This window comes from Miniopterus schreibersii, assembly GCF_964146895.1.
Source record: "Miniopterus schreibersii genome assembly, chromosome: 13".
Taxonomy (NCBI): domain Eukaryota; kingdom Metazoa; phylum Chordata; class Mammalia; order Chiroptera; family Miniopteridae; genus Miniopterus; species Miniopterus schreibersii.
In genome coordinates this window covers 58,736,845-58,807,336 of record NC_138113.1, presented here as the reverse complement: position 1 = coordinate 58,807,336, position 70,492 = coordinate 58,736,845, and the positions used below count along the sequence as shown (strand labels likewise).

Below are 70,492 nucleotides of genomic sequence, written 5' to 3'. Positions count from 1 at the left end.
AACTCTCTGATTGCTCCATAGATCTCTCTGTAGATGGGAAGCCAGGCCACAGTGCCTTGAGACTCCCCTTTTGGGGTACATACTTGCCATCCGGGTGAAATATGACCCTGAGCCCCTCAAGAAGAAGGCTACTCTTTTTTTGTAACGTGACCTGGTCTTAATACAAAGCAGGCAATAGGTTTGGTCAGTTAATGCCACCACTCATTTTAATACTGTCTTGCAGCTAGGTCCTGTTTTACCATGGGTTTGTGAATGGGTTTGTCATTCCCTTGCCAACATTTGGATGGCAACCCAGTGCCTGAGCTATTGAAAATGACTCTCCTTCTCTTATAACTGAAGTCTTCACAGGGCCAGAGATGTGGCTCTAGAAACAATTCAAAGCCCACCAACTCCTTCTACCTAGCCCAACTCTCTTCCCACCACCAGCCCAGGGCATCTCAAGTGGCTTATAGATAATTGACATTGTGATACCAAAGTCCCAGGATCTTTGAAATGCAAGTACCCGACTTCACCAAGAATGTAGTCTGGGCTTTTTTATTTTTAATTTTTTTGGTAATCCTCACCCCAGGATATTTTTTCCATTGCCTTTTGGAAAGAGTGGAAGAGAGGGGGGAAGGAGGGAGAGAAGACAGAGAGAGAAAAACATCAATGTGAGAGAGACAAGTGGCCTGGTAGCCTACCTGTTGCCTCTGCTGCTCACCCTGACTGGGCAGGGAGAGAACCTGCAACCCAGGTAGGGGCCCTTGACCAGAAATTGAACCCAGGACCCTTCAGTACACCAGCTGATGCTCTAACCACAAAGCCACACCAGCCAGTGCTAGGCCAATTTTTAAAATACAAAGCTCTGCAAGGTAAATCTTATCAAAATAGAAAAAAAAATCACAACACACCCTCATCCACCTAGGCAAATCACCTTAACTCATGTCAACTATTCCAAATTAGTGAATTTTATTTAAAATTATTGAATATCTAGATACTTTGAAATAACATGAAATACAGAAACACTGATTTATAGGCAAGTCTTAAGTGCTTGCTTTGGGTTTTTTATTACAGAAAGCCTGTAAAATGGATTTGGAGCTGTTGATGTAATATCTTGTGCTTTGTTGAAGGTGTGTTTTGTGACACTGAGAGTGTTTAAAATATGTTCATAAATATTAGTCTAAGCAATGCTGGTTGTTTACTTTTTTGGTTAACATTTGAAATTAAGGCTTGTAAGAGATAAAATTCAAGTAGGTGTTATAATAGAAAGCATTAGGTGTGAAGGGTCTTTTATCTGGGAAATGGAAGGCAGTGAGTTGTTCCAAGGACAGTTATTTCTGAATGGGTGAGAAGGTTTGTGAAAGTTGTAGAAAAGTGTGTAAAAGGTTGTTAACGGCTATAAAATTTTGTGAAAGTCTTGAATTTATAAAACTATATATTCTGCCCTAGCCTCTTTGACTCAGTGGGTAGAGCATGAGTCTGGGGACTGAAGGGTTCTGGGTTCAATTCCGGCCATGGGCATGTACCATGGCTGCAGGCCCTGCCTGGGTTGGGGTGTGTGCTGGAGGCAACCAATTGGTTTATCTCTCTCACATTGATGTTTCTCTCTCTCTCTCTCTCCTATTTCTCCCACTCTCACTGAAAAGCAATGGAAAAATATCCTCAGGCAAGGATTAAAAAGAAAAATTCTTGCCTTTTCTCTGTAAGAAGTAGTAATTCCAATTCTGTGCATGGTCTTTAGGTGATATGTGTTCATCTGTTCATGATGTGTGGTGAATTGCCAGCCTCTGGATAGCATTACTAGGATATAATCTTTTATTAACCCAAAAAGAGAAAATAGTTACATAAATAAGCAGAATTCTATAGTCTGGACAAAATATTTAATATTAAAACTGTTTTGAAGTTTGATTAATGTATTTTAGAGTTATTACCATAAAATGTGTTTGTTTTACCAAAATGGACAAAAAATTATGATATAAACTTTTATTTAAGTATATTTGACAACCTTCCCCAACTTTAAATTTTAAGAGACTTTTTCACTAAGAGATGACTAAGTTATTCCAAAGGGCCCTGGATACCTCAAGGATTTATTCTCCCTCCTTATAAAAGGAACATTTTTTAACTAAATTAAGCATATTCAACATGCTTGAAATTACATGGGAACTTTTGCCAAACAAAAATAAGAACTGTTCTGTTTGTGTACTTATATTTTTATTAAAATACATTTTCTAAAGAGTTCCACCTGCTCTAGGAAGGAACGTACAAAGATTCAAAGCCAAGTTCAAACAGGAAACTCTTAGGGTAACAGGTGACCTGTCAGAGACACCAGGCAAGCCAAGAGTGATGGTTCCCTGTGGGGACATCCCGCAGTTGTACTCCCGATATTTGTGGTCCACACATTGGGAGTTTATGAATTATTTCCAGTGCTCAAAACACACTTCCAATAAGCCATAAACAATGTTTGGAATATTACATATTATTTGTGCTTTATATATTAAAATTGTGTATTGAATCTCAATACATACACACAGACACATATGGACTTCGTATTATTCTCTATGTTATGTCACAGTAATTATTATTTACCAAAATGTATTCTCTTGAAATGTTATCTCTTACAAAAGACAAAAGATTTTATCTATTGCATTATAGTCAAATCTCTAACCATGCCGCTTTGTCATTCATAGACAGTCACTGTGTTACCCTCATGCACTGAGAAATATGTTACATCTCTAGAGAAATCCATGAAAAGGGCCCTGGCTTACTCTAAATTACAGGATTATAAGCAGGTCAGATCTCTGAACTGAGTGAAGATTTATAGAACTCTAAGGAATAACTGAATTCCTGACAATACTGGCAAATAATCAGGATAAACAGAAAAAACTGGTGATGGGACTAAATCAACTGATGATTATTATTGTTCTTATGACTCTGTTTTAAATATTGCTGATTTTAAAACCTTTTTGTTTTCCAAATATAAGGAAAACTAAAAGCAGACATTCTACATTGTCATCAATGACTCACTAACTAGGTTGTAGGGACAGATAAATTAGTAGCAGTCATTTCCCAGTCCTCCCAGGAGATTTTTGTCCTTTGAGAGACAGTAATTGAAGACTCTCTCCAACAGTGTTCAAAGGGACTGCACCTTATCAGGGGCCTAACGGCCAATGGACACGGGCCCCCATCTCTGACACTCACCCCCATCTACATGATCAAAGACTTTTCAAGGTCGAGAAGCCCCAGACCAGGGAGGCAGACAGCTCTCCCGACGAGGGCTGTGTGCTCACAAATTACTGCTGCCCAAACCTTGTTCTTGTAGCACCGAATTGTATTGGTTAAATGTACATAAAATGATTTTTATATTATTATTATCTCCTTCTAGTTTCCTGATGGAAGCAATATCTGTCTCCCTTATTAGATTTTAACTTGGGAACCTGCTGATTTCTCCCACCTACTAGACAATGATATTCTGATGATCGGTTATGAAAATGAAATAGTAGTGTCTTAATTCATCTGGCCAAACATATCATAAGTACACGTGACAGTGGGTGAACAAGGAAAACATAATTAGCTTAATAAAAATTATGATACTACATGTGAAGGGTTTTCAGTTGTCTGGGTTGATTATTGCCCTCAGACCCTCCTTGCCCTTTTCTAGTGTTAGACATTTTCTCTTCCTAAACGGTGTTACTGGTTCCATACAGTGGCTTTTGTTCCTGGTATGTAAATGTGATTTTTGTTTTGTTCTGTTTTTAAACATATTGTTATTGATTTCAGAGAGTGGAAGGGGAGAGAGAGACACACATCCACTGATTGCCATCCGCACATGCCCCTACTGGAGCCTGGGATGGATCCAGAAATGGAGGCACATGCCCTTGGCTGGAATGGAACCCGGGACCCTTCAGTCCACCAATGTTCGAGCCACAGAGAGAAACCAGCTATAGCTGAAATTATAACTTTTTAACTAAAAGCAGTTTATGCTGGGTAGTCATCGCCTATACTGGCTTCTTCCCCAACAAAGGCCAATCTTTACTTTAACTGAGCCTGTCTATTGTCATTTTGCATCTACGATAACGCATCTTAGAAATTTCACAGTAGTTTTCCTTTTTCCCAAGCCCTCGAAGCATAGGCACTGCTCTGCAGAGACCACAAATCCCCTCATTGCTATTAAGTTAAATATTACAAAAGTCTCCCTTTTAATATTTCTAAAAATTTGGGGAGAGCAACTTTATATTTGGTCTGAAGGAGGCTGGACCATGGGAATGAGTGTGTGTGTGGGGGGGGCAGGGACAGGGTCCTAGTTTCCTCTGGAAATTGGACTCTAGGCGAGATCTCAGGGGAGTGGCAGGGTGGCTTCTGGAACCGGGGGCCCCTTTGCCTGCATGGGGTCCTGGAGTTTGGGTGAACTCGGCACCTACACTCACCCTGACCCTGTGCTGCACTCCTGTGGGTGTGTGAGGCACCTGTGCCTCCTGCAGGGGGATGGAGTTGAGGTCGCCATCTGTCAGCTCTTGTCGGTTGTCCTGTGGGGAGCTCTGTAAAGACAGTTCCCAGTCACCAGGCAGAAAGCCTCAGAGCCCTGCTTTTGCTGGTTCCAGACCCCTGTGACCCTCCACTCCAGACACATACACTGTGATCTGCTCAGACCTCCACTGGAAAGGCAAAGGTCTAACAGCCTGAGGGCCCAAGGATCCCACTGGCACAGACCTGAGGCCCCTTGGGAAGCCCCTCCCCACCCGCCTGCCCTGCCCTGGGGTGTGATTGTGACAGGACCTCTAGGTAATCCAGTGCCCAGAACCCTGTTCCTGCGCCAGCGGGTGTGTGGGTCGCACAGGGATGGCTCACAGAGGCGGCCTGGCCTGGATTGGTCTCGCCCTGGCTGCCCTGTGTTACCTCAGGCGATCTTCTTGAAAATGGCCAGCGACGTCGGGGGTGAGGGTTGAACCAATGTCGGCAGACACTAGAAGAACTCTCTCTGGGGGTCCCCTGAAGCAGGAGCCCGATCACTGGAAGACAGCAAGAGAACGTCTCGCACTCTCAAATGTCTCTCGCCAAGCGAGGTGGTTGTTGGGCTGTTGCTAGAAATTGGGTGCCTGGTAACCGGGGTTCCAAGTTCTATTGGGAAGTGTCCTCACTTCCTGGGATCAACTCCCCTGGGTCCCCTCATCTGATAACAGCTCTACAGACAGTCCCGGGGCCGCCAGCCACGCCCGGCCGGGCTGCCTTGTTTCCAACCCCCCCAAGGTCATGACACCTGGAGTGTGGGTGTGTGCGCGTGGGCACAGGCCGCTGCTCTCATTCTGGATCCGGAACAGAGCGGCCCCCACGTGTGGAGGAAAGGCACCAGCTCCCAATGTGTCAGGGTTTCCAATGACCCAACCACTGGTTGGGCTTCTCAATAGAATGGATCCTACTGGACTAGTAACTGAAGTAAACACACTCCCCAAACAGTGTGAAGGGAGGGCGCCGCCAGCTGGCAAACAGGATGCCACAGGGTCCGCGTGAGTGGGGATGAAGGATCGAGGTTCTGCAGAAGCAATGGGGAAAGTGTGACCTCGGTCAAGGACAGGTATAACGTCTATATGCCCTGACTTGGGACAAAGCCCAGATGCAATGCAAATAGAGCATCTGGTTGGAAATCCTTGTCACCTGCTCAATAAAGCAGGAGCCCAGTCAGCGTCACCCTCGCAGCCCCGCGTTAGGGAGGCCCCATATGCACTTGAAACTGTAGCACCTCCAAGGGTCTGCTCCTCAGACTCTGTTTTACCTGGAGGACGCCAGGCCTTAACCCTGCAGGGCCCGTCAGCAGAAACCACCTGCAGACTCAGATGGGAGGTGACAGCGAGGGGGTCTGCTCGGAGGACAGCACACTGGCTCATCCCAGGGAAGGCGGCTCTGGCTGAGGGGGCCTATGGCAGGTGGTGTCTCAACTGCACCCGGCTGGGGCCCAAGTTGCAGGAATGGCAAGTGCCTGTGGACCCACGGCGGGAAAGTGGAAGAGGAGGACTGGGGGATCGAGCCCCAACAGAGCTGAAGGGCACAGCCTCCAGGCAGCCATGAGCTCCCCACAGACGCCAGGAACATGACATGCAGGAGGAGGCCGCTCCTCCCCCTCACCTGAGCTCCACACCCACACCTCGGGCTGCACCTGACGGGTCCACCCCACTTCACCTCTCTGGCTCTCCCCTAAGAGGTGGGTTGAAGTAACTCCCCGGGAACCTCCACCACCAGCAGAGACCTGGATCCCGGCCTGGCCCTTGGTCTCAGGGTCTCCTCAGCCAAGGCCCAGGCGCTCACGGGCTCGCTCTCTCCCGATCCTTCTCTCTCCTGGCTGCCCACCCCTTCCTGGGAAAAACACCTGCTCCAAGGGGGAGACTGACCTGGGGCTTCTCCCGCAGCAACCAGTAGCCTGTGGTAAATGAGGCCATGAGAAAGAGAGTGGCACCGGCTCCCAGACACACCCAGCTCTGTCGCAGCTTCTGCTGGCCACACACAGGCAGCCGGGATGGAGGCGGCCCTGGGCCTGCTGTCAGCAGATGGGGAAGAAGTTTCTAGCACAGAAGCAAACATATGTTGGGAGTTCCAGAGATATGGGGGCCACAGAGCCGATTTCTACCAGGACATCTTCAAGGAGCTACAGAGTCGGCCGCTGGAAAAGTGCTCCCTCCACCAGCACGAAATGCCCGGCGGGTCCAGGACCCAGCGCGGCCCCACCCCAGGTGCAGTCCCCTGTGGGCTCCCCACCACAGCACACTCTCTGCCTCTCAGGCCTCTGAGGACCCAATACCCAGATGCCCCCTTGCCCAAAGCTTGCCTCTGCAGACAAAACGAAGGTAACAAATGACCCAGACATAGCACATCGGGGGTGAGGGTCAGGGGGCTGGAGGAATGAGGCCTTTTCCAGAGATGGGAGGTGCTCACAGGGTGTCCTGGCGAAGGAGCAGGCAGGGCTGTGGCCAGGTTGGGACACTGGGAGAGATAGCTGGTCTGGTGGGCAGGTGGCCAGTGGAGCAACAGGCCTGCAATGATCAGAGCAGTGAACGGCACCCCCAAACTGCTAGGACAGGAGCCTTCTCCAAGACAGAATCAAGGCTTTCCCTGGAGAAGACAAAAAGGGAGGATAATCAAATGCTGGGGGAAGGAAGGAAGGGAGAACGCAGGTGCCCATGGCCATCGCCCTGCATATCTCAGGACAGGAGGGTGCCCCACACAGGATGCCCGACATCAGACTGCCTGAGGAGTTGGGCATGCACACGAGTCTGGTGAACAGAGGCATCTGGAGTACAGGATGGGAGCTGGAGGCGAGTGTCAGCATCCCCATCTTCTCCTGGTTTCCATAGATCCAGTTTATATAAAATGGGCTCAGCTCTGCCCCTCTCCTTGGTTCCAACTGCCACTCTCACCCCTGGAGTCCCTTTGCAGGGTGGGAATTCAGAAGGGTCTCTACTAACTTCACCAGCACAAGCTCAGGCCTTGAGGGGAGCTGGGCCCAGGCCCTCATCAGTTGCAAACGACATGTTCCTCCCCTGTGGCTGGGAGCAGAGGTCCTCCCTCAGGTTGCTCTCACAATGTTTAGGGCGCTGAGGCATCTCTGCGAGGGCACAGCTCATCCCAGAGCCCTGGCCAAAGACATAAGGAGGGAAAGGTGGCCGAGAGCAGAAAGGCAAGGGCTCAAACTGAGGACACTCCCTCCAGGGGAGGAAAGCAAGCTCTACATTACGGCCCCTCAACCCAGCTGCTCTGGGGCAGAGAAACCAACTCAGTGAGTCTGGGCCAAATTACCAAACAACCTTCCCATCCACACCTGAGGCCATCTGCTTCCTTCCCCATCCTGGGCCCCAACACAGAGGCTTCAGAAGAGGCCACTGACCCTCCCCTGCTGTCAGGATGTCAGGTTAGCAGGCCATGAGGCCACAGGAGAACAAACATTTGACTCACCTTTGACAGGCGAATGACTCTTCTTCCATATTAGTGAACCTATTTCAAGAAAAATCCATACAAGGGTTTTATAAAACTAGACAAAACAAACCCTACTCATTGTAACTTCTGTGCACTCAGCTCTCAACTCTCTGGTGAGCTCAGGAAGGGACCAGAGGCCCAGTAGCAAACTGTTCACAACTCACATCTGTGTGTCCAAGGATGTGGCTCTAACATAGGATGTGGGACAGAGGTGGCTGGCGACCCCCAGGCTGATGCCTTCGCCATGCGGGACCAACAGTATTACCCCAGATCTAAGCAGAGCTTTCCTTCCCCAGCTGCGATGTGTCCCCAGAAGGAGGGCTGGCTTTCTGAGGAGGTTGGGATGTGGGATGCGGGAGGCTCCACCTGCCACCCCCAGACCTCTAGGTCCTTACCGCACTGGAGCTTGCATGGCTAAGCTTATCAAAGAGGAACTTCAGGTTTGACCTCGGGGAATTTCTGCTCTTGGCATCTAGGAGAAAGAAGAAAGTCTGTGAAAGAGGGGGTGGGGCTGTAGAGGTCAGGAGCTGCTGAGGGGAACTGGGCAGGGAGGCCAGGAAAAGGGGTCCTCCCCTCCACCAGACACTCTAGCTGACTTGCACCAATTCACAAGACCCAACTCTTAAATTTTTAGAAATGTTGTGAGCTGATTGTTAGACACAGTCATTTAAAATTAAATTATATAAGCTTATAATTAAATGATACTCATCAAAGTTAATAAATACCCAGAAGTCATCACTTCCTCATTATTTCACTAACTTTTACTATTACCTATTCTTTTAAGGTTATTTACGTCCATTGTTTCTGTTAGTTCTTCCCAACCCCATGTCACATTGGCCACCTGAGATCAGCAAGTGCTACAAATCAGCTCGATCTACTGTTTTCCTGTCTAGACTTCAGAAACTACTGGAGAAAACAGTAGTGATACACGTTAAATGTGAAAATGTATTGTGTCTAGGGCATTGTGAACAGCACAACAGACTGAGTAAATATTCTTCCAGTATTTGAAAATGATTCAGATTCTGCAGAGAAGTGGCTCATGGCACTGACAAAATAATGTCAATCCCCATTCATGTCGGGATTTGCATCCTTAAGGTGGCTATGGATACAAAGTTAGGCAAATAATTAGTAAAAGTGTTTTTGTGAGCACCAATTGGCTATATGGGATTTAGAGTAAAGAGCATTGTATATTTTACCATTATTTGTAAATTATGTGCTTTGAATCCTTTATATCAGTAAAATTTACAATAAACCTATACAGTCGTGTGGCGGGGGGGGGGGGGGGCGGCAGTCTGGGGACAACAGGAGAGCCAGTTGTTAATCATTTCCCAGGACACCACTGGCAGGGTCAGGGGGGACACACCTAGCTTTCTGATTTTCCTCTGGCCCAGGGAGAGAACCTACAGCTCAGCACACTGCACCTGGAGGCCATTGATTTACTCCTGGTTCCTCAATCAAGTGGTTCCTCCCAGTGCCATGAGCACGTACCGGTGTGACCTGCCAACCCCTTCTCAAGGTCCCTGGGAGCCGGTGTGAAAAGATCAATGGTCAGGGCATGTGAGATTATGGAAGGTGCATGTCAGGCCCTTCCAGGTCACCTCCCTCCCCTCAACCCTGTCTCTCTCCAGTCAGCCGAACAGCCTAAAACATGTTTCCAGGCCTCTGCAGGCCAGGGTGGGCCTCCCGGTACCCAGAACAGCTTCCTTGGGGCTAGGGGTGGAAGGCGGCCCCTCAGCATTAAATACTATCAGGGAGAGGGGCCGGTGGTGCAGGAAGCACCAGGCAGGAGTTACCAGGCCCGTTCCAAGTGCCCTTCTGTCCTGGGTGACCTTCAGCAAGTCGCAGACACTCTCTAAACTTCCTTTTACTCAAAGCTTTACTTATTTTTATATTTAATACCAAATAGGTGCTAAGCTTGGTTCCCAATACTTTCACTCATTCCTTCTGTCATTAATGAAGTCTTGCTTTTTAAATCCATGAATTTGTATGACTACCCCACTTCACAGATGAGGAAACTGAGACTCAGAGAGGCCAGCCTGTCAATCGTGTAGCCAGGATCTCAGCCCAGCTCTGCAGCCGCCCAGCCAGGGGGAGCTGAGGGAGAGGAAGCACCTGAACTGGCCCTTCCTGTGTCTCCACTGAGACCACTTTCCTGCCTCAGCCCATGGACGTTCTGGGCCAGATAGTTCTTCATTGTGGGGTCTGCTGTACATTGTAGGATCTTAGCAGCATCCCTGACCTCTGCCCACTGGATGCCAGCAGCAACCCCTCCCGCAATCATGACAATCAAAAAGACATTTTGTCCAGACGTTGCCCCACGTGCCCTGGGGAGCAAGCTCACTCCCAGGTGAGGTCCACTGATTATACTATCTTTCTGTCCCTGTCACTTGACAAACACCTAGGTTAACATTTGTAAGTTTCTTACAAGCAAACCTCACACAACCACCTCCGCTCTGCTCCCCTGGGTCTCCCTCCCTTCCTGTCCCGGGCGCCCCTCCCCGAGCTCAGCACTTGGGGGTCGCACTGGGGCGCCGCCTGCTGGGCGAGGGACTGTGCGGCTCCCCGTCCGCTCCGCCCCGTGGGAGGAATTTCCAGACCCACAGTCCCCAGGGTGCGGCCCGCTGCTGCCGCCCAGGGGCTCCTGGTCCCCGCTCTAGAGAGGGGTGAGTGGCCCGGCGGGGTCTGGACGCACAGGCGGGGTTTGGGGAAGGGGGCAGGAGACCGGGGTCCTGCAGGTCCTGCCCGGATTCCCCGCTATCAGGCGGGGGCTTGTGAGTCGGGGCTGGAAGCGGGAGGGGGGCTGGGGGAGGGGACGCTGAGCGGGGTGGGGAGGCGGGGGAGGCGCCGGGAACCACTGGGCAGTTTTGCAAACGTCTGACCCCTCCGGGATGTACAGGGAGGGGGAATTCCCGCCTTCCCTATCCTGCGGGCTCAGTGGGCAGCTCTGCCCATCGCCTCCTTCCCACTAGCCTGGGTCCCCAAGGTCACTGGGAGGCAGGGGTCAGGAGCCCAACCTGCACCCAGGCATTTGTGCTCCATTGTCCTGTGTAAAAACGCAGACAGGGCATTGCTGGACATTAAGGAGTGTCCGGCAGAAAGACACCCCAGGGGGGATTTACAGAGGCTCAAGTCCACACCCTGAGCTTGGGGGGCGCCCCAGGGCCCGGGCAATTGGAAACCCCATGGGAGGCAGAGGTGGGAGCAGGCTGTGCACCTCCCGACCCCGGTCCCTGTATTGTACCCCATCTTGGGGTGCCCTCGAGGCCCTGCGGGGAACAGGCGGGGTGCGGGGACCCAGGGGGATGGGGAGATGACATGGGCTGACAGGGACAGGAGGGCGCCAGGGGACCCAGGGAGGGCGCGGGGGACGGGGAGACTCTCTGTCCCCCGTGCAGAAGCCGGGATGGTGCATGGGGACCAGTGCTCCTCGGGGCTGCGCAACAGGAGGGCCGGGAAGCGCGCAGGGCGGGCGCAGCGCACAGGCGGCCTATGTACCCCCTGGAGTCCGCTCCCAACAGTCCAGGCGGGGCACGAGGGGCGGGGCCTGTGCGCAGGCGCGGGCGTGCGCGGTCTCTCAGGGCCGCGGGCGGGGCTGCCTGGCCTGGCGCCTGCTGAGAGGGGTTGCGTGACCTCACCCGTCAGGCGCTCCGCGGGCCGTGATTGGGCCTCAGGTAGGGAGCGCGTGCCCGCCCAGCCAATCCGCTGCGACGGCGGCTGCTTGTTCTGAGCGTGGGGGAGCGCGGGGCGGGCCGGCCTCAGCTTCCTCGCCGCCAGTAGACCAATCCGCCGCACTCTGGGCCTTGCCAGCCTCGCATCCTCCGGCTGTTCGCGCCACCGCCTTCCGCGTTCCTGGCCTGCCCGCTGCCCGCTGCCCGCCGCCCGCCTGCCGCCTGCCGCCTCCACCACGGCCTCCACCGCCGCCGCGTGTCCGTGGCCCGGCCGCAGCCCCAGGCCGCCCAGGAGCGGGAGTCCGACCTGCGCTGCCTGGTCCTGGCCCGCGCGCCCGCCGCGCTCAACACGCCGGTGCCCGTGAACCTGTTCGCTACCTGGGACGTGGACGGCTCCAGCCCCAGCTGCGTGCCCAGGTATGTCGCGCCCACTGGCTGCTTTCTTCTCGCCCACCTGCCGGCCGCCGGCCCCACCCGGGCCCTCGCGCCGGGACCCCCACCCTGGGCCGCCCACCCGGTGTCGCCATCTGGGAACTGCACCCTCACCAGCCGCCCAGGGCTCCGCGGGGACCTCAGGCGCGGCCCCGGTGTCTGTGCCCCTCCTTGGGCAGGCACACGCGGCCCCTGCGAGTAACTCCTGGACGCAGAGGGTGCCTCAAGCCCACGTCTCCCGGGCTGTCCAGGGCGCTCACCCGGGTGTCTGCCAGCGGGCGTCCTTGCTCCTGCCTAGTGATGTGCACGCGAAGTTGACCTGGGTGTCTCCTCCCGCCACTGGGTACCCGGATTTCCTTTTGCACCCCACCACACTGTGAGGTCTGAGCGGCCTCAGGTCCGGAGGACACAGGGACCTGGGACCACGTTTGTATTCCTTCACGCCCGGGCCTTCTTCATCCCTGTCCTGGGGTCTTGGCCTTCCCGCCTGCCCTGGTTGGTGCCAGGGCCCTTTCCCCGTGTGCACTGTGCTTGGTAACTTAGAGACATCTACTTGCATAGAACCACTACTCTGAGTCCTGCTGTTAATTTTGTCATAGCAGAAGACACTGCCCCCCAACTTGGGGAAGCCCCTTCACCCGGTGGTAACAGCTGGACCAAGCTTATCGGCAGGCCAGCACTGTGGCCAGCCCCTCCACTCAGACTCCCAACTTCCCCATTTCTCCCATTGGCTCCTGGCTCTTCTGGTTTCTTCCCCATTCTGTTGTTCTGCTGATGAAGCTTCAGGCTGAGGGGGAGGGACATGCTCTTGCCCCAGGGCCTGGTTCTAGAATAGACAGCAGGCTGCAGGGGCTGCGGGGTGGGCTGCGGGAAGGAGCTCTCCCTGGGGAGACCTACTGGCCGGGACCTCAGGAGTGACACCCTGGCACAGAAAGTGGCCGGTGTGCAGCGTGGCGGCCACGCACTCTACCACTCTCCTTAAGAAGGTGTCTTGGAGTGAAGTGTTGGGGATGCAGAGGGTTTGCATTCCTGGAGTGCAGGGCCCAGAGCTCAGGGTCGTGGTGGTGCTGAGGAGTTGACCCCCAGTCTGACCTCTCCTTTTCCTGTTTTGGCAGCTGCCCCTTGCCCAGTCCCACAGCCAGGGGTCATCCTGGACCCTCTGCCCTCCCCCCACCTGGGCAGGCTTCTCCTGTCTGTCTCTCTGCATTGTCATCAGAACACCATGGACCTTTGCAAGGCTGTGTTCAATCAGCGCTCCTGTCATCTGTGCTTGCCCCCTCCTGGGCATGTGCACATAGGCATGTTGTAGTCTACCTGTGCTGTGCCTCTCCACCGCCTTCCTGGGCTCCACAAAAGACCATGAAGGTTTAACTGGGAGAGGGGAAATGCAGGAGAGGCCAGGGCTGTATGGGGTCTGCACCCCGTAGAGCCGCAATAGGAAGCCCACTTGGTGTGCATGTGGGGATGTGGGGCTGCTCAGCACCGGGTGTCGGGGAGCTGCTGTTGGAGTGGTCAGGAACAGAGTTGATGGTCAACTGCACTGAACGCGGGCTCTGCTGAGTCCCCCTCGCTGCTGCCAGAGGTGGTCCCTCCAGGGTGGTCTTAGTTGTGCCCTGTGGGTTCTTGTGTGCAAGGGTCATGTTTTCTCTGTTCTCTGTTGTGCCTGATCTCTAAGTGTCTGAGTGGTGTCGGTGCTGATGTCTGTCGCTGCTGCCTGGTGCCCCATCAGAAGGCAGCCTGCTTCTGTTGGGACCTGTGGCTTGTTTCCAGATTTGGGCCAGTGACTATCTTGTTGCCCTCGGCATTCGGTCCCTGTCCCTCACATCCACCTCCTGTGGGTGGGTGGGCAGGCCTGTTGTGAACACCTGTCGGCAGTGGGGTTTTGGGGGGTGTGCCCAGCGTTACTACTGGGCAGCTCCCCAGGGTGCTGTGCCAGCTCCAGTCCCCTCGGGCATTTTTGCTGGCACGGCCTGACTTTTAAATTTTGCTCGTCTGGTAGGTGTGATGTGTTGTGGTTTTCATTTGAATCTCTCTGATTCCTAATGTAGGCCACTTAGTCCACTTGTCTGTCCTCATCAGTTAAATGTTTTCGTTTCTTTTACCAGGTTTGCCTCCTTTCGCTGAGTTGGTCTCAGCAGCTTGTTTGAGGGGTGGAAACCCTGTTTTGCCTAGATGTGTTGGGGCCCCTCTTCGGATGAGGTGGCATTGGCTGCACAGCCTGTGATGCTCCCGAGGTCTGAGCCTCTTCAGTCTCATTGTCAACATCGACTCCTTCCTGCTCTTCCCTCTTGGGTGGCAGGGTGGTTCGGTTTTGCGTATTTTCTTGTGGTTACACAGGGTTCCTCCCTGCTGGCCCCGAGCCTCCTGCACCAGGGCCCACCCTCTCCCCCCTCGTGTCCCTTGTCCCTGTGCTCCAGCAGGGGCTGGGTCACTTATATAGTCCCTTGCACTTACCGCCGCTGAGGGTCACAAGTTAATTGTTAGTTTCTGAGGTCGGACATATGTTTGCATCTTACTGTCCCTGTACACATTTTAAAAATATATTTTGATGTTTTGAGAGAGAGAGTGAGGGAGAAAGGGAAACATCGATTTGACAGAGAAACACCCATCAGTTGCCTCCTACACGCACTCCAACTGGGATCGAGACCCACAACCTGGGCATATGCCATGGCCAGGAGTCGAACCTTCGACCTTTCAGTGCACAGGCCGACACTCAATCCACTGAGCCCCCTGGCCTGGGTGTTCCCACACAGTTTTCCCCAACCTCCTTTATGTCCCATCGCCCATTGAGGGAGGTCATGGGGGTTCCATTTACACACACAGAAGGGTCTTCAGCTGGAGGTATGGATGTTGACAGCTGCATGCCCATCGGCCACCCCAGCAGGCCAGAAGGTCTGCATCTCGGCTCAGCACCCCAGCATGTCCCGCCTGTCTCACCTGTCCAGGGACTTCAGGTGCATGGCTGGAGGGGCCTCTGGGGCCTGGCCTTGCCCTGTCTGCACTGTAGCCCAGGGACTCTTCCTTTTCCCTGCTGCAGGCCATCCCGTTGCAGGAACAAGACACACTCTGTTTAAACCTGCCGCTGGTGGTAGGCGTCTGGGTTGTTTCCAGGTCGGGGCTATTGTGTTCAGAGCTGCTATGACCATTCGGCACAGGCTGTGGGAATGTGTCTTCTCTTCAGCAATAACTGGCCACAGGGCTGGTGGGTGGCTGTCAGTGTCATAAGAAACTGCCCCGTTTTTCGAAGTGGTGGCATCACCATCCGCTGCCTCCAGCTATATTACCTTCCTTGTCAGCATCTTTTTTATTTTTATTTATTTTTAGTCCTCACACGAGGATTTTCTTTCCATTGCTTTTCAGGGAGCATGGAAGGGAGAGAGAGAAACATTGATGAGTGAGAGAGACATCGATTGGTTGCCTCCTGTAGGTGCCCTGACTGGGGCCACAAGTGAACCCAGGACCCTTCAATCTGCAGACCAATGCTGTAACCACTGAGCCAAACAGGTCAGGGCTCATCATCTTTGTAACTCTAGCTCTTCTGATGGCTGTGTGATGGTTGCTCCTTAGGGTTTTGTTCTGTGCTTACTGTGAATGGACACTGAATGCAATCAGACACTTACCAAATTGACCTCATGTGATACTCCTTTAGTTGCTGATCTGGTAATTACATACATGGGTTTTCTGGTTTTAAACTGGCCTTCTGTTCTTGGAAGCATAACTGCATCTCGTGCATTCATTGGTGGGCCTTAGGGTATAGATGTCTGTGTCTGCGTCTGGGGTTTGTGATCCCTGTCATCTGCTGCCAATGTCGGATTCTGGTGCCGGGACAACTTGTGGAATAAGTTGATGACTGTGTCGTCTCTCACTGAGCCACAGTGTCATTTGTGTAAAATCGTAATTGTGTGTCCCAGGAGTGTTTGGGAGAAGTCACCTATAACATAGCCTGAGCCGGGAGTTGCTTTGTGGGAGGTTTGCCCCTGGATTCGGTTGCTTTGGTTGTAGAGCATGTTCTCGGTCCCTGCGGGTTACTTTCAGAAATTTGTCTAGGAATTTGACCACTTTGTCTAGATTTTCAGGTTTATTGGCATAAAGCTGTTTTTGAATCCTCAGCTGAGGGTATGTTTATTGAATCGAGAGAAAGGGTAAGGGAAGAAGAGAGAGAAATATGGGTGTGGGAGGGAAACATCGGTCAGCTGCCTCCCATATGTGCCCAGGTCGGGGATCGAGTCCGCAGCCTTTTTGACATATGGCCGATGCTCCAACCAACTCAACCACCCGTTCTGTTGTTTTATTTCTGAGGTATCTGCGGGGCTGGGATGTCCTCTTTAATCCCTACATTGACTCTTTCTGCAGGTAGACACCCCAATCGATCGGTCTCACCACGGGCTCATCAGCTTTTGAAATGAAATTAGTCCTTTATTGCCTTCCGTTTTTTTTTTCTCCTTAGGTTGACTTTGCTGTTCCTGCTCTAATTTCTTAGGATACACACACAGCTTATTGTCTTTCCCCCTTTCCTTGTGCAAATGCTTGTGTAGCTGCAAAGTAACGCTTTAGCTGCACCTCACATGCTTTTATGCTCCATTTAAAGTATTGTAACATTTTCCCCATGATTCTTTCTTTAATGTGATGAGATATTTCAAAGTTTCTTAACACCTTGCTGACCGGCTACTTAGTGTGGCTGGCTACTTTTCCGTCAGCAAGGGGCTTAAAGTTACTTAAAATAAGTGCAGACACAAGTTTTCCCATGACTGGTCATCAACGTTTGGACACGGAAAACACATGCATACTCGTGACCAACCAGCAAGGTGTATCCAAACATACGGATTTTTTCCTGGATATTTTTCCAGTGTCAAATTTGTGGCTTGTCCATTTTCCATTATTGATTTCTGACTTAGTTATGTTGGGGTCAGAGATGATGGTCATTGTGACTCCAAGTCCTTCAGACATGTTGGACCTTCTCCGTGGCTGAGCTGGAGGTTGGTTCCCGTGTGCGCTCTGCTCTGTTCTGTTCGTATTGACGAGGACGGGTCTTTGGTGTCTGTACTCGGTCAAGACCCCCGAGGTTTACTGTGCCCCTCTGTCTGCATCCTTTGTGTTCACGTCTTCTCACTGACGGCAGGTTTGTCCACTTTTCTGGCGGCTCTGTGACTTTGAGACCAAGTTACCAGGTACACGGACGTTTAGAACTACACTGCCTTCCCAATGTGAGCCTGAGCGGCTGTGACTCCCGATCCGTGACGCCTTCTGTCTGGACGTGGACTGGACGGCGGCAGCTCTGTGCGCTGCCCCTGGACAGCGCTGGCCTCACTCCCTTCCACCTGTCAGCTTCCCTGTGTCCTTACACATCTAGATGTGTCTGGTTACTTATGTGAATCGAGATTCTGTTTTTACTCAGTCTGAGGATCTTTATTTTTTTACCCAGAACCTTCAGTCCTCTGTCATTTACCTAATTGGTGACAGAAGGCTCCACATCTACATTGCCATCCTGTGTGTTTTTCTTTGTCTCTCCTGATTTTGCATTGATTTTCTTACTCCATTTCCCTCCATTAGCTACAGGTGTCACTATCTCTGTCTTCAGTGGCTACTCTGTAAATGGTAATTTGCGTCCTGGTTGTTAAGTTGTAAAGTGAATTGTGTCTTTACTTTCTTCCTGGATGACACAGGGACCATGGTGCTTGCCATTCTGACCAGCCCCTTCATGTTTATAGGCTTTTGTTTAATGTGTTTGTTGTCATCTCCAAACTGGGGGCATATCCCTCTTCCTTATGCATGAAAGTGCATCTTCAGAGTTTCCTTCAGTGAGAACCTGCTCTTTCAGCAGAAAACGATCAACCTCACTCCTGGGAGTGTGTCCTGGTGTGGAGTTCCAGGTGCAGGTCCCCTCTGCATGAGCAAGTGCTCTGCTGGCTATGGAGTTCCAGGTGCAGGTTCACTGTCTGCACCTGGAGGATGCTCCTCCTTGACTTTGCTCTCGGTTTTTGCTGTTGAGAATAAGCATCAGACAGGTGTGACTCATTCGAAAGCCTATCCTTTGACCTTTGCGGCTCTGGGAAGCCCTTTCTGTCTGGTCTGTGTGTGGCTTCTCTTGTTACTGCCTGTGTCCATGTCATAGGCTCTGGATTGTGGATGGGTCATTTTCATTAGTTCTGAGAAGTTCTCGGCCACTTCCTTCAGTTGTGTGTCTACTCTGTTCTCTGTCTCCCCACCTCAAGAACAACGACCAGACATGTGGAGCCTTCTCACTGGGCAGGCTCTGCATGTTCCTGGAGCAGTGGGCAGTTCTCAGCCCTTTCTCCCCAACTATCTGCATCCCATTGCCCCGCCAGTATGCAAGGCGCTGTGGCAGGCAGGGGCTTGGTTGAGGGGCGGAGTACAGTACCCCTCCTTCTGCCCAGAGTTCCTGCAGAGTAACCTGTAGTTGAACAAAGATGTTGGGTTCAGGATGTGAGTTTAAGTTTGGGGAAATTGCTGATCTATTTTGAGGGTGTGTGTTTGGGAAAAGGGTGCTGGAGCTGAGGTTGGGCTGGCTGCATGCAGGGGCAAGTGAATCGGTGCGGAGTGCGGGGTTCAAGCTGGGTATGGTGTTGGTAGCCTTTGGGGGATGGGCGCTGCCCCAAGGGAGAGACTGAAGACATTGATTTGGGGTGCACCGCCTGTGGGCTGAGTGTGACTGGAGGCCTGGCTGTACTGCTACCCTCTTGTCCATTGCTGTGCACACTCCTGGGCCAGTCTGCACCTCCCTGGTGCTAGAACTGGGCATTGGTCTCTGTGGGACTCGTGCTGCTACAGCATCTCATCTTTGGGGACCAGTTCACTGTCCTCATTTCCTGAACGCCCGGTGCAGGAGTGGAGTGTGTATGCCTGGTGGGCTCCGGCACATCGCTGGACAGTGACTCCGCAGAGCAGCCCTGAAAGTAGCACTTGCTCGAATTCAGAGTCAGGTTCCTCCTGCCCCAGAGGTGGCACCATGGGTATGGCCTTGGTCCAGGCGACTTGGAAACGACATAGCGCACAGTGAGAACACCTCTGTCTTGACAATTGAGTGTCTGGAAGTCTACTTTGTGTTTCTGAGCATCTCCAGTGAACATCAGCCCTTGTTCACTTGAGGGAGCATTGCCCAGGGTGTAAAAGCAGTGCCTCCTTGCCTGGTGGTCATCACCTGGAGTCCAAATCTGCCATTGAGGGTCATCTGCAGGGTGAGTCCCCTGGGCGGGGCCTGGTAAATGAGGGCAGAGTGGGTGGTGGGAGATGCCAGGAGCCGGCCCTCTTTCTGAACCTGGCGCTCCCAGGTGATGGGCACTTGATAGTCACCTGGGCCCTGTGGGGTGGCAGCCGCGATCCAGTGGAGGGAGGTGCCTTGCTGCAGGTCCCCGCAAGGGACAGGAGGCTGCCCATCAGCTGGGGTATCTGAGTTGAGGCCTGGGCTTGGGGCCATCTTTTGTGTCTGCCCCCTCCTACTTCCCTGCTCTTGATAGGGAGACTGAATGGGACATGCTGGGGTGGCTCCGGGTGACTGTAAAGGTCGTCCTCAGACACCTGGCACAGACAAGGAGTGACTCTGGGGGGCTGAGTACCTGTCCTGGGCCCAAGGGAGAGACATTCACTCCTGGTTTCCCTCTTTCCTGGAGAAGGCTCCCTGGAAAAGGCAGAGGCTGGCTGCTCACAGACATCCCTCCCCTTCCAGAGCCTCAGGGCACACTCAGCACTTTGGCCCTGGACTGACTGACATTCCATCCCTCTGCCACCACCTCAGGGGCCCACGGGGGCTGGACAGCTGCCACGACCCTACAATGCATCTAGGACACTGCACTGGGCTCATGGTCACCCAAAAGCTGAGTCGTCTGCCTGTCCTGTGCCAGGGCTGCCTCTCAGTGGAGACGTGGGCCCTGTGGTGGCGGCAGGCACAGTGCAGAATCCTGAGTGTGGGCAGGTGCAGCAGCGTAGGTGGGAGGTCCCATAGCCACTTTCCTTAGGAATGAGAAAGTGTGGTTGCCCAGGCCCTTGGAAGGGTCCATCTGGACTTCCTCCCGCACTCTCAGTTCCGCTGAGCTTCCTGAGGGGTTCCCTGTTCTGCATGTTGATGACCAGAGGGCCTCGGGTGTCACAGGGACCCAGTATTGAGCATCGCAGATGCTTTAGCTGTGGAAGTGACTTCACTCAGGACCTGCCATCACCTTCACACTGGATGAGGCACCAAGTGTTGTTTTCTTCTTGCCTCAGTCTCTAGGTCCCACCCCTGGGCAGTCTCTCCTCCAGCCTCTCAGAGTGGGGGCAGCAGGAGGCTGGGGTTTGCAGGGGTCCTGGGGTGATCCCCTGCCCAAACTGCCCATCCAGACCTTCTCCTGGCCTCTTGCATGTCCTGTGCCAGGCGTGGTACTTACTTTGTTATTCAAGATTTGCTTCCTAGCGACTGTCGCTTTCCCTGCCTGGACAGAAGCCCCCAGAACCAGGCCCAGCTTGCTCTCCTCTGCCTGCTGCTCCCTCCAGCCAGCACCATCCACAGGACTCGACTGGTACGTGGTCGAGGGGGTAACACAGGCCCTCAGGAGCTCTAGGCAAGTCTGGGGTGCTCCGCCTGGCCCTGCCTCTGCAGTTCCACACACCAGGGGCCTGAATATCCTTGGGGGGCCTCTGGTGGTAGGCATGTGGCAAGGCCTCTGCTCCCTCAGGCCAGCACCCATTCCCAGGGCTCGTGTAGTGGCTATTTGAGATCCAGATAGCCCCTCTGTTTGGGGCACAGCGGAACACACTCCTGAATGGGCCTTCCCAGACCTGTAGCTCTGGTGACAGATGGGGCCTGGTGTACCCCTCTTTGGAGGTGAGCCTGCATTCCAGGGTGGGTTCATAGCCCAAATGGGCAAGAACCTCTGTAGTCAAACTATTACCCCTGGGACCTGGGTGGGTTCAGAGGGAAGTGAGTGCCCCCCCCACTTGTCTGCACTGCCACTCAGCATGGGGAGAGGAGGCTCCAGCCACACAGACGTCCCCTCAAGAGAGGATGGGCTGAGGCAGGATCCCAGATCAGTTGCTCAGCCACTCAACACCCATGGACAGCACCAGGCAGGATTCTGATTTCAGGGTGGGAAAGCCAGGGGTCCCGAAAGGGGACCGCTGTGCCCATGCAGGTGGTGGAAGTGAGCTCTAACACCAACTTGGTGGGACCCTGTCCCTCACCAGTGAAGCCCAGGCACACAGGACCACCTTGTTGGGGTGGCCTGAGGGCCCTGGAGTGGCTTACAAGAGAGGCCCCCTCATCCCTGAGCTCCACAGCACATGTGGTTGAAGGGTGAGACGGCTGACAGCCAGGAGCCCCATCCAGGCTTCTAGAGGAAAGACCAGCTGCTGGTGAAGTGTGTGGTGACTGGATCCCAATTTTGAGAACACCGAGGGGTGTTATCAGTGATGCATGTGGAGCTTGGTGGTCTGTGGCCACAGGAAAATCGGAGAGGAGGGGCCCAGAGGGGGGTGGCTGTCTGGGAGAGGTTGGGAGCTGGGTGGCTGGATGTGGCTGGTATCAGGGTTTGTGTGCTGTGTGGGGCTTCTGCTGTTTGGGTGCAGGCCAGGACGAATGCCATGTGTTTACAGGTGGGAGCAAGTACCTACTGTCCCCCATCACTTGTTTTTCAGCATAGCAAATGTGGAGCCGGGGAGGCAGGGGTGTGAGGGTGGCCCCTCAAGTGGAGGAGAGGGGCCTAATGTCCCTGGACCTGGGCTGGCTGTGTCCAGCATCTCAGGTGCAGAGTGGCCAGGGGGTGGTAGTGGCAGAGCTTAGGGCTAGTATAAGTGAGAATGGTGGGCCAGCTGCTTGGAGGTGGCACAGCACTTGCGGGCAGCATTGTGGTTTCTCACCTGTGTAGAGCCTGTGACCCCCAGAGCCCAGCGTACAGTGGGCCTGCAGCCTTGTGAGCTGGGCTGAGGCCCCTGTAGACCACATGTAGATGTCATAGAGATGCGTGGCAGCCCCCTTTCCCTGCCAGCCTTGTCTGCTCCCCCTCCGACTGCCTGCTGTCCCTGGTTCTGTCGAACCTTCCTTCTCACCTCCGTGTCTGACACAAGGTCACCTAGTGTCTCCCCGATGGCCATGCCCCCACAGCCAGAGGGGCCAGTTCTGCTCTGCCCTGACTCAGACCAGGAGAGGGTGCCTGAGAGGCTGCCCCTTCCCAGGTGCACCAGGGTGGCTCTGCTTGGCACATGTGCACTGGCTCTGGAGGATGCCGTGGGCCCTGCCTCCTGGTCCTCATAGAGTCCCACTACTGTGTTGACCGGGCTGGGTACTGGGTGTCCTTAGAAGGAAGTCTGGTTATTGCCAGTACGGCCTGGGAATGTGCCTGGGACAGGCTGTACTGGGGGTGAGGTGGGCCGGCTCTCTGAACCCTCAGGATAGCTGAATGTTTGTGGAGCCGGAAAATGGGGTTCCTGCTTCCAGGCCCATCCCCGAGCATCCCGCACTCCTCCTAACCCTCCCCTGTGCCCAATCAGATGTTGGGGGAGGGACTGGAGATGTTAGACTGGCAAGAAGCCCAAGGAAGGCATCGCCTACACCCTGTCCAGGCTGACCCTAGGGCAGCTCCGTCCAGGCTCCCGATCTTCTGGCTGTGTCACCTGGAGCCAGGCCATCAGGGCCATCACTCGGTCTCCAAAGTCTGCAGTGGCAGGTATAGTCCACAGGCTGTTCAGCAGGGTCACATGGCCCTACTCAGGTGCTTTCAGGGCTCCCCAGCCTGTGTCTGGGCTTCCTGCAGTGGCTGCTGTCCTGCACCCAGCTTCCCAGCTGGGATTGTGTGTCTCTGCTAAATTAAGGCCCTTTTCAGGGGGTGGGGGATTCTCGCTCACGGGAAGGCCCTGGGCAGGGACCCTGTCCTGTCAGGGAGGTCATGGGGTTCCCTGCAGCGTTGGAGAGGTGCGCCTGCAGCCTGGGGCTGTGAGCTGGAGGCAGGTGACCTCTGGGGCTCTGAGTCACCCAAGTAGAGGGTGCAGGCCTGCAGTGGGGGTGTCCTGATGGCTGGGACCAGAGTGGGCGATGGCCCCTGTATAGCAGCCTCGTCACTCGCTGGCCGGAGCTGAGGTGATGGCGTTTTCCAGCATTGTCCACACAGCCCCTGGGAACCCGTCCCCCACAGACACACGTGGGTGCTGGGCTGACCTGGCTTCTGGTGGGGAACTGGCCCTTCCATGAGTCACTTGGTAACTGACAGCCTTTCTCTTGCTGCTTTTAAGATTCTTTGTGTCTTTCGCCTTTGCCATTTTCATTTTGATGTGCCTTGGTGCGGGCCTCTTTGGGTTCATCTTGTTTGGGACTCTGCACTTTTTGGACTTGTGTGTCTTTTTTCTTCACCATACTTGGGAAGTTTTCAGTCATTATTACTTTTAAGGTTTTGTATCCCTTGCTCAACTCTCTGAGGGGAGGCCTGCAAATACCATCAGAGGCAGGGCTTAATTTAGCACAAATGCTTCTTTTCAGGCATCATTTGACTGCCCACCATAAGGTGAGTTGGGTTCGGAAACCTGGTGACCAGGTGCTGCCCTCAGACTGGAGATGCACCTTCGGGGCTCGGGCACCAACAGCTGCCCTGGGGAAACACGCCTCAGGCCCATGCCCTGCGCCAGCCCCACCCCTCCAGCTACATTCTTAGAAAAAGGAAGCGAGAGCCCCTCAGTGCGCCTGCGGGGGTGGAAGCGCAGGGTGGACATTTGAAGAGTGAATGAGGCGTGTCGGGGGCGGAGCCGCGCCCGCGCAGTGGTTCCCTCTGCAGGAAACCCCGGGCTCGGAGGCGGGGCCTCTCAGCAGCCGCAGTGGGGGCGCCTTGTGCAGGAGGGTGAGCGAGGCGCTGCTGAGCCTGGAGTGCGCCCTGCACCGCAGGAGGAGGAAGCTGCTGCTGGGCATCGCGCTGCTCGCCTCTGTAGCCTGTGAGTGAGCCCCTGCAGCAGGGGAGAGGGGGCTCTTTCATTGCTGGGCCCCGGGATGCGGTGCGGGGGTGGGAGCGCTGTGTGCGGCCCCAAGGGTGGCCCTGCTGCCCCGGAGGCCTCCCCGCCGGGAGGTGCTCTTTATGCTCCCACCCTTTTCCGGGGGCTTCGGGTTCTCGTCCTTTCCACTTTCCCAGCAAAGCAGCTGTCCAACTTGGGTCAAGACCTTCGACGGGTTAGGCCCAGTGCGGACTCCTGGCTGCCGGCTGCGGGCCCCTGTCCTGAGCTCAGTGACTGCGGTCCCACTTGGCCGAGGCGCGGCTGTCCTTGGGCAACCTCGTGAACCGAAGCCCCAGTCCACTGCCCCAAATACCCGCTCCCCCATGCGTGGGACTGCTGTCCCCATCGCCCGGGAGTCTGCCAGCCCTAGGGGAGCCTGCTGCGCGGGGACACCCTGGGGAATGCGCCGCCCTGCTCTGCTGGTTAAGTAGGATAAAAATACTGTTGCCTCTGGCATAGACCCTGCTAGACTTTGTTCCGCAGGAAAATTACTCAGCATTTAACTGTTGGGGAGCCAAGTATTGCGACCCTCACCAGCCAGCAGCAGCTCCCAGGTGTGTGGGCGCCGGTTCAGGGGCTCCGCTGTGGGCTCTCCTTGCCCAGCGCGCAGGCGCTTCCCCATGTGCGGTTCTCATCGCTGTCGTCACTCAGGGTGGCACCCGAGCTAGGGCAGCTGTTGGACCCTGTGTCTTAGAGGCAGAAACCGTTGTGTTTTTTTAAAATTTAGGAGCTGTTTGATGGGAGTTTATTTTAAACATGTATTTGATTGGAGGATATTTTAATTGTTGTTATTAATACCTTACCAAGTACAAAAATGGAACCAGAGGTAGCTCCCAATGTGAGCTCTTTGAATCCTGGTCACGGGACACACACTGAAATAAAACCACCTGCTAACGGGTTGAGTTACCAAGATCTGATTCCAGAGGTGAGAGGGGACCTGGGAAAGCACTAGGAAGACTTGTGTGATTAGACCCTGTCTGTCTAATGGAGCCCAGCTGCTTGGGAGATGGAGCTGAGGACTCTAGCAGGGCTTCTGGTTGCTAGGCAAGGTTTCAGGCTGGGGTGGGTGTTAGCTGTGGGTAGTTTGCAAGGGAGGAAGTGTGTGTTCAATTTTAAGAGAGCTGGCACCTGAGGGGAAAGACCACTTAAAGCTGCCTAATTATTGTTATGACAATAATAATAATACCAAAATTTGCTTAGTGCTTCCCGTGTATGTGCAGGCATGAGTCTCTTTCATTGTGTCATTTAATTCTCTCAACACTACTAGGAAGTAGGTACTGTGATTATTCCCTATTTAGAAGTGAGAAAATTAAAGTGGAGACAAATTGGGAAAATTTATGGATGGTTACACAGATGATAAGCTCTGGAGAGTCAAGTGTGGCTGTGACTGGTTACTACATCCCTCAGAGTGGAAGGGTCTCATCTTCCCCAGGTGTCAGAGTCACCTGGGACACTTAAAGAATACTGACAGCCCTGGCCCCTGTCCTGGGATTCTGAATGAGGAGGCCTGCCTGGGTTTTATCAGTTGGGACTGGAGAATGCAGACACCTCCCCACTGCTCCACCTTCACCCCATTCTTGGCATTGTTACGTCCTGAGAGCCTTTTCAAGCTAAAGGGCACCGTGGGTTAGGAGCCTTTGCTGTAACACCACAGGCTATGTGGCCCCTGGCAGTGACTCAATAATAAGTGTTCCCATTTTGAAAAAGAGACCTGTGTTTGTGGGGGTGACTGTCTCTGTCACCACTGTGCAGCCTGCCGTTGCTCCCCATCCGGAAGGACTGTATCTTTGTGATCTGGTCAAGTTCCCTAGTGTCTCATTGGTGTCCAGTGCCCCACCTTTTCCTGCTGGGGGGTGGTGGGGGGGGTTAAGCTGTTTCTTCCCTGTAGTCCCAGGTGGACCCCTACTGTTTCTAGTCACCCACGCCTTACCTCCTTTGGGATCAGTCTTTTCTGGCAACTGCTCTTGGGGTCCTCCCTGTACCTTACATGCACGTTGCTTACCACAAGCATGATGTTTTTTGCTCAGGGTCTTACCCTGCGTGCATCCGTAGGCACCAACTTTATTAGGTGGATGGCTGGTAGATGAGTGAGGACGGATTTTAGGAAACACAGAAAAAAGAAGGCGAGTCCCCCATGGGTTCCCCCATTCAGTAAACACTAACATCACTATGGCAAGTTGGTGAGCCCTGGTGCATGGATCAGCTCAACAAGGCCACGCCTTTCATACTGGGTTGGTTTTGCAGGCAGGGCCTTGTTGAGCTGATCCATGTACCAGGGCTTGTGTTTGTCTCCTAAGGCATCTGTGTGTGGCTAGGTGGGTTGTTCCCACCCCATTTAAAGGCTCTCTGTTTATTTAATTGGAAAAACTCCATTTTGTATTAAATCCCAGGAAAGCCCAGCAGTCAGAATTGTACTCCTGTAGACACACCCCTGCTTTGAAATCCCTTGTAGGGTATTATGTGAAAGCAAGATTATTTTATTTAATAGAAACAACACTAAGGCAGTAGTGAGCATGCGAGATGGATTTAGGATATTTCCTTTCCCTGGTTGACCTATTTTCCACTAGTGCACCCCCTTCCTGAGGGAACTGGCACATATGACTGATATTTGGGAAGGATAGGGAGGTGGTCTGCAGCCTTTGATTTGTGTTGTGGAAATTTGTTCAGAAATAACTATTAAAGTCATAAAGCCTTTCAATTAATCTCAGCTTTGTAGCTTTCTATTCAACAGGTCCATCCAGGAAAATGGTGAAATAAAAATTGAAAGGAAGATTGAAGAGGTTAGTCTCGTCCATATTTTGATTCTATTTTTTCTATATATTTATCTACTTTTGTTGCTTTCCTTGTACTGATGTGTTTATTGTAGCAGCTTGATGCTTATCCACGATTTTGAGACAATCTCTCAAAAATGATCCCTGCCCAGCCACAGTGGCTCAGTTGGTGGAGTGTCATCCTGTGCACTAAAAGGTTGCCAGTTCTATTCCTAGTCAGGGCACATACGTGGGTTACTGGTTCGATCCCCAGTTGGGGCACACACAGAAGGCAACTGATCAGTGATTCTCTTTCATAGCGATGTTTCTGTCTCTCCCCTTCCACTCTCTAACATGTCCTCAGGTAAGGGTTAAAAAAAAAGATCCCTTATTTATGGATTTTTTTTCCTCTCAGAGGAAGGGAGAGGGAGAGAGAGCTACAAACATCACTGATGAGAGAGAATCATTGATCGGCTGCCTCCTACAGTCCCCCTATTGGGGATCTAGCCCACAACCCAGGAATGTGTTCTGACCAGGAATCAAACTGTCACCTCCTGGTTCATAGGTCTCTGCTCAACCACTGAGCCATGTCGGCCGGGCTGCTCCCTTATTTAATAGGAGGGTTAATAATTCTTGTTATGCTACAGATACATCTTTGTGTCAGTCTTTGTCCATTTTATAAGTCTTAAAGGGAAAAGGAGTTTAAACTTTTATGTGATTTTTTTGGGTGAACCTTTCCAGAATTTCTTAGAGCAAGGGAAGTGATTACCTGTTCAAGGGATGGAGGCCAGTGCCAGCATTCACTCACGTGAGCAGATGCTATAAGGAAAAATGCCCATCTCAGATGCTCAGACTCAGGGTGTCCATAGGCACAGATGGGAAAGTCACACACCTCCCTCACTGATAGCTAGCTCCTCTGGTTGGCAGTACACCTTCTATTTTAAAGTAATTTCTTATGTTTTAGTCAAGTAAGTGTAGATATGGATAGGCCATTGTACTGTGCACCTGGGAGGGGATGAGGAGTTCCTCATTTTCATTTGAAGCCAGGTGCTGGATTCCTGGGGAAGCCCTTGTTCTGTCTAAGCTCATGGTGTTAACACACATAGATGGGGATTGCCTCATAGCCTGTGATTTCTCTGCTGGAGCTGATCCCTTGGAGATAATATGCAGAAGCAAGATGTTAAGCTTTTGTGGGCAGCCATTAGGGGTTTTTTCATTTCTGAAAAGACACCAGTGGTGGTGAGCTGCCTATTTTTTGAGCCTGAACCACCTTTAATATTGTTCATAGTAAGTTGGGAAAGTAAAAAGGTTATTTTTCTCAGAGACTTATGCATCTATGGAGAATAATTCCAAAGTGCATTTAACTCTCTTGATTTTAGAGTTGTGATTGAAGTGTTATAACTTAATTTCAGACAAGAAGCAAATTATAGGAGGAATTGAAATCTCCCATGCCTATCTGGAACATCAGAGTGAGGGGAAAGTGGTGGAGCACTGTGTTTTTGCTTCAGAACTGATACCGGTTATTTTTGTTTTAGATTGTTGAACCACTTTGAAAATAAGAGGTTTGGAAAAAAGGTATGTATACTTTTTGTTTTGCTTTAGGAAAAGGTTTATGTCTTATATGTTTATCTCAGCTGAGTAATTCCTTAGTATGATAAATATACGGCACTGTCAAGACAAGAACCTTTTTACCACAAGGTAAATTTTTACTCTAAACTTTGGATGCAGTGTTTTTTAAACCTTTTTTTCTTTTGCAATTAAGAACTATTTTATTTTAAATTATTATTTTTTATTTTTTATTACAGCTCATATACATTATTATATTAGTTTCAGATGTACACCCCAGCAATAAGACATCGCATAGCTTACCAAGTGATCATCCTGATAAATATAGCACCCATCTGACACTGTATGTAGTTATTAGAATATTATTGACTAGCCCTAGCCAGTTGGTTGCAGGCTTGATCCCCAGGGCACGGGAGGGAACCAATCGATGTGTCTCTCTCACATTAATGTTTCTCTCTCTCTCTGTCTCTCTCTCTCCCTCCCCCCTTCTACTCTCTCTGAAAAGCAATGGATAAAACAGCCTTAGGTGAGGATTAAAAATATATATATATATTATTGACTATATATGCTGTATTTTACATCCCCATGACTATTCTGTAACAGCCAATTTGTATTTCTTAATCTCTTCACCTTTTGCACCCATCTCCGAACCTCCTCCCATCTGGCAATCATCAAAATATTCTATATCTCTGAGTCTGTTTCTGTTCTGCTTGTTTGCTTATTTTGTTTTTTAGATTCAACTGTTGATAGGCATGTATTCATTGCTATTTTATTGTTCATTTTCGTAATCTTATTTCTTCTTAAAGAATACCCTTTAACACTTCATATAATCTGGTTTGGTGGTGATGACCTCCTTTAGATTTTTTTTGTCTAGGAAGCTCATTATATGTCCTTTGATTGTAAGTAATAGCTTTGCTGGGTAGAATAACCTTGGTTATAGGTCCTTGCTTTTCATCACTTTGAATATTTCTTGCCATTCCCTTTTGACCTGCAAAATTTCTGTTGAGAAATCAGCTGACATAATTATGGGAGCTCCCTTTTAGGTAACTACAGGGTAACTGCTTTTCTCCTGCTGCTTTTAAGATTCTCTGTCTTTAAACTTTGGCATTTTAATTATGATGTGTTTTGGTGTGGGGCTCTTTGGGTTCATCTTGTTTGAGACACTCTGCACTTCCTGGACTTGGATGTCTATTGCCTTCACTTTGTTAAGAAAGTTTTCTGTCATTGTTTTTACAAATAGGTTTTGATTTTTTTGCTTTCTCTTTTCTGCTTCTGGCATTCCCATGATGTGAACGTTGGTTTGCTTGAAGCTGTCCCAAGGCTCTTAAAGTATCCTCATTTTTTTTGGATTCCTTTCTCCTTTTACTGTTCTGATTGGGTGCTTTTTCCTTATATTGCAAGTCACTGATTTGCTTCATGGCTTCATTTACTGTACTGTTGATTTCCTGTAAATTATCCTTCATTTCAGTTAGTTTATCCTTCATTTCTGACTGGTCCTTTTTTGTGCTGTTGAGGTTGTCACTGAGTTCATTGAGCATCCTTATAACCAGCGTTTTGAACTCTGCATCTAGTAAATTACTTGTCACCATTTTTTTAGTTATTTTTCTGGAGTTTTGTTCTGTTGTTTCTTTTGGAACATGTTTGCCTCCTCATTTTGGCAGTGTCCCTCTGTTTGTTTCTATGTATTAGCTTGAGCTTCTATGTCTCTATCTTGGTAGAGAGGCTTATAGATGTTCTGTAAGGTCCAATGACAGAGACTAACTGATCATCCAAGCTGAGCTCATAAGGTGTGCCTTCTGTGTGGGCTGTGTACACTCTCCTCTTGTTGAGCCTGGATTGCTCTTTGCATGTCAGTGGGAGGCCTTTACGTGTGAACTGATCAGCTGCAAGGACTGGCTGCAACCACCTACCTCTGTCCTCAGACCGTGGTGGAGGATCAGCAGTACAGGGGCCCACCCACAGAGCAGTACTTACTTCAGCCAGGCTCTGGTGCCCACTTAGTCTGCCCCCTGAGCATGTCACTTACAGAGGTGGTTGAGGGGGTCCTTTAACATGGTATAAAACTGTCCACTGGGTACACCTGCTCTGTGGCCTCTCTGTAGGTGCAGGCCAAGGTCAGCCGTCACCTGTGTTCTGCCTGGGGCCATCTAGCATGAGCTACAAAATGATCTGCAGATGGCTGTGACTTGTGCTGGCCTTGGAGGTGCCCTGGTGAGTCAAACCAGTGAGCCAAGACTGGCTGCTGCTACTGCTGGGCCTGTCTCTTACCAAGAGATAGGAGGCTGATACTGCTTGTTTGAGATATTTTAGGATGATCTGAAGCATGAGCCAAGAAAGGCCATTCATATGGAAAAGCCACTGAAAACAGCTTGGGTGGGCCTGAAAGTTGGGCAGGTTGGGACCTCGGGGAATCTCCAAAGAGGTGCAAACAGTGTTAGCCATGTTGACGGCTATAGAACCTGATATAGAACCTGCCTGCCAGCTCTATGGGGGTGTTCTCAAAAAAGGAATAGTGGCCTCTCCCAGCACTTCAATCTGGGAGAAAGCTGCCCCCTCAACTCTCACCCTGATGCCAGACAACTCAGTTCATACCCATATGTCCCTGGTTCCTTTCAAGCTGCTGTCTCTCAGTGCTGTAGCTCAAGAGCTGTGAGTCTGAATTAGTCCCTTTAGAAGTAACTGCCTAGGACTCCTGAAGCATCTGGCTCACTCACCACACTTCCCACTGTTTTTTACAGCCAGAAGTTCTGGGGACTTCTCCTGGAATTGGAACCCTGGGCTGGGGGGCCTGGTGTGGGCCTGGGACCCTTTATTCTTTAGGGGGGGACCTGTGGAACTGCTATATCTCTCCCAATTTTTATTCACTGCAGGTGGGTGTCTAACCAGCCTTTTCTACATCTTCGCCCCTCCTACCAGTCTTGATGTGGCTGCTTTTTTAATTCCTTAATTGTAGGATTTCCAGTCAGTCAGATTTTAGTCTGTTGTGAATGACAGTTTTTCTATAGTTTACTTGTCAAGAACTGTTTTTCTTTTAGAAGTTGTTTTAATTGATTATTTTAGAGACAGAGAGAGGAAAGAAGAAAGAGAGGGAGAGAGAAACATTGATGTGTTATTCCACTTCTGTGTACATTCACTGGTTGATTCTTGGATGTGCCCTGACGGGGCAGCCAACCCACAATGCTCTTGCATCAGGACGATGCTCCCACCAACTGAGCCACCTGGCCAGGGCTGTCAAGAACGATTTATGATGAAAGCTATGGATTCTCTCCATCGCGGAAGATCATGGGTGTATGTATGTATGTATGTATGTGTAGATGCATGTGTGGATTTATTTAAATTTATTTTTTCAGGGGTCTTTGTGAAGCCCAACCAAAGATCCTATCTAAAAAGTTCTTCCTCTAAAGACTCTGTGAGTTTGATTCTTACAAACTATGATGATCTAAGCCAATGTCTATATAAATGTTTTTGTTTTTCCCCATTTGAGTAATACCCAAGTAGTCAGAACATTGGTAGAAGAGACGGTCTGGGTCTGTTGAAATCCTTCTTTTCTAAACCCTGTGCATTCCTAAATTCCTGCAATTTAATTACATTTAAGTGAGGTTGAGCCTGTGTCTTAACTTTTGCAAGGCGGTCAGATGGTTTCTAGCCTATATTAATTATTCTAAGAGAATTATTTCCAAAACAAGAAAATATTTTAGAGGGTATAAAACCAAGTACCATATGTTAAGTTCTATAAGAAGTTATGGTCTGTGATATCATGTTGAGCCATTTATTTGCTTTTATCACCAAAATACATCAGGAAGTTTTCAGAATTCAGTCCAGGTAATGAGTGAGGCAGTGAAGAATTGTGTCCTATGGTGGGAACTTGATTTAAATCAGATTGCAAAGAAGATTTCTCCTCACCCTTTGCGTTGGTGGTTCTGTTGCAATTTTCCTCTCTGTCTTAAACAGTTGAGCTTCAGGCACTACGACTTTTTCCTTGACTGTATTTGGAGAACTATGTTTCTGGAGTAACAGTTGGGTCTTAGAGGTTTACAAAAGAAAATTGATAACATTCATTAAAGTTTCTGTATTTTTTTTTTATAATCAAAATGTGTTTATTCATTTCCTTCTTGTCTTTAATTGGTAGCTTATATGTAGTCAGAAAAACTATTAATGTCAGCTTTTACTGGAATAAAAATTGTATTTTTAACAGATTCAGTTAGTTACAAAATACTCTTATTTGTGCTTTAAATCACTTTTGCCATGATTTGGTGCTGAAATTATGCTGCTTGTATAATTCCATGGGATGAGAGCCAGAATTTCTGCCTTCAATGACTGGCATAATTTGAGATTTTAATTGAAGCTTAAAAAAATAGAAATAACCCACTACAGGCTTTATGTTTGTCCCCCCTAAAAAAATAATCTGTCCACAAGCAATCATTTTATTTAGAGAATAATATTTATTTATCTGTGAAAAGTGAATCAATTAGATTATTTCCCTATAAGGCAATGGCTTACACACATGATATCTTTAAGTTTGAGAATTATAGAATTCTCTTTGATACTTTCTTGATATTCTTTGTAATTTAAAAAAATTGTGATAAACTTGGCACATAATATTTTATCAGTTTAGGTGCACAACTTAATAATTCAGTATTTATGTACACTACAGAGTGATCACCACAGTGAATGTAGTTAACATCTATCCCATGTGCAATTGAACCCCTGCCCCCATTACACCCAAGCCCAAACCCCCTTCCCGTCTGACACACATCAGTGCGTTCTATGTATGATTTTCGTTCTGTTTTTTTAGTTTCCACATATGAGTGAAATCACACACAGTATTTACCTTTCTCTGCTTGACTTATTTCACTTAGCATAATACCCTCAGGGCCCATTCCTGTTGTCACAGATGGTGAGATTTCACTCTTATGGCTGAGTAGTATTGCATTGTATATATGCACCACAACTTCTTTTTATATTCATCTATTGTTTTCATATCATGGCTATGGGAAATAATGCTGCAGTGAACATAGGGGTGCGTATATCTTTTAATTCGTGTTTTTCATTGTTTTAGGATAAATACCTAGAAGTGGAATTGCTTAATCACATAGTGTTTCTACTTTTAATTTTGGGAGCAGCTCCATACTATTTTCCACAGTGGCCGCTCCAGTTTACTTTTCCATCAACAGTGCACAACCATTCTCCATACCCTCCCCAACACTTATCAGTCTTTTTGAGAATAGCCATTCTGACAGGTATGGGTGAAACCTCATTGTGCCTTTGAGTTTCATTCCTCTGATGACTAGTGACATTGAGCATATTTTCATGTCCCTGCTGGCCATCTGTAGGTCTTCTCTTGAAAAATAACTATTCATTTTTATATACTCTGCAGATTTTTTAATTGGTTGGTGTGTTTTTTTACTGAGTTGTATGAATTCTTTTTATATTTTGTATTTAATCCCCTATCAGAGATATGATTTGCAAATAGCTCCCCTTTTGTTGGTATCCTTTTCATTTTATTGTTCGATTCATTTGCTGTACAGAAGCTTTTTAGTTTGAAACCCTATTTTATTTATTTTTGCTTTAGTTGCCATTGATTTTGGAGTCAGATCCCAGAAATAATTGCCAAGACCAATATTAGAGAGCTTACTGCCTATATTTTCTTCTAGGAGTTTTAAGGGTCCAGGTTTTCGTTCAAGTCTTCAGTCCATTTTGAGTTGATTTTTGTCTGTGGTGTTAGATAGTGGTCCTTTTTCCTTTTTTTTTTTTCGTTTTTACATGTTGCACTTCAGTTTTCCCAATACCATTTATTGAAAAGATTGTCTGTTTTTCATTGTATATTCTTTCCTCCTTGTCCTAAATTGATTGACCATATATTCTTGTGTTTATTTCTTGCCTCTATTGTGTTCCATTTATTTGTGTCTGTTTTTATGCCAGTGCCATACTGTTTTGATTATTATAGCGTTGTAGTATAGTTTAATTATTAGGGAGCATGATGCCTCCACCTTTGTTCTTTTTCAAGATTGCTTTGGCTACTTGTGACCTTTTGTGGATCCATAAAATTTTGGATTGTTTTATTTCTGTGATAAATGTCATTGAAATTTTGATAGAGATTACATTGACTGTAGCTTGTTTTGGGGTAATATGGCTATTTTAACACTATGAAGTCTTCCAGTCCATGCACATGGAATATCTTTCCATTTATTCGTGTCTTCAGTTTCTTTCATCATTGTGTTACAGTTTTCAGAGTACATGTCTTTCACCTCCTTGATTAAATTTATTCCTTGTTATTTTATTCTTTTATTGGCGTTGTAAATGGGCTTGTTTTCTGAGTTTCTCTTTCTGGCTACTATTCATTGTTAATGTATAAAAAAGGAAGAGATTTTTGCATTTTGAATTTGTTCCCTGCAACTTTACCAAATTTATTTATTCTAACAGTTTATAGTGGTGTTTAGGGTTTGTATTTATAAAACATGTCACCTATAAATAGTGACAGTTTACATCTTCCTTCCCTGTCTATGTGCATTTTATTTCTTTTTTGTACCCAATTGCTCTGTCTAGAACATCCAACACTATGTTGAATGAAACTGGGAAGAGTGGGCATCCTTATCCTGTTCCTTGTATTACAGAAACAGCTTTCACCCTTCCAGCATTGACTCTGATGTAGGTGTGGGCTTGCCATTTGAGGCCTTTATTATGTAGAGGTGAGTTTCAACTGTGCCCACTTTATTAAGACATTTTCTTTGTAAATGGATGTTGAATTTTATCAAATGCTTGATATCATCATGTGATTTTTGTCTTTTATTTTGTTAATGTGGTGGATCATGTTGATTAATTTGTGTGTGTGGACCCATCCTGGATTCCCTGGAATTTCCACTTCATCATGGTGAGTGATCATTTTAATGTATTGTTAAACTAATTTTGCTAATATTTTGCTGAGGATTTTTACAAATGTATTCATCAGGTATATTGGCCTGTACTTTTCTTTTTTGTGGTGTCCTTTTCAGGTTTTATAATCGGAGTAATTTAGGCCTCCTAAAATGACTTTGTAAACTTTCTATTCTCCAATTTTTTAGAAGAGCTTTAGGAACATTGGTGTTAAATCTTTTTTGAATGTTTGAGAGAGTTCATCAGTGAAGCCATCTCTTCCTAGACTTCTTATTTTTTATTTTATTTTTATTTTTTGTTAATCCTCACCTGGGGATATTTTTCCATTGATTATTAGAGAGTGGAAGGGAGGAAAGGATGGGGATGGGAGAGAGAGAGAAACATCAATATGAGGGAGACACATTGATTGGTTGCCTCCCGCATGAGCCCCCACTGGGGCCAGGGGTGGAACCTGCAACCCAGGTTAAGTGCCTTAGACTGGGACTTGAACCCGAGGCCCTTCATTGTGTGGCCCACGCTGTAACCACTGAGCCACCAGCCACAGCTGTTTCTGGACTTTTAAAAAAGTTATTAAAATGTTTTTGGGATATATTGGGGTGACATTGGTTATTAAAAATACATGTTTCAGGTGTATGATTATATAATACATTATCTGTATATTGTATTGTGTGTTCACCATCCTAGAGAGTGTCTCCTTCCAACACCATTTACCCCCCTGCACCCTATTCTACTTCCCCCTACTACACTTTCCCCCTGATATTCACAGTAATGTCTTCTTTGAGTATAAGCTCCGTTGTGTGTGTTTTTAAAATTTATGTTTTTCTTCTCATTGATATTTTTCTTAAAGATAGAGGAAAGGAGAGAGAGAAACATCAATGTGAGAGAGAAACATTGATCAGTTGCTTTCCATATGCACCTCAATCAGGAATCAAACCCCATAAATGGGCTATGTACCCTGACTGGGAGTCGAACTGGTGACCTTGTTGTGCACAGGAAAACACTCAACCAACAGAGCGACACTGGCTGGGGCTATAAGTTGTATTTTTCCCCCTTAATATCTGTACACATTTCATCCCTCTCCTCAACCCTGACAGCTTACAGTCCATTCTCTATCTATGAGTCTGTTTCTATTTTGTTTGTTAGTTTATTTTGTTCATTAGATTCCACGTGTGAGTGGAATCATATGGTAGTTGTCTTTCTCTAACTGTGTTATTTCACTTAGCATAATGCTCTCCACCTCCATCCATGCTGCTGCAAAGGGTAAGATTTCTGTCTTTTTTATGGCCAAGTCGTATTCCATTTGTAAATGTACCACAGCTTTCTTATTCACTCATCTACTGATGGGCATTTGGGCTGCTTCCAGATCTCAGCTAGTGTAAATAGCGCTTCTTTGACCTTAGGGGTGCATAAGTTCTTGGTGTTTCAGGTTTCTTTGTATATATTTTCAGAAGTGGGATCACTGGTCAAATGGCAGTTCATGTTTAATTTTTTGAGGAAACTCCACACTGTGTTTACAGTGGCTGCACCAGTCTGCATTCCAACCAGCAGAGTAGTAGGGCTCCCTTTTCTCCACATCCTTGACAGCACTTGTTGTTTGTTGATTTATTGACGGTAGCCATTCTGACAGGTGTATGGTGATACCTCATTGTAGTTTTAATTTGAGTCTTTCTGATGGTTAGTGACATTGAGCATTTTTTCATGTCTCCTGGCATCTGTTTATCCTCTTTGGAGAAGTATCTATTCAGTTCCCTTGCCCATTTTTTAACTGGATTGTTTCCTGACGTTGTGTTGTATGCGTTCTTTGTATATTTTGGAAATTAACCCGTAACCAGATGTATCATTGTAAAATATATTCTTCCGTACAGTGGGTTCCTTTTTCATTTTGTTGGTAGTATCTTTTGCTGTGTAGAAGATTTTTAGTTGGATGTAGCCCCATCTGTTTGTTTTTCCCTTTGTTTCTCTTGCCCTTGGTGATCTATCAGTGAAAATTCTACTCTAAGTGATGTCTAAGATTTGACCGTCTACATTTTCTTCTAGGATTTTTATGGTTTCATCACTTACATTTAAGTCTTTTATCCATTTTGATTTTATTCTTCTGTATGGGGTAAGTTGGTGGTCTAGTTTTATTTTTTTGCATGTGCCTGTTCAGTTTTCCTAGCACCATTTATTAAAGAGACTGTTTTTACTCCATTGTGTGCTCTTGCCTTCTTTGTCAAATATTAATTGACCATATTGGCATGGGTTGATTTCTGGGCTCTCTGTTCTGTTCCATTGGTCTATATGCCTATTTTGTGCCAGTTACCAGGCTATTTTGATGACAGTGGCTTTGTGGTATAACTTGATATCCAGTACTATGATTCCTTCCAACTTCTTCTTTCCCAAGATTGCTGTAGTTCTTTGGGGCCTTTTTAATTTCCATATAAATTTTTGAAATAATAGTTCTAGGTCTGTGATATATGTTGTTGGTATTTTAATAAGAATAGCATTAAGTCTGTAGATTGCTTTGTGTAGTATCGACATTGTAATGATGTTAGTTCTTCCAACCCATGAACATTGTATATGCATCCACTCGTTTGTATCTTTCTCTGTTTCCCTTTTCAAAGTCCTATGCTTTTCCAAGTACAGTTCTCTTAAATCCTTGATTGATTCCCAGGTATCTTTTGTTGTTGTTGTTGCAGTGGTAAATGGGATTATTTTTTAGTTTCTCTTTCTGAGAGTTCATTATTGGTGTATAAATATGCCATTGATTTCTGGATGTTAATTTTGTATTCAGCTATTTTGCCGAATTTATTTATTAAATCTAGCAGTCTTTTGGTGCAGTCTTTAGGGTTTTTTGTATAGAGTATCATGTCATCTGCGAATAATGACTGATTTTCTTCCTCCTTTCCAATTTGGATGACTTTTCTTTTTGTTTTCTGAATGCCATGACTAGGACTTCCAGTAATATGTTGAATAAGAGTCATGAAAGTGGACATTCCTGTCTTGTTCTTGATCTTAAGGGAGACACTATCTGGTTTTGCCAATTGAGTATGATGTAGGTTATAGGTATGTCATATATGACCTTTATTATGTTGAGGTGTGATCTCTCTGTTCCCACTTTGTTGAGAGTGTTTATCATAAATGGGTGCTAGATTTTGTTGAATGCTTTTTCTGCTATCTAATGATATGATATGATTTTTATCCTTTATTTTTTAAATGATTTATCGTGTTTATTGATTTGTGAATATTGTACCAGCTTTGTGTCCCTGGAATAAATCCCACTTGGTCATGTTGCATGTTCCTAATGTATTGCTGGATCCAATTTGCTAATATTTTGTTGAGGATCTTAGTATCTGTGTTCATCAAGGATATTGGCCTGTAATTTTCTTTTTTGTAGTATCTTATATGATTTTGGAATCAGGACAATGCTGGTCTTGTAAAAAGAGCTTAGGAGCCTTTTTTCTTCTTGAATATTTCAACTAGTTTCAGAAGGGTAGGTGTTAGTTCTTTTGCGGTTCCGTAAGATTTTCCTGTGAAGCTATTTGGTCCAGGACTCTTGTTTGTTGGGAGGTTTTTGATTACTGATTCTGTTTTGTTAGCAGTAATCGCTATGTCCAGATTTTCTGTTTCTTCTTGATTCAGTCTTGTAAGATTGTATCCTCCTAGGAATTTATCCATTTCTTCCAGTTTGTCCAGTTTGTTGGCATATAGTTTTTCATAATGTGTTTTTATGAAATCCTTTGTATTTCTTTGGAGTTAGTTGTTACTTCTCCTCTTTTATATCTAATTTTATTTATTTGGGTCCTCTTTTTTTCTTGATGAGTCTGGTTATAGGTGTGTCGGTCTTATCTTTTTTGAAAAAATATTTTTATTGATTTTTAGAGAGAGAGAAAAATGGAGAGGGGAAGAGAAAGAGAAACATTAATGTGAGAGCTGAATAGTGTTGGATGTTGATGAGCTGCCTTCTACACTCCCGCTAACATGGTGATTGAGTCTGCAACCCAGACATGTACTCTGACTGGTAATCAAATCTGCAACCCTTTGGTGCACAAGACGACGCCCACACTAGCTAGGGCAATCTTGTTTATCTTTTCAAAGAACCAGCCCTTGGTTTCATTGATCTTTTGTATTGTTAAACTCTATTTTCTTTTTTTCTGCTCTGATCTTTGTTATTTCTTTTCTTCTACTCACTTTGCCAGTTGTCGTTTTTCTAGTTCCTTAACATGAAAAGTTAGATTGTTTGTTTGTGATTTTTCTTGTTTCTTGAGGTACGCCTGTAATGCTATGAATTGCCCACTGCTGAGGACTGCTTTCACTGAGTCTCATAGATTTTGTGTTGTTTTATTCTAACTTTTATTGTTTCAGCATATCCTTAGATTCCTTTTTTGATCTCTTTGTTAACCCATTCATTGTTTAGTAACATGTTATTTAGTCTCCATGTCTTTGTATTTTTCAACATTTTTTTTCATTGATTTCTATGTTTTTAAACAATATATATTTTTATTGATTTCAGAGAGAAGGAGGGAGATAGAAACATCACTGATGAGAGAGTCATTGATCGGCTGCCTCCGGCACACTCCGTACTGGGAATGGATCCCACAGCCTGGGCATGTGCCCTGACCGACAATTGAACCGCGTTCTCCTAGTTCCTAGGTTGCTGCTCAACCGCTGAGACATGCTGGCCAGGCTGATTTCTACGTTATACTGTTACAGTCGGTGAAGATGCTTGGTATGATTTCAGTGTTCTTAAACTTATTGATGCTTATTTTGTGTCATAACATGTGATCTATACTAGAAAACATCCCATGAGCTCTTGGAAAGACTGTATGTTCTACTTTAGGGTGAAGTGCTCAAGAGATATCAGTAAAATCCATCTGATCTGTGGTGTCATTTAAAGCCTCCATTTCCCTGTGGATTTCCTGTCTGGGCAGAGTTAGCCATTGAAATAAGTGGGGTGTTAAAATTCCCTAGTATAATGCTGTCCTTTTATGTCCATCAGTATTTGCTTTAAATACTTAAGGTCTCCTATGTTGCCTTCATACGTGTTTACAAGGACTGTATCCTCCTGTTGGATTGCTGCCTTTATCATTATGTAATGTCCTTCTTCGTCTCTTATTATAGCCTTTGTTTTAAAGTCAGCCATGCTGGTTTGGCTCGGTTGGTTGAGTGCTGTCCAATGCACCTGGCGGTTGCCGGTTCATTCCCATTCTGGGCACATTCTGGTTGTGCGTTTGATCGTCAGTATGGGGCATGCTTGAGGCAGCCAGTTGATGTTTCTTCTCATCAATGTTTCTGTCTCTCTCTCTCCCTCTGCCTTCCTCTCTCTGAAATCAACCAAAACAAATAAAAGTAAAAATGAACTCCAGTTTGTCAGATATATCGGTATCCCAGCTTTTTTTTCTCTTTCCATTTGCATGACATATCTTTTTCTGTTCCTTTGCCTTTAGTCTATGTGTATCTTTCGTTCTCAGGTGCATCTCTTGTAGACAGCATATATATGGGTCTTGTTTTCTTATTCATTCAGCTACCCTATGTCTTTTCATTGAAGAACTTACACTATTTACATTTAAAATAATTATTGGTAGGTATGTATTTATTGCCAATTTCTTTTTTAAACTATGAGTCTTTGCGTTTTGCTTTTTTCTCATTCTCTTTCTTTGCCTTTTAACCTTTCTTGTAATACGGATTTGGTCATAACACAGCAATATTTAGGTTTCATTTGTTTTGGAAGCTCTATGTTTCTTCTATTTTATATGCTAGTTTTGCTGGGTAAAGTAGTCTTTTTGTAGGTTCTGTAGGTCCTTCCCTTTCATCACTTTGAATATACCACTCCACTCCCTTCTGGCCTGACTTGTTTCAGTTTAGAAATGAGCTAACAGTATTATGGGAGCTCCTTGGTAGGTAAGTAACTTTTATTCTCTTGCTACTTTTAAGATTCTGTCTTTGTCTTTAAGCTTGCCATTTTAATTATGATGTGGTGGTGTTGTTAGCCTCATTAGGTTCATCTTGTTGGGATTGTCTGTGCTTCCTAGACTTGTGTGTCTTTTTCTTTCACCAGAAAAGATGATTTTCAGTCATTTATTCTAATAGTTTCTCCCTTCTGTGCTCTCTGTATTTTCCTTCTGCCACCAGCATTATGTGAATGTTGTTACACTTCATGTTGTCTCTAAGAATCATTAAACTTTTTTTTTTTAAATATATCTTTATTAATTTCAGAGAGAGGAAGGGAGTGGGGGAGTGAGAGAAAAATCAATGATGAGAAAGTTGTTGATTGGCTGCCTCCTTCACGCCCCCAACTGGGGGTCAAGCCCACACCCAGGCCTGTGCCCTGACCAGGAATCGAACCTTGATCTCCTGGAACCTATGCTGATGTTCAACTGCTGAGCCACACCCGACCAGGCTAAACTAGTTTTATTTAAAAAATTTTGTTGTTGTTGTTGTTCCTCTGATTGGCTGGTTTTTCTTCTCTTTCAAATCAGTGACTTGATTGTCTGCTTCATCAACTTACTGTTTATTCCCTCCAGTGTTACGAATTAATCTGAATTTCTTCTAGTATTAGAATGGATGTGAAATTAATTATTCATTTTATATATTGTGTTCCTAATATCTGACTGGTTCTTTTTTTATGGTTTTTATGTCCTTTTTCATGTTGTTGCAGTTCCACTAAGTTTCTTAAATATCCTCATAACTATTTTTTATTACTCTATACCTGATAAATTGTTTACCTACATTTTATTTAGCTCTTTTTGGGGCGATTTTTCCTATTCTTTCATTTGTGGCATGCTTCTTTGTCTCCCATTTTGGCTGGATCTTTGTGTTTGTTTCTATATTTTAGTCTTGGGAGGGTGGTCTTACTTAGTAGGTATCCTGTGGGTCTAGTGGTGCAGTTTTCTTGATCACCTTAGCTGCTCCAGGAATGTCCCTTGTGTAGGTTATGTGAGCCCTCCTGTTGTAATTGAGTCTTGATTGCTATTGGCTCATTCATGTGTGGTGTCAGCCCTGAGTCTGGATGACTGAGGATCAGCCTTGACCACAGTTAGGACATGCTGTGCAGGTACTGATTACATGTAGCAGAATTCACCTCAGCAGGGACTATTGCCTGCAGAGATCTCCCTTTGGATTTGTCACTTGCGAAACTAATTGGATGCTGTTCTGATGTCATCTGAATCTGGCCACTGGTTGTGTTGGTTCCGGGGCCTCTTGGGATGGACTGTATTGCATGCCAATGTTAGATGCCACCTATGACGAGCCATGGACAACGTTTTGGAACAACAAATGATGTAGTTTGTTCTGGCCTCTGATTGGCCTAAATGTGTGCAGAAAGGACCAAATTTTGCACCAAGGCAAGCTTTTATCAGAACTAGGCCTGAGGGCAGGTTATCAAAAGACTTAAGGCACCCTGAGATTCACCTCCACCTGCCTCTGCCTTCGGCTGCCTATTAAGCTTTAGACATTGAAAGAGCCTCTGGTACTACTTGAGTTGCATGAGTTAGGTTCTCAGTGAGTTACCAGGTAGGGGTGAATGGTGTTCACCAGATTGATTCAGGATCAAACTTGGTTCCAGTGCTGGGTCTCAGGCCACTCAGCAAATGTCCTAGAGTATACTATACCCAGCTGCCACCTGCTGGGTGCTTACACGCCTTTGTGTTGGGGAAAGGTCTCAGAGTGATCAGGGTGAGGCCAACAGAGTTTTTCAGGCCCAAAGAGACCACGATTTGGCCATGCGAATGGAAGGCTCTGCTCCAGTTGCATTGCAAGGGAAAAATGGCCCATATGCTAGAGCCATACACTCAGCACGTCACAACTTGTGCTGGGTAGATACTGAGCTAGAAGCAGCTGTTGTGGGTTGGGAGGATGGGGCCACTGGATTTCTTATGTCTGAGAAGTGCTGATCAGGATGGGGAAGGTGAGGGGAATGGCCTGCTTGCCAGAGCCACAGAAGTCACTCTGCAAAGATCCTGTCCAGATCTAGGCAGGGCAGAGCCAGCAGGAATCTAGAAAGTGAGGCCACTAGGAGCCCATAGAGTGAGGCTTGTGGATCTCCCATGAAGGTAAGTACCAGTCAGGTTCACGGGAAAGTGGATTGAATGGCCCCTGCCTCAAACCCACAGAACTCAATCACTGACACACCCTGAGTCTGCCCAGACATCTACACCCCAGCACATGGGGTTGACTACTCAGCAGGCCACAAGCTCCTCAGAGTGGGGCAATGTGGAGTCCAGAGAGTAGGGCTGTTGCATTCCATGTGGCTGATGTCATATGGTGGAGAGTGTTCCTCCCAAGAAGATGGAGTCTGCAGTGTGGGAGAGGAACTCTTCTCAGGGAACTCTTCTGGTGGCTGTTCCTCCAGCTCTCTCCGCAGAGCTACAAATTCCAGTCTTGCCTCATGGGATTCAAGTCTGCTTTGCCTCTTCCTCTTCCAGAGCCTAGGGTGAGTGCCTGTGAATGAGATTTTGTGCGTTTGCCCTTTTAGAGGGTATTTGTGTCTCTGGTGGGCTCCTTTCTCTCCCTGAAGGACAGAAACCCCATGCTTTTCACAGCCAGAGGTTATGCCGGTGCCTTTTCCTAGCTCAGGTATTATAGCCGGGGTACCCGGCATGGGGTTGAGACTGCATGCTTCTCAGGGGCACTCCTGCTACTGAGATATCCCTCCAGAACCTCAGCCACCACCCATGGGAATGGGGCCAGCCCATTTTTGTCTCCACGCTTCTAACAGTCTCGATATGGTTTTTCTGTAAACCCTTGGTTATAAGAGTTCTCCTCATCTAGTCTTCAGTTCATTATTTAAGATGAGTGTAGCTTCCACCTACTCTAACACCATTTTGGATCTCTTCCTGGATATATTTTTGGTAACGAATTTTTTTATTACTGATTCAATCTCCTTACTAGTAATTAGTCTGATCAGATTTTCTGTGTTTTTCATGATTCAGTCTAGGAAAATATGTTTTTAGGTATTTAGCATTTTTCTTTATAGTTGTTCAGTTTGTTGGTGTATAATTGGTCATGGTGGCATTGTATGATTCTTTGTATTTCTTTGATATCAGTTGTAACTTTTATGATTTTATTTATTTGTGTCTTTCTTTTAGTTAGTCTAGAAAAAGGTTTGTAAACTTTTTGGAAAGCAGCAGCTCTTAGTTTCATTGAATTTTTAATTGTCTTTTTTCATGCTGATCTTTATTTCCTTTCTTCTACTTTGTTCTTCTTTTTCAAGTTTCTTTTGGTTTAAAGTTACATTGTTTACTTGAGATTTCTTTTTGCTTCTTCAGGTCGGCTGTATGGGTTATAAAATTCCTCTTTAGAGCTGCTTTTGCTGTATTTCATAGATTTTCGAGCTTTACATTTGAATTTCCTTTTGTCTCAAGGTATTTCTTATTTCATCTTTGTTTCTTGTTGATGGATGTGTCAAAGAATTTGTAGTTATGTTTTATAACTTCCACAAACAATAAAACTTAGCTAAAATTAAGGGTATCAGCTCCACTGTATTAATTTCATATTTGACCTGTGTCAAAATAACATTGTAATTATTTTAAAAATATGTTTTTATTGATTTCAGAGAGACAGAGAGAGAGAGACACATCAAGGACGAGAGTCATCTATTCGCTGCCTCCCGCACTCCCCCTGCTGAGGATGGAGCCCACAACCTGGGCATGTTCCCCCTGCCTGGGAGTTGAACAGCGACCTCTTGGTTCATAGGTTGATGCGCAACCACTGAACCGTATCGGTTGGCAACATTGAAACTTAATATCTTAATTATTTATGTGATCAAAATATGGGAAGAAAAATGTGAGCAAAAACACGCCCTCCTCAGATCCCTTGTTCTACATCTCTTTCCATGCTGGTAAGACCTCCACCCCAAAAGGCTACATTTATTCAACTTCAGCAGCGCAACACTGACCTAGAGCCCATGCTGAGAGGACCACCACACTTCCTCTCCAGGACCTGCCAAGACACTGTTAGATACTGTTCACTTTTAACAAAAAGAGGGACTGTCCAGGGCCTGCAGTGGCTCAGGAACACGATGCCCACTGATTCAAGTGCAGAAGGGCTTATGCCCAAACCAAATGGCATTGTTTTTACAGTCCATCCGGTTCAACATACCAGTGACAGGATTTAAGACTTCCCATTGCAGGCCCTATGAGCACACGTGAAATGTGTAGAGTGTCCTCAGTGACCCCATTTTAACCCACATCCATCACGCTTTCTTCTCCTACCACCCCGCCCCTTTTGCCCCTTTCAGCCTTGTCCCCAGCAGTGGCTTATAATATGCTTCCCCCTCCTGCCCCCAGTCCACCACACAGACCCACTTCAGAGCTGGCCCCCTCCCATCCACTCTGACTTCACACAGACTGCCCAGTATTCAGACACCTGGTTGGCCCCAGGATACCCTGTGACGGACAGTGTGCCGTGAAGTGACCTCATCCCAGTTTCAGGGCCAGAGGGCCATGCGTTCATTTCCCATTCCGCAGAGACTGACAGCATGTGCTGGAATCCACACATGAGACCAGGACCCGGGACATGTCGCTGAGCCAATGCATGGCACCTCCGTCAAGGACCCTAGTGCCAGTCAAGGGTCTGACCACTTTGGCTCTCAGCCACCCAGGAGCCACAGCAGGGCTCTGCAGTCAAGCACTCTGGTGTCCTTCAGCTGAACCGTGACTCCTGCATGCACATGCCCTCCTGCCCCAGAGCCTGGAGTTCGGGTTCTCCTTGCTGCCTAAGTCCATTCCGTGTCCATCCACCCCAATGTCTCCATCTTTAAATCTTATGTTCCCAGACTGTACCAGCCCTGCCTGCTGCGGGCACCCACAGAACCCGAGGTCTCTCTCGTCTTTGACGATTTCAGTACTTGCATCGCTGGCACCCCCTTTACCCCGTCTTCGTCATAACCCTTGGTTCAGTGCCTGTCATGACCCTCCAGCACTTACAGATTCTAAGCCCCTGAGCCTCGTGGCCTCCATTCAGTGAAGGGCAACACGATGGAAATGCCAGTGCCCAGCTCCTTCCAGCTGGGGGACTGGGATGGTGCCCGTGGGAGAGTCCACTCAAATGCCCCGATCTCAAGGGAAGCACAACAATTGTAGTTTCCTGGGCAGCACAGGCGGTGTCTGGAAGAGCCCCCATTCGCAGTGCTGGCCCGGGTCCTGGGCGGACAGGTGCGTGGCCCTGTTGCAGGCAGGCGGCCCCTTTAGAGCATGGAATGAACACGGTGCGCTGCACTTGATTAACTAAGGCCAGTTATACAGGGACACATGCTGCCCAGTTAGTTACAGGAGGGGGACACAATGGCACCAGCAGTAAGGTGAGAATGTGCAGCACAGTGAAAGATGTTTCATGGTAAGGGATCCAGAGAGGCCCGGGGCTGGGTCTTTGACTTCCCTTCTGTAAGGACACTGGGGACACTTTCCCTCTCAGTCGGGACTTGCCTAGAACGCTTCAGACCCGGAACCCAAAAGGGGGCTCAGCTGGGGATGTTTATATCTTGCTGGTCATCTGTGCGCATCCCCAGGTTGGCCCCAACGATCACCTCGACCACACAAACCTTCACATCATCTTATATCCAGCATGGACTCATCCCACTCGTCTCTTTCTGTACCTTTTGTTCAGAGCCCCCGGCATGTCCTTATTTCACGTTATGTATGTGTTGGCTGCTGTGACTCTTTCCTGCAAACTCGCCATCCTCACAAGCCCTTTGGGTTGAGCACTGAGCTTCTAGAGCCTGCCCATAGGAGGCGCTCTGCACACACCTGTTAGGGGAGGGAGTGCACCACGTCCTCTTAACACAATCTACAAATTTAAGGAGATCCCAATTGGAATTCCAAGGGAACTCGTTCAAGTGATTCAAAGTTCATACATACTAAAATTTAGAATGTGTGTATTTTTTAAACAAATTTTATTTGCAAGAAATTATTAAAAAATGATTGAATACCTGTTCAGCGACACCTATACAGTGATGATCATCAGAGAATTATTCCTAAAGCAGAAAGCTAAATAACATTAAGTCCATTAACTAGAGCCAAATAACGTAATTCATGACGCAGCAGGAGAAAAGACACTAGGAGGTATTCTTTTTAGAAATATTTTTAATATTAGAATATATTGTCACATAAAAATATAATGGATATATTACAAATATGGATAGGTGTATATTCACCTACATGACTAGCACATATGAAAGAATATATAAAGATCTGTACTATTATTTCCAATTTAGTGTGTGCATAATTACTTATTTTAAACCTTTACCTTTTCTGCCTATAACCCTGAGTTATTTTTATAATAAAAAAATCTATTTTTGAAAAGTAAAATCAGTTCCAATTGCTTTATTGTAAAGGTTATGAATTGTGTGCATTTGTGTATCGAAGGTGGGGACAGAAAATTTTGTCCAGTACAACTCACCTGGAAAGACAAGCAGCTTCGGTTTTGCCTGAAAGTTGGGGATTGTTTTAATTTTATCTGAACCAAATTGTACTTGAAATAAATCACATGCCTAGCAAGCAAACTGCATTGTGGCAAGAAACCCGATTCGGAAGTAGATACACTCGACTAACTGTAGGACAGAACATGAGTGCAGCAAAGTACAGACACACAGACCCCTGGGTTCTGGTCCCTCCTTCACCCCCTCGCAGGCTTTCTCATTTCTCTGCAGGTTTGTCTGCTTTTGTTTGGTTCTCAGCATAGTTTTAGGATCCTCTGTGCCTTGCTCTCCACTTACTATTTTATATTTATTTCTATCTCCACTGTATCCAACCTTGTCTGTCCATTTTTAAGCTGCTTGCTATTCTTTCTTCATGTTTTTCTTGTCTTTAAATCTCATTGGAACATAGTTGAGAAAAAAATTCATTTTATGTCCTATAAAAAGTCACAACTTCCCACGTATTTTAGTTCTTACGTTTCCTTTGTACAATTTCACTGCTAGGAATGGACACATATGAGGCAAAATGTCTGCTACGTGTTGTGCTGCTCGTAAGAGGAATTTTTGTGTTGTCTGACTTTAATAAACTTCCACCTAAGACCTAAGAGTTTCCGTGAAGAGAGATTTTGTATTCAAACATGTTTTCTTACTTTTTAAAACAATTTATTACTGACACTATAACAGAGGTCCCCTTATATCACCCATGATGCCTCCCCCCCGCTCCCAGTCCCCCCCCCCCCCAGGCCTTCCCCACAGTGTTGTCTGGATCCTTAGGTTACACGTCTCCAAATAAATTATTTGCTTAATCTCTCACCCCCCACCCCCACCCCCTTCCCTCTGTGATCATGGCGTCTGTTCCATCCTTCTGTGCTTTCAGAGAGGGCAAAGTCCATGAAAATGGGATCCTGTTAAGACTCTTTTCCTCTTTTGCTGTCTGTCATTCACTGGCTTCCTTTGGTCTCAGAATAAGTTCTGAGTGTTCAGCTGGCCAACTAGGACTGGGGCTCCAGCTGGCAGGACAGGAGGTAACTGCAGGACAGAGTGCCACCTGTGAGCTCCCTGGAGCCACACCTCAGGTGTCCCTCCCAGTGTCAGGTGACCTAGGAGGTGCTACACAACAAGGTCTGGGGCTGACCAGGGAGCCATGGACACAGGTTCCCTGGACTGGCCACAGGGAAAGCCCACCCCTGCCCTCTCCAACTCCTGCCAGACCTCACCTCTCCTTCTCGCTGAGCTGCTCCAGCGTCCGGAACCAGGTCCTGAATTGCTCCTCGGGCTCTATTTCATAATTCTCAGCAGCCTCCTGCAGCTCCACGATCTCCTGCATTACCTCCAGTTCCTGGGGCCAGAGGGAGAGAGGGTGCAGACACAGTGCCGTTTGGGGGCGGGGAATGGGGCAAGGGAAGAGTCCTGGGTCTTTGCTGACATGGGCACTGTCCTTCCCCTAATTCCATCCAGGCCCTACCTGGGCTCAGAGATGAGCATGGACAGCCCTTCCTCCAGAAAGCTGTCCTTGATGCCATCCCCCTACCTGAGCCACCAACTGGAGGGGTCTCCCACCTCTGTTATAAAAGCCTCCCAATAGATGTAAGATGCAGGGGATGGAGCCCAGGAGTGTGCTGGCCTGGGCGTCCCTGATCTTCACCCCTCCCCTGTCCCCAGGAAGTGCCACAGCTGCTCACCTTCCTCTGGTTTTCTTTGTGGATCTGACTCCCCTGTAAGGCAGAGATCCCAAGTCCATCAGAAAGAGCTCCCCATCCATGGCTACCCCTGTGCCCACCCCTTCTTATGTTGAACTACTGCCAGGTCCCAGGAGGGGGTGGAAACCATGGAAAGTCTGGACTTCGACCCAGCCCAGTCTCTGAGCTGCAGAGGAGGGGCACATGGATCGGTATGATGAGGAAGACACCCCAGCTTCAAAGGGCGGCTCTGCTGAGAACTCAGGGCTCAGTACTGGGGCTCTCTCCCCAAAGGTCAATCCCGGCGATCCCAGCCTGGCTCCCAATCACCTACCTCCATATAATGCTCCATCACCGTGTCCAGCATCTGCAGGTCAGTCAGAAACTTCCCAAGGAAGGGGACACACTGGGCAAACAGAGTAAAAGTGGGATGAGCCCCTGCTCTCGGGTGTCCTCACAGACCCTCCCCTCGGAGCCTGGCACCCTCAGTCTCCTGGCCCACCCCAGGGATCCCACAAGGACCGTTGGAGCCTCCCCTCAATGGCCCCTTCCCTCACTCTCCAAGAACTCCTCCTAATCACCTGCCAGGGCCTGCGTTTAGCAAATCTAAGGTCTGTGGTTAGAGGCCAGCCCCACCCCCATCTCCTAGCTGCACCCAGCTCTCCCAGTCCCTCCTCTTGGTCACCTCTAATGACTGGTCTTGGGTTCTGTGGGAATGGGGCAGATGCAGGAGGAAGACCTCCCTCTCTTCACTTGGTGGCCTTCAGCTGGGAGGACAGCGCCCCCTGTCCTCTGCCCCTGGAGCACTCACCTAAAGGCTCACTCACCTTCTGCTGCAGCCTCTTCTGAGCTCCACAGAGGGTCAGCATCAGAGTGACAAGCCTGGAAGGCCGCTTCTGCCAGGGTCCAGGACACGGTCACTGAGGTCATACTCCCTTCACCCCACTTCCCCCTCCACCCCAACCTCAGACCCTGGACATGTGACCCACCCCAGCTGGTACCAGGGCTACTGTGCCTCCAGCATGTCTGATTCTAGACGGCTCCCAGCTACAACACGCACTCAGTGTGTGACCTTGGGCAGGGGCCTGGCCTTTCTGACATGCTTCCTCCTCTCAAAGTGTGAGACCTCCACCTAACTCACAGGTCCTCGTAGGGACTCAGTGTCATTACTGTCATCACTGATCTCACCCTACCCTTCCAGATGGAGCAGTGCCGGGGGCTCTGCAAAGGCCTTTCTTTCCTGAACCTCGTGAGCACCCCGTGATGCCTGCAACACAGGATGGTCATTCCTCCTTTTCTCTCACTAGCAGGCAAGGGGCCCAGAGAGGAACAGTGACTGGCTCAGGGGCCCACACAGGAGACACCACCTGTCTCTCCCAGCCAGAGGCTTTGTCCCTTCTGCCCTCATCTCACCCCCAGCCCCATCACTGTCCAGACTCAGTCCTCTGGCTCTCAGGTTGTATGCAGGTCCCCACTGGACCAAGCCGTCAACGAATATGTGTCTCGGGAACCTGGCGGAGTTGCCCTGCCTGCCCCACCCCACTGGAGTCTCTGTCCACCAGACCAGAACCAAGACCATGCCTAGCCTTCACCTCCCCAAATGCCCAGAACCTTCCCCTGGGCAGCAGTCTTTCTCCATCCTCAAATAGGAACCCTCAAGGTGCCCCATCTGACTGGCAGGGTAGTGGGTGTCAGGGCACTTTGCCTCCTAGTTGACATGTAGGATCTGAGGTCTGTGCAGGAAGGGTCCACTAACAATGCCCCAGTTCCCCAGACACTTCTCAGAAGCACCCTGGCCCGTGTTAGTGCCCACCAGGCACCAGGTGAAAATCCTGACAGGCAGTGAGTGCTCCAGGGGGCAGTGGGAAGTCACAGAATGCACACCTCTCTGTCTCTAGTCCAGCAATTGGGACCCGAGGCCAGCCAGACCTTTTGTTCACCTGCCCCTTGGGAATCCCCAGCAGGGCCCCTCCCTGGGGCAGGCAGGCTCACTCTCCTTGGAGGTGTGATGAAGGCAGAAGGAGCAGCAGGCCCTGGCTTCCTGAGGGCAGGCTGGGCTGGTTTGGCGAGAAAAAGTACCCACCCACCCCATTCACCCCACAGCCTGGAAGAAACTAAGTCCCAGTGAAATGGACCCGCATGAAAGCCAGAGATGCACTCAGTCTGCCAGCCCTGCACCCTGTCCTGGAGCAGCCCAGCCACCACCACTCTGTGCAGTGACTGGGCCTCTTGCCCCTGAAACTGCCCCCCACCTGACCAGGGACCAAACAGATCTTCCTGTTCATCATGACAGAGGGTGAAAATTTTCAGAGAATCTTTAGGGAACAAATACCAAAGCCACATCCTGCACCATCCCCGCTTCCCTCACCCCTTCCTCTCTTTCCAGACCTCCAGCCCTGCTCTACCTTCATAAGCTGCTCCCTGCTCGCTGGATTGTCCTCCTTGCATAGTTTTTTTAGTGTGACTCTGTTCTTCCTGAGGGGAGGGACAGAAGAAAGACATGTCTAGGAATGATAGGAGAGGGGCACTGAGGGCAAATTCCTTTTGACAATCTAAAGTTTCAAACTCCTAAGGTGAGGGTCTTGATGGGTTCCTCTGAGCAGAAAAGTCTCCATGGAACTTGGGAAACACTCATGCTGGTCACCAGGGCCCCCATTCCCATTGCTACTGAGCAGTTTTGACCACTTCTGGTTTCAGCTGGGCATAGGGTTCTGTTTCTGGAAACACTTGCCAATCTGCTATTTAGCTCAGTGCTGTCTCTGACATTGAAGGAAACTGACTCCTGAAGTAGAGCTGGTGGCCTGAGGTCCCAGGGAGGCCTAGAGACTCTGCCCACCAACCAAATCCCTGCCCTGAGGGTTGCCTGCATTCCAGGATATGAGGGGACATTTGGAGACATATGGGAGACACACCCCCCACTCTGGGCCTATGATGGGAGAAGCCTACACACCTGGAAACTTTCTCCCATGTCTTCTTCAGACGATAGATGGACACACTCTGAAGGGCTGACAGGATCCCATGTAGGGAGGAAAAATTCCTCAGGGATCGGCACTCCTGGGAAGGGGGGAGATGCACTGTGAGGTGGGGAACTGGAGCTCTAGTTTCAGTCCCCCTCAATTGGCACCCCCCTCTTGGGTGAGGCAGATGCTCAGGGTGGGCACATTTAGCACCCAAAGACCAACACTCACAGAAAGGAGGGTCTTAGCTCAATCCAAGGAAGGAGCCAGGTAGGAAGTGAGCCTCCCACCACTGGGACCTGAGAGTCAAGGTCAGCATGCCCCTGGCGCAGAGGACCTAGAGACTGTGCTGGGGCTCAGGCCTCAGGCCTCAGTCTTGAGAGCTGACAAAGCAGTAGAGGCCTTTTGCAAGGCTCAGGGTAGGGACTCCGCTGGGCCTCCCATAACATACCCTGGCCACCTTAATCCAGTGGTTCAGGACTTTGGCCCTGTCCTGGGCCCTCATGCTTGGGTCCCCAAGGCAGGTGGTGATCACACAGGCGGCCACAGAATTGAACTGCGTGATGGTGGCACGCACAGTAGATGCCGTGTGTTCGTTGCCAGGCTTGTCCCTCGGGGACCAGATGGAGCCCAGGCACTGGTATGGCAGCACCTTTTTGAACAGCTCCTGGGGGAAAAGGGAGTGTCACCCAGCCCTTCCACACCCCAGGTCAGGGTCCCTAACCTCTTTCAGGAGACACTGGTCAGGACTGAAGGCTAGGAGGCTGAGGATGTGCCCTGAGCCTTGGGGTCCCTGGGATTCATTCTCTATCCACCAAGGGCCCCCTGCACAGGACCCAAGACTGGAAGGGAAGGGACGCGAGCCCCTGCCTCCAGCCCATCCTCACTAATGACTAGCTGCAGGATGCTGCTTAAGTCTGCTCACCCCAAGGGACATCAAACATGACCTGATCACCAGTCTCATCCAAATCCCCATTCTGTGCATATTCCCCTGTAGCAGCTACAACCACAGGCTGTTTGTCTCCCTTGTAGTAAAGCACATATCAGGTGCCTAATAAGTGCTGAGGTCGCTGAGTCTCATGGGCATAGGGATGGGCGACCACGCACCTGGCTACACACAGTGAGCTCCCCTCCCACCTGGCCAGGCCACACCCAGCTCTCTCTGTGATCCCCCTCATCTACTCTGCACAGCCCCTCTGTGCAGCTGGTCCCCTGAGTGTCTACCTTCACCGTCCGCAGGTGGACAGCAAAGGCTTGGGGTTTAGAAGGTTGTCCAGGACCCATGGGTGGTAATAGATGGAGCCGTGATTTGCATCCAGATCACAGGAGTTCAGGTCAGGGAAAGTCAGGGTCCCCCCTACCCCGGCCTGAGATCCCTCTGCTCACCAAATCCATAGCTGTTAGTTGTTCTGCCACCAGCCTTGGAGGGAAGGTCAGGATGGTACACTTCCCCTCCCTTCCCAGGTGTTCTGTGGTCACAGACCGGGGGAAGTTGGGTGCTGGGGCTGAAGCTAGCTCAGTGCTTGTTGGAGCAAAGATTAGAGCTGGTGGCCTAGGTGGCTCCACCTCCACAGCTGGCCCTGGGGCTGAAGTTGAGGTTGGTTCTTGCTCCATGTCTGGAGGGGCTGATGGAGGTGTCACTGGCTCCAGCACTGGCACAGCTGGACCAGGCTCTAGCCCTGGAGAAGGCCCTTTTTCTGGCTCCTGAGTACTCTGGAGCTCTGGAGGTGGTTCTGAAGCAGGTTAGAGAGACTGGTTCATGCACATGCCTCACTTTCCAGTGTCTTCCCAGAGACAGGATAGATGCCACTGCCTTTGAGGGTCCTCCAGCCCATGAAACCCTGACCCCACAACCCCCAGTTCATCTTCCCAGACTGCAGCTCCCTCACCTTCCAACTCTGCCTCAGTGGGCTCAAGATGCTCCAACTCTACACAGTCACTTTGGGTGCTGTGCACCAGGTGTGATACAGCGTGTTTCTCCTGCACAAAGGCCTGCTTCAGGATCAACCAAGGAAAATGTAGGGGCTGCCCGAAACATTGCTCCTGGTCTGGCCAGGTTCCCATCACAGAAGCTATGGCCCTGCAGAGAGTCAGGTGGGCAGAAGAGACAGAGTCCTGGTTTTTCCTTCCACACTGCCCTCCCATGGCACTGTTGTTTGGGACTGAGCCTCTAAGGCTGCTCCCACCCATTCATGGGCCAGCCCCTTGCTACTCCAACCCGTGTGACTGTCCTAAGAGTAGCAGCCTGGTGACCAAGCAAGTTTAACACCGAGTCTGTGTGAGTCCCTTCCTCCCAGTGACAGCTGGGTTGAAGTTCCTGTACACTGCCAGCTCAGGCCTCCATGCCCCTGGGCATCTGGCTGACGACTCACGCACACCAGAGTGTTCTTCTGTCCTGGCCATGGCCCTCAGGAGAGATGCATGTGGAGAGGGACAGGCAGAGCTGGATGGGCCTGTGTTTGGGATCGGAGTCCACGGGACAACTCATTCCAGCCTCGCCTATGGTTCTTGGGAAGCTGAGACCCAATTCACAGTTCTCTTTGACCCCTGTCCTCCTGGAGTAGAAGCCTCCAGACCTCAGCCCTCCCTTGGGAATCAGCTGATGTGGAAGATCAGGGCTCTGCCAGGACTGTTCACCCTAAGCCCCAATCCCATAGACACAGGAGGCCTCCTTCTTCTGGACCCAAGGGCCACTCACTTTTTGATTTGTTCCTCTGGTGTGTCACTCTGGTTGTAATATGGTTCTTTATCTCCACATCTGGTGAACACCTTGATGACATCCGATCTGACGGATGGTGGACGGGACCTGTGAATGATGTGCAGTGTGACTGTCTGACTCGCTGACTTGGACTAAGGCCCAGGGATTGTGTCTGCTTCATTCACTGAGTTAGGCTAAGTGTCTCCAAAAGTGCCTGCTGATAGTAAGAGCCTAATACACATTGTCCAGTAAATGAACTCTAACCAGAACCATCCCAAATGTCTGAGTGGGCCCGGGGCCCCCTACTATCTGCCCCTAGAGGTCCCTAATCTGACTTCACCAAGGACCAGGACAAGGACCAGCTAGGCAAAATCTCAAACTGCTTGGCAGGCTCTTTTCTATGTGCTTTTCCAAACTCAGATGCCACAGGCTGCCGATGGGTGAGTCAGGGGACTATTCATGGGACAGGAAAGAAATTGCCATGAACAACTGCAGCATGTCCAGCAGCCCTTTCTGCAGAGCTGACAGCAGGTAAGACCAGCCATGGCTTCTCCCACAGTAGTCCCTACAAGCACCTTACGAGGTTCATCCTCTATGACCCCACTTGTCAGAGGAACAAACTGAGGCTCAGACAGATGTGGTGATATTTTCAAGACACACAGCTAGCAGTGGGCAGAATCACCGCTCTGCCAAAGACGGGGCACATGCTTACCTAGCAAACAGATCATCCAGGAACTGCTGGGCTCTGGAGAAGGCCGGGTGCACGGGCATGAAGCTGAAGAAGTGGGGGATGTTTCCACCTGGGAAAACTTGTGCCGTGGATGTCGTCAACTTCTCCAGGATGTTTTCCTGGAAGGCCCACATCCTGCAGGCCTCATGTAGGTTAAGAGTTAACTCAGCCACACACTGAGTGGGACAAGGAGGGAGATTCAGTCAGTGACATCACCATGAATCCCAGTAGGATGGAGTTCTGGGGCTCCCCAGGAAGTCCCAGCCCATCAGGTATGTGAGCAAGAGGAGGGACAGCAGTGCCCAGGCTGAACGAGATTCTAGGTTTTCAAAGCACCACTTAAGTTTGGTGTGTGGGGGGATTTTCATACAACTGTTACCTTCTAGGCGTGTTTTCATTTTTTTAGCTGAGGAACATCAGACCTCCGCGCATTAATAGCTGTATGAAGAGCATTGTCCCTGTGAGTCCTCAAGAAACATCCCCATTATAGAGATGAGATCACAGAGGCTTAGGGATGTCAACTGTCCCAAGATCATGCAGGTCAGAACTGAGAAATGCCCTGGGTGACATCCCCACTCAGCTAGCTGAGACTTACCTACTCCTCACATGGATAAAAAGCACCTGGGAATATTGTCCCCCCCAGTTTGGGGAAAGTGTACACGCTAGACATGGCCTATGAAAAGCACTGACTTCCAAAAAGACACTTATTTCTCCTCATTTTACATTCAGGGGCATTTTGGGACCCTCATTATGGAGACCCCAGACTGGAGAAAGGCGATCACCAGGTAGGAGTCTGAGCAGGTGACTCAGGAAGGTGCAAATCCAGGTGGCCAGTGCAAAGCTGCCAGGTGAGCCAAAGTCCCCGGGAGGCCATTGCCAATAAAGGAGCACTGCAATGGCCTTGGACAACTTGTTATGGGATAGATAAAAATTTCAGTGAGTGAGAAACCCCTGGGCCAGCTGGGAGCAAGGCAGCAGCCATCATCACAGAGTGCTGTTGACAACCTCACTGCCACAGCCCTTTGGATTTGGAATCGGCCTGCAGCTGGGCAGGTTTTACATGTGCATGTTCTTCCACCAGCAGGGGGCATCTATCTCCAGTGGGGCAAAGTAGACATGGTGCTCTGACTTATGTCCCCCAAATTCCATGACTTTGGAACCCTTGGAACTTCAGAACATGCCTGAATTTAAGCACGTAGTTAAGGTTAAGTGGGTTCAGTGGGGTGGGTCTTAATCCAATAGGACCAGTGTCTTTGGAAGAGGAGGGGGGACACGTGGAGCACAGAGGGGAGCCCATGTGACAGAGAGAGAAGGTGGCTGATGACAAGCCCAGGAGAGACCCCTCAGGGAAACAGCCCTGCTGATGTCCTCAGCCCTAACTTCTAGCCTCTTGAACTGTGAGAAAATGAATGTCTGCTCTTCACACCACCCAGTGTGGTCCTGTGTCCTGGCAGCCCGAGCACCTAGCACAGTCCACAGGGACACACTTAAGTGTTCCCGGCAGCACTGCCGACCTGGCAGCTGACCTGAATTAGGGCGATGTCCACAGCACTGAAAGGCCGCATCCCTGTGACAAACGACCTCCGTCACTGGACAAGGACAGTGGAGCTGACTGCTCCATGGGATATTGGGGCAGGTAGTTTATACAACACAATCAGCAAAACACAAATGGGCTCATGGTCTACTATGAAGTGAAACAGTGTTTTTTTCTTTTTTAATATTCCTACAAATATGTGAGGAGTGTCTTTCTAGCCTCCCACGTAGCTGGAGGGAGGAGTGGAGGTCCGGATTCCTTTGTCATAGGACTGTGGACACTCTAGGGAGAGCACTGGTTGGGCTCCTGGGAGTCCCAACATTTGGGTCTGGGTTCTGGGCACTGCCAGGTCATTTCGGGGTTGTGGGTGCAGAGACCTTTGAGGTGAGTTCTCACCTGAGTCAAGCACTGGATGGTGTCTGTGGCCTGATGCACCTTCCCCTGGTCTAGGGAGGTGGAGTAGTTGAACCCATGGAGCATCTTTTTGACAATGTCCTTGTTGGAGACCTACAGAGACAGAGCCCGGTACCGAGCCAGGAGGCATCAGGAACCCTCCAGCCCCTCTGTGGTTCTATCTCACAGCAGCCCTGGCAACCTGATACAGTCCATTAGGACACAGTGAGGATGCTCCCCTCAGCCCTGCTGCACTTGGAAGAACTGAATCACATCAAGGTCTACAGCAGTGAAAGGCTGGGTCACTGAGGAAAACTACGACCTTTATGGGGTGATAGGGAGATGAGTGAGGTGACGGCTCCTGACCAGCCGGCCTACAGAACTTTGCTGAGCTCTGGGAGAAGACAAGTTGCAGAGAAAGGTATCCAATACTTTGTTCCTCCCGTCATGATGTGTGAGGCTCAGAGGTCTCCTTGGACATTGGAGCTGACTGCTCCCTAGGGTACTCGGGCAGAGAGTTCAAACAAGAAAACAGCAAATGTAAATGTGCTTGTGGCCTACTGGCAAATGAAACTACAGATTTTCCCTCTCTAATATTCCTACAAGTATGTGAGGAGAGATTTTTCACTCTCCCATGTTGCTGGAGGGAGGAGTGTAGGTCCGGATTCTTTTGTCATGGGACTAAGGACACTCTGGAGGAAAAGCCCTGGAGACCCCCAGATGTAAGTCTGGGTTCTAGGCCCTCCCTGGTCATCTTGGGGTCCTGAATGTGGAGACCAACCTGGGCCAACTCTCACCTCAGACCAGCACTGGACATGGTTGTCAGCCTGGTGCACCTGCACCCTGACCCAGTTGGTGGTGTAGTGGGGCCCGTGGTCCAGCACTTCGATGGTGTCATCCTCGGAGCTCTGCAAAGACAGAGCGGGAACTGAGCCAGGAGGCATCAGGAACCTCCAGCCCCATCTGTGGTCCTGTGTAACAGCAGCCCTGGCAAACTAACACAGTGGACACAGTGAGGATGTTCCTGGCAGCCCTGCTGCACTAGCAAGAACTGAATCCCGTCAAGGTCTAACAGCAGTGAAAGGCTGGGTCACTGAGGAAAACTCCCTCCTAATGGGATGTGAGGGCAGTGAGTGAGGCCACAGCTCCTGACCTGGCCTCCTACACTGGTTGGCCGTGCTCTCTGAGATGACAAGTGGCAGAAAAGTCTATGCAGTGCCTGCATCCCTTTCCATTTGTTTAAATACACAGCATCTGTCAGTGTGATGATGTGTGAGGCTCAGAGACAGTCTCCAAGGACAGTCGTGCTGACTGCTCCCCAGGATCCCTGAGGCAGGCAGTTAAACAATGAAAGGAGCAAAAAGCAAGGACAGAAGAATATTTTCTCCACTACTCCAGGGAATACGTGAAGCCTGAATTTCTACCCTACCAGAGACGTGATCGGGAGGGCTGGAGGTAGAGATGTCTTTGGGAGTGGGCCTGTGGAAACACTGAGGCCCCAGATTTGAGCCTGGGTTCTGGTCCCACCCCAGCCACCTGGAGGCCCTGGGTGTGGGCCAGCTCTCACCTCAGACCAGCACTGGCACTGGATGGTTTTCCTAGCCTGGTGCTCCTGAACCTGGTACCAGTTGATGGCATAAGTGAACCCATCAGCCAGCTCTTCTATGACACCCTCCGTGAAGCTCTGCAGAGACAGAGGCCGGTCCCAGACCAGGGGCATGAGGGGCCTCCCAGGGCACTGCCAGTGGGGGACATGCCTACCACAAAAGCTGCTCCCCAGATCAGGCACAGCGTGCCATCTGCAAAGACCTCCAGGATGGGAGGGAACATGATTACCCCTGGAGGACTCCTAAGTAACAAGTGGGTAGAGGAGCTTGGTCCACAGCTCTCAGCTTCCCTTCCTGTCAGGCATGACCTGGGCCATGAACATGACAGACCCTCCAGGCTTCTAACACCCAACAACCTGCTCCTGCTTAGGATGAGCACCCGTCACCACCCCCGAAACACACACATACCCAGGATGAGGGGTAAGATTTGTGGGGCCCAAGGTGGGAACCCACTTGGGGACTGGCCTGGATGGGCCTGCCCTGGGCTGTCCCTGGCTACCTGAGGGTGCCTCAGGCCAGAGGGCGAGGAGTGTCCGCAGTGGCACTTGCACCAATTTCTACAGCAACAGAAACATCTCTTACTCTGGGCATTTTTGTGCCCAGAGCCTCGGAAGCACGGGAAACAACAGAGAGACATCCTAGTCTCCTGACTGCTCCAGTCAAGTGAGTAGGAAAGGCAGTTGTCTCTAGAATGTGGGTACCTGGTTACCAGAGCCCTACATACTATTGGGGACCTGTCACCAAGGAAGTGAGGTCACCTCTCAATGTTCCGTGACGTGGGCCCCTTCCTCCAATCAGAGCCATCCAAAGCCCCTCTGGGCTTCTGACCACTCACCTTCCTCGCACATGTCATGTCCACACCTGCACACCAGCACCTACCCAGCCCTCCCACAGCTCCCTGGGGATGGGCCAGGGCCTGGCTGGGAGGAGAAATCTTAGCTCGCAGCTCCTTTCCCCCCCAGTTCCGTGTCCTGGGGAAGCCTCTTTGCCTCTCAGGGCCTCCCCAGTCTCCCAACCCACACAGTGAGGATGTCGCTAAACACCATGTCCCAAGGACACCATCAGGTGTGGATGACATAATGTCCTTAATACCTGTGGGCTGGTCTCCCATGAATCTGCTGCAAAGTGGAGAGGTGGAAGAGGGACATGAATGAGGGGACATGGAACGGAACTCCTCGCCAAACAGCCTTGGGTCTAGCTAGTGGTTTTGGGGGAGTCACTGCCCACTTTGGCCTCACTTTCAAGTCTGCTCCTTTAAGAGGCTGAAATGACAGGAAATTCAGACATTGTCATTCACTGTCTTAAAACCTTCCAGTGGCCTCTTGTTAGGCCCAGAATCAGACCAAGTGCCTCATGACTTACTCGGAGGCTCTCATGTGGTGGAGCCTTCACAGTGGCTTCTAGTGATTCCAGCCTCTTGGTAGGAACACCCTTGTGTATCAGCTGAGGGCTCAGTAACTGGCTTCTGAACAACATACAGCACAACCCAGGCGATGGGATGTGAGGTCCTGTCACTTCTCTTGTACTCTCATCCTTGAGTTACCTTCCTTTCTCTCAGCCTCTATTTCACTTCCTCTCTGGATGTGTCTCTCTGTCTCTCTGTCTCTGTCTGTCATATCTCTGGAACAGGGAGAGAAAGCACCCATGGTTTGAGCTGCCCTATGTAGAGGCCCCTTAGGAGAGAATCAACGGAGGGTCCAGGCCAACAGGCAGGAACCCGGGCTCTCAGTCCAAACTGCACCCTGATGAACACCAGGTGAGTGATCCTGGGAGATCTCTCCCCAGTCGAACTGCAGTTGAAACCCATCTCCTGAATCACAGAGACCTTGAGGCAGAGGTACCCCACCAAACCGTGCCCAGAAGCCTGGTCCATAGCAGTTATGAGGTGTCAATACTTGTACTTTACAGATGCAAATTTGAGAGCAGTCTTATTTGTGCCTCGGTTTCCCATCTGAACTCAGCAATAATAAAATCTTTACACTCTCTGAGGTTATGGAAAGTGTTAAGAATTAATGGTGGGAACACCTGGCAAATCACAAGGGTGGTGGTTACATGTTATAAATCAGTTTGAACATTCCTCTTCCAGTGTCTGGAAGCACCCTAGGGTGGGGACTAGCACCTGGCCCAAGGTAGGAAGCACTCCTCAACATACAATGAATACATGAATGGGAGACACTTTGGAAGCCTTGCAAACGTTCCCTCCTGCCCTGGCTTCACATCGCCCATGTGAACAGCTGGGTCAGACCACAGATCTGTGTGTGTCTGTTCATGGTTTGAGGCCAGAACTTCTCAGGGTCCCAAGGACCTCTGGAGAAAGATGGGACCCCCTGGGTGGGGGTGGGGGTGGTCATCAGGGTCAACCAAGCCTTCTTGGGGGAGGGCAGGAGCACTGAGCTGAAGACAGAACCCGCCCCAGCCCTGGGCCTGGAAACCAAGAAAGGGAGCAGACACTGCCCAGGATGCTCAGATGGAACAGGTAGTGGCTAGGAGGAGACTTTTGGGTTCCATTTCACCAGCTACTCCTGCCACATGGAAGGACCTGGGCAGAGATATTTAAATGACCCCCTTTGATGCTAGAAATTCAACTTTTGTTTAAAATTACACATGTTCCTAATATTTAAACTAGCTGAGTGAAAGCTGCAGGGCTGTGAGGGGGCCCAGAACAAGGACCTCCTCTCCCAGGGGAGCGGGAGCTCTGTTCCTAATACCCAGACCAGGATCTTTATCTGCTGGATGGGAATCTGAATCCCTGCAGGAGCAAACCGAAGCCCCCAAGGAAGGAGCCCAAAACAGGTTCAGTGGGGAGGCAGCTGGCAGCCCCTTCACCCTCTCCACCTTAAAACTACTTTCTCCCACAGTATTACTAAGCCCTAAAAGGAGTGGAATTCGGATAGATGCCAGGACCAAATGCATGCATCTGGAGGACACTATGCTAAGGGAAGTGAACTTACCACAAAAGGACAAATACAGATGATCCTACTTTCATGGCATCCTATTTGCATCACAGTCCCAGGCATGAAAAGTGGAAGGGAGGCTGCCAGAAGATGGGAGGAGAAGGAATGGGTAGTTAGTGTTTCATTTTGCAAGATGAAAAGATTTGTGCAGGTGGGGGTCATGATGGCTGCACAGCAGATTGAATACACTGCATACCAGTGAATTGTAGACTTAAAAATGACTAAGATGATCAGTTTTGTATTACATGTATTTAACCCCAAGTATTATGTTTAAAATATGCTTCTATTGGTCACAGAGAGAGGAAGGGAGAGGGAGAGAGAGCAAGAAACATCAATGATAAGAGCAAGTCATTGATTAGCTGCCTCCTGTACTCCCTCTGCTGAGGATCTAGCCCACAACTTGGGCATGTGCCCTGACCGGGGATCGAATCATGATCTCCTGGATCAAAGGTCGGTGCTTACCACTAAGCAGTGCCATCTGGGCTACAATTATTATTATTTCTTAATTTAACTTCATTGTTAAAAGTATTATGTGTCCCATCCCCCCCCATTTACCCCAACACCTCACTCCCACCCCCACCCCAGGCCTTCATCCCATTATTGTCTGTGTGTCCATGAGTTATGCATATATGCATATAATTTCTTTGATTAATGTGTTACCACCTCCCAAGCACGTTCCCTCTTCCCTCTGAGATATAAACATCTGTTGCATGCTTCAATATCTCTGGGTCTATTTTGTTTGTCAGATTCTTTTGTTCCTTGCCTTCTTCTTAAAGAAGACACTTTAACTTTTCATGTAATACTGCTTTGGTGGTAATGAGCTCCTTTAGCTTTTTCTTATCTTGGAAGCTCTTTATCTGACCTTCAGCTCTAAATGATAGCTTTGCTGGGTAGAGTAATTTTGGTTGTATGTTCTTGCTTTTCATCACTTTGAATATTTCTTGCTACTCCCTTCTGGCCTGCAACGTTTCTGTTAAGAAATCAGGTGACAGTCTTATGGGAGCTCCCATGTAGGTAACTAACTACTTTTTTCTTGTTGCTTTTAACATTCTCTTTGTCTTTAAACTTTAGTATTTTCCTCATGTGTCTTGGTATGGGCTTCTTTGGTTTCCTCGTTTTGGGACTCTCTGTGCTTCCTGGACTTGTAAGTCTATTTCATTCTTGCCAGTTAAGGGAAGTTTTCTGTTATTATCTTTACAAATAGCTATATGATTTCTTGCTCTCTTTCTTCTCCTTCTAACTTCCCCATAATGTGAATGTTGGGCTACTTAAAGTTGTCCCAGATTCCTTAGACTATCTTCATATGTGGTGAAGGCCTTGGGTGGGTGTGGGAGGCAGGCAGAAAGGGTCAATGGTCTTCATTTTTGCCCTTCCGGTTGGGTGGTTTTTTCTTTCTCATATTCCAAATTGCTGATTTGATATTCAGTGTCCTCTACCCTACTGTTGATTCCCTATAAATTATTCTTCATTTCATTTTGTGTAGCCTTCCTTTCTGACTGATTCTTTATTATGTCATTGATGATCTCAGTGGTTTTCTTAATAGTCTTACTAAGATCCTTGAACATCCTTCTAACTATTATTTTGAACCCTGTATCTAGTAGCTTGCTTGGCTCCATTTAGTTCTTTTTCTGGAGATTTCTTCGCTTCTTTCCTTTGCGACATCTTTCTTTCCTCCCCATTTGAGCTACTTCCTGGTGTTTGTTTCTATGTCTTAGGAAGAGCTGCTATATCCCCCGAAATTGGTAGAATGGCTTTGTGTAGTAGGTGTTCTGTAGGGTCCAGTGGCTTAGCCTCCCCAGCTACCTAAGCTGGCCCTTCTAGGTGCTTTCTTGTGTGGGCTCTGTGCAATTTCCTGCTGTAGTTGATCCTTGGTTGCTATTGGCGTCCCTGGGAGGAATTCACCCTCAGGCCAATCGGCCTTGAGAACAATCTGCAGCTACAGCTGAAGAGCTGGTGTGCTGAACACACACCTATAGAGCAGGATTTACTTCAGTGGAGCTTTGGTGTTCACCGAGTCCACCCCTTGAATGTGTCACTCATAAATGTGGTAGGGTTGTACTGTAGCATGGTCAAAGCTGACCACCAGGTATATTGTCTCTGGGGCCTCCTGAGAGATGCAAAGTTAGCCTCTGCCTGTGTCTTGACCAGGGCCACTCAACTTGAGCTACACAGCAAGCTGTAGATGGCTGCTATTGTGCTGGGCTTGGAGGTGTCCAAGAGAGTCCAAGCTATGAACCAGTGCAGGCTTCCACTAGTGCCAGGCCTGGGGTCACTTATTGAGAGGTATGGGGTACACAAAGGCCCACTGTTGCTTGTTTGAGAGATTTTAAGAAAGTCATAAAAATGAGGCTAGAGAGGTCACTTGCATAGAAAAGCCACTGGAAATGGCTTGGATGAGCTTGCAAGTAGGGAGGGGTGGGGTCTCTGGGAATCACCAGAGTGGGGCCAAAGTTGTGAGTCAGGTGCTGGAGATTCAGAGAAGTGCTTGCCTGCCTGACTGCCTGCTGGCTCTGTGGGGGGAGGGCTTGCCAAAGGAGCAATGGCCTCTGCCAGCTGTTCTGCCTGGGGGCAAGCTGCCCCTCCACCTCTCCCCCTGGCTCCAGGCAAGTTAGTTCCTCCCTGAATGTCCCAGATTTCTTTCCAGCTTCTGCATGACACTGGAGCTCAGAGGGAGCATGTCCGAGTTAGCGTTTAGGCCCCTTAAGAAGAACTGTCTGGGACTCCCGCAGCCTCTGCTCCCTCAGCCACAATCCCCCCTGGTGTTCACAGACCGAAGTTGTGGGACTCCTCTTTTCAGCCCTGGAACCCTGGGCTGGAAACCTGGCATGGGGCTGTGATCCCCACTCATCCAGGAAACTTCCACAACTGAGTTGTCCCTCCTGGTTTTAAACCAAGGCATCCTGCGTGGGCCTGTGGCACCTCTCCCGGATTCAGCCCCAATCTGCCCGCGTCTCTCCCCTCTGACTGTTCTCAATGCTTCTTCAGTTCCCTGGTTGTAGGACTTCTGTTCAGCTAGATAGCAGGAGATTCTGAGTGAGGGTGGTTCTGTATTTTACTTGTAATCTTGATGTGGTTGCGAGAGGCGGTGGGTTTTGCAGTTACCTAGCTGCCATCTTGTTGTCGCCCCACAATTATTTTTTATTAAAACTAATGATCTGGACCTCTCAGAAGCTGTAGCCACATGGATACCCATCTGGGAGGACATGTCCTAGACATCCCTGGCCCCTGGAGCTGAGGCAGAAATATTTCACCCATTGCTCTCCAAGGCACAGGAACTTCCCTGGGGTGGCTCCAGGGACCTGGAGTGGGCTGCACTGGGCCTGGGTATGCATCTGTGGACAAAGCAGAGGGCTGAAGTCCATGAAGGCCTGGGTCAGGGACAGTTCTTCTGGGCGTTAGAGTGTGACCTGGAGGAAGCCCAAACCATGTACCGACCAGCTACAGGACTCCTGCCCCCAACAATTCAAGATGCAGCCCCAGATCTCAGGAGAACACACCTTCTCCCTAGTGCTTCCATGGACTGTGACACTGGGATCGCATCCAAGGCCTTTGGGGAGAAAGCTCAGTAAGTGTTTCCTGTCCTGGGACCCTGCTCTACTTGCCAACTTTCAGAGCATTGGGTCAGCTGCAGGACAGAGACAGACCCAGTGAGATCATCCAAATGACAACTGGGCAGCTACTCCTCAAGCTTCAAAGTCCATGGGCACCTCATGCCCGCACCCTCCTCAAACACGGTCACTCAACCCCAATGGTGGCTCCTGGTAAGATACCTTAGAACCCACCCCAGTTACCTGAACCCATTCACCCTGCCCAGGAACACATCTGAAGCCAGCAGGAAAGCACATGTGCCCCATGATGGCACTGACACAGTGACGAGGTTCACTCACAAACCCTGCAGAGCCCATTTTGCTGGGTTGCTGGCCCCATCCTTTGTGGACTGTGGAGTAGCAAGTGGCCATATTGGGGAGCCCCACGAGTCATGAAGCTTCCTGTGGACTCTGGGAGCTGAGGGTGGCCTGCAGCCCCATCCAGCAAAAAATCCAAACTCTCAGTTCTCCACCTGCAGGAAACTGGATTGTGTCCACACCCGTAGGGACATTGGAAGCCTCTCCTTGCCTCGTAGACCTCAGAAGGGAGCACATTCTCAGCCAAATCATGGTCTTGTGCGACACGAATCAGTGGAACCACTGATGCCATGCCCTCCTCCTGGCTGTAGAGGCTGTCAGATAGGCAGGAGTGTGTATTGTCACTAGGTTAGTGGTGATATTGCTCCACAGCAAGAGATGACTAAACAGGATCATTTATGAATGAGGTCCCATCCACCCTGTGACCTCAGCAGTGGTGAAGGGAGGGAATGACCTGAATTAAACCTTTGGGTTAGAGACTATGATAATCCCCATTCTGTAATTGGGAAAACTGGGGCTTGGGGATTGAGATAAAAACACCCAGGGGAACTAGAGCCCTGAATTTTATGCAAATCTGGATCTTCATCACTCTCTTCCCATGTGCCCACCTATATCCCTTTGAGTTTCCTGTTTATATCCTAGACTTAGATGTCTGTGTGTGTGCCCACTTTACAGATAGATGTCTCTGTGTGTGCTCATTTTAGAATTTAGATTGTCTCTTCAATATTTGAGGGCTCTTTTTATATCAGGGATTGAAATCTTCTGTAATGTGCAAATTGCAAAATTTTTGCTACAAGTTTGAATTTCAGGCCTAACTTTTAAATCTGCTTACAGTGGCTGCCATGACAATGTCACCATCCCACCTACAGAAGAAAGGCAGAGTCACAGAGGCCCTCGGGACTCCAACTTAGCTTTCCCTCTCTTTGGAGGGAACTGGGCTGTTTCAGTGCCATGAAAATTGCTAATCCCGCTGAGAATATTCTCAGCAGACAGTGGTGCAAACATCTCTCTACATCCCTTTTTCATGTGGCACTTCTCTGCCCTAGCATGAGACTGTACATGCTGTTTTCACACACTGCCTAAGGGGCCATAAAATCAGCATTGAAAGCCCTCTCCCCACAAATTACTGAAATGCTATCAGAGCATGTTTGGCAAAGATGAGGTATCTAGATCCTAAAGACTGAATTTCTACCAAGTTACCCACTTGGAAGGAACATATAGCCAACTTACTTTACAGGATCAGGAATCCCTCTGGCATCAAATTGTTTAAGGAACACCCACAGCTTCATTCTCCTTTTCACCTGCTGACTGGGAAATGAAAACTTAGATAGAACAGCCTCAGAAACAGTCACCTTTATAAGCACATACCAGGTCCTTTTACAGGAACAAAGTTAGTGTTCACTTTAGACTAAACACTTCTCACAGAAAATAAAGTGAAGCACAGGGGTTCCTTTGTACTCACAGAGCTCCTAGTGACGTGCAACCCCATCCAGTTAAATTGCTCCTGAAATTCCCTTCACCGGGCTGAGGATGTGGCAGCTGGTGCTGAGTCCCCTGAGTGATACGTGTGATGGAAAGAGCCATGTCACGTCCACAGCACAGCTCAGGAAGCCTTGTCTCCCTGATAGATAAGCAGATAAATGAACAAGTTCAATTGTTCCATGGTTTTTCCTGCTCAGAACTTTGTCCAACTGTCAACTGTCAGTGGCCACTGGGGCCCACCTGGGGGCCCTGCTCCTCTCCTGCCCTTCCCACACTACACAGATGGATGAATCTGCCTTAGAGAAATGAAAGGATGGCACACTGCCATCAGTGCAGGAACAGGCGGCTCTCTGGGTTTCCATGAGGCCCAGTGTGTATGCTACAGCTTTCAAGCTATTGGACTATGGAGAGAGATAATTACTATCAGAGACCCACACCCACTGGTTCAATAGTTTATATGATGTGAAGTTAATCCAAGTTTCCTGTGTTCCCTTTAAAAAATCATCACCCTGCCAGGGCCCTTCCTTAGAACCCTCATTCAGGCGGTTACGTGCCCTCTGCCTCTAGGACGGAGGGAAACTGCTGGGGATAACTTATGTATTTCCTGGCAGGTACCTTTAGAACTTGAGGTCTGGCTCTGGTGCCACTGCTTAGTTTCAGAATATAAGTAACTGACACCCCATTTGAGTTTGTCTTTCTTCTTTGACAGAGTTTTTGGGTTTTGTCACAAATCACTAGCCAATAGTAAGTTTTTCTGCTCTTGCTCAGTAATGCCCTGTACTTTTTTCCCTTTTCCCCCCTCTTCCCCATTTTTACCACCCCTCACCCCTGGCAGCCACTAATCTCTTCTCTGTATCTATGAGGTTGTTTATTTTTGAGGCTCCCCATATGAGCAAGATCGTACGGTATTTGCCTTTCTCTATCTGACTTATTTCACTCAGCATCATGCCCTCAAACACCACCTATTTTGTTCCAAATAGCAAAATGTCATTCTTTTTCGTGGATGGATAATATTCTATTGTGTATGTACCACATCTTATTTATCCAATTGTCTATCAATGGACACTTAGGTTGCTTCTATATATTTGTTATTGTAAATAATGTTGCAGTAAACACAGGGATAAATATATCTATTTTGTATTTTTAAATGCTCAACTAAGGATTTCTTTTCCTTTCTTTTTAGAAAGAGTGGAAGAGAGGGAAGGAGACAGAAAGAGAGAGTGAACCATTGATGTGAGAGATGCACACCAATTGGTTGCTTCCCTCACACACCTCGCACTGAGTGAAGCCTGCAACTGAAGGATGTGCCCTTGGCTGGAATCGAACCCGGAACCCTTGAGTTTTGGGGCCAAGGGTCTAACCACTGACTTAAACCAGCTATGCTCACATATGTTTTTGAATTAGGGGAAAATACTCAAAACTAAAGAGAAATTTTATCAATATACATATCTATGTCAATATGCTTCCCCAAAGCTAATAAAATTCCAAAAGTGCCCAAAGAAAATCCATAGAATTAAAAAACAAAATGATGATGAAAACTCATGCATACAGGATGCTGTAAAAGTACATTTACACTTGTGATTACATAAAGTTTATTTTTGTATTTTTATTTATTATTGTATCATTTTCTGTATGAACAACTGTAAGTCTACTTTTGTCCCACAGTGTATACATATAATGTTTTTAACAAGCTATCAGAGAACTCCACTAATGAAAATATGGAGTAAGAACATTCCATGCTATTCTTCCCACTAATTACTACAACAAAAACCTCTGTACCATGCCTTGGCAATTTAGCTCAGTAGTTAAGAGCATCAACCTGCGTGCTGAAGGGCATAAGGGGGAAATGGAGGGAAGGAAATGGACAAAAGGAGTTTCTAAATATGTGCATGAAATCCTGGGCAGGCCCAAGTTCCTTGTGTGAAACTAACAACAAGGACACAGTAAAAGATATGAGAACTAAACACTGCTCTGTAACACCATTCGGGTTTCAGACTGGGCTCTGGGTTTCAGGTAAGTTCAGGCACAATCTCATCATAGGAACAGCCAAAAAACTAGGCCCAAGAAATACTGCTCTCCCTGAGCAAAGGATCAGGAAGGGGATAGCCTAACAAGGGAGAAACCTTTTAGACAATAACCGACCTCCTCCACACAAACACACGGAGAAGCCTGGGCTCCGCCTCTCAGCCCTGTCAGCAAAGCCAAGTCCGGCACCTAAACTTCCCCAAGTCTAAGTGTCCCCAGGAGGCCTTCTCTTAAGGACGGCAGTGACAGAGGACTGTGCCTAATGCAGTACTAATTAGTGTTAACTAATGCCATCTGCAAACACTGTACTTTCAAATAGGATCCCCCTCTGAGCTCCGGGGCGTCCTTGAGTTTGGGGAGGATGCCACTCAGGTCTGTGCAACTGTAACTGTGGAACTCAAAGTGGGGAGAAGACACGGGGGAACTGCCTGGAAATACAAAGGTCCACAGAGCAATGTCTGCAACTAGGATTTCTCAACTTGTGTGCAAAAGCCAAGGAGTCGATTAGTGTGAACTTAGCCCCGAACCAACGTATCTGACGTGCATTCAAAAGCCTCGCTAGGTGGACCTGCTTCAGAACGAGTGTTAGGTGCAGTAAGAAGGTGTCAACCCCGTTTCCATCACGGGTGTTGTCCTCCGAAGTCACATTGCAAATAACAAGGGGCTCCCCTCCGGCTGAGCTCACCTGCTCCCAGGCCGCCCCGCACCCACTGCTAAAACGGGAACAAGGTCCCCTGAGAAAGGCCAGCAGCAGCACCCAGGATCCTGCCCCTGAGTGAGGGGAGGACACCGCGTGGGAGCCTGCGGGGCAGGGGCAAGATCTCCCCAGAACCCACCCAAGTCCCAAGCTGCTGAGCCGCTGCCTGGAGAGCAAAGGGTAGAACAGCAGACCTGTGAGACCTTCACCTGAGACAGGCACTCACCAAACACCTGGCTCGGAAAGCCT

General features: G+C 48.8%; 2 protein-coding genes and 1 long non-coding RNA gene across 4 annotated transcripts; 1 reads left to right on the top strand and 2 right to left on the bottom strand.

Moving 5' to 3' along the window:
• The first annotated feature begins 11,867 nt into the window (after positions 1 to 11,867).
• Positions 11,868 to 48,219, top strand: LOC308566558. 2 transcript variants are annotated; one of them, XR_014000181.1, is made up of 7 exons: positions 11,868 to 12,023; positions 26,734 to 26,782; positions 28,288 to 28,327; positions 28,824 to 28,844; positions 34,933 to 35,007; positions 39,691 to 39,899; positions 44,728 to 48,219. It is a non-coding gene; the product is annotated as an uncharacterized lncRNA (long non-coding RNA). The 2 variants fall into 2 exon arrangements; XR_014000182.1 differs by having other exon boundaries at positions 44,724 to 48,219.
• Positions 48,220 to 48,436: 217 nt separating this feature from the next.
• On the bottom strand, positions 48,437 to 52,749 carry LOC308566557 (ral guanine nucleotide dissociation stimulator-like). The gene is made up of 7 exons (XM_081156994.1): positions 52,670 to 52,749; positions 52,212 to 52,315; positions 51,667 to 51,736; positions 50,089 to 50,157; positions 49,596 to 49,667; positions 48,800 to 48,921; positions 48,437 to 48,611 (listed from the first exon to the last, which is right to left on the bottom strand). Exons 1-7 carry the CDS (start codon positions 52,721 to 52,723, stop codon positions 48,575 to 48,577), a joined length of 528 nt encoding a protein of 175 aa, XP_081013120.1. The 5' UTR covers positions 52,724 to 52,749; the 3' UTR covers positions 48,437 to 48,574.
• On the bottom strand, positions 52,750 to 59,403 carry LOC308566291 (ral guanine nucleotide dissociation stimulator-like; the record flags this gene model as incomplete). The annotated part of the gene is made up of 10 exons (XM_081156442.1): positions 52,750 to 52,774; positions 52,839 to 52,885; positions 53,605 to 53,951; positions 54,108 to 54,298; positions 54,917 to 55,024; positions 55,629 to 55,822; positions 57,577 to 57,687; positions 58,371 to 58,481; positions 59,141 to 59,257; positions 59,335 to 59,403. The coding sequence occupies 10 exons, from the start codon at positions 59,401 to 59,403 to the stop codon at positions 52,750 to 52,752; spliced, it is 1,320 nt and encodes a 439-aa protein (XP_081012568.1).
• Positions 59,404 to 70,492: the final 11,089 nt, after the last annotated feature.

Excerpts from the sequence above, each read along its gene's own strand:
- LOC308566557 (XM_081156994.1), bottom strand. The coding sequence starts at position 52,723 with ATGAGGGCCCAGGACAGGGCCAAAGTCCTGAACCACTGGATTAAGGTG. Across the intron at positions 51,737-52,211 it reads ACATGGGAGAAAGTTTCCAG|GAAGAACAGAGTCACACTAA; the intron begins GTGTGTAGGCTT and ends CCCTCCCCTCAG. Across the intron at positions 48,612-48,799 it reads CAGCTCAGCGAGAAGGAGAG|TTACCTCCTGTCCTGCCAGC; the intron begins GTGAGGTCTGGC and ends TCTGTCCTGCAG.